Consider the following 72089-nt stretch of genomic DNA (forward strand, 5'->3'; position numbering starts at 1 on the left):
CCTGCTAAACTGCGCAAGGTTGTCGATTCATCCATTCAACAGAATGCTTTCTTTGCTCTTCCAGAAAACATTCTCCTTAGTATGATGACTGACGAACGGATAGAAGTCAGAAAGTTGGTCCTTTACCGTCTTCTGGCAGCCAGAGTAGCAGAGTCTGACACTGTAAATGGAAGGGTTAGATGTAATAAAGTGCCAAAGCTGAATTTCAAAGCTAATAATTATTACGATATGATTAACTGGAAGACTATTACCTTGCCTGTTCCACCAGTTCTTTGTTCAGTTTCTAACGAAGAACTCATAAAAGGGCTGTCGGGAGACCTCTCACACCGTGGCAGTCGAGAGAACCGTCAAACTGGTGACAGAGGCATCTTCTAAAGTTATTGGTCCCCAATCTCGTGATCGTTTTATATGCTCTACACTGAAATCTAGGCAACAAGTGCCAAAGTTTAGTACAAAATCTGATTTTATCAATAAATTTGACACAGATTCAGACTAAAACAAGCCTGACATATGGTTGGTTGGTTGGGTTGGGCTTCGGAGGAACCCGAAGAGCAGCCACCTCCACACGGTGGGTTCTGGGTGACCAATACAGGTTAGCTGACAGCTGCAACAATTTTCACCTTGCGCTGTGGCGCGCCGCCTTTTCGCTCGTATCTCGGGAACGGTTAGTCCAACGTCCATGATCACGTATACCATTTCGGTAGCAAATGACGTGACAAATAACTTTTGTTTTTCTTACATTTTGCCATGAGATGCGTATTTCAGGCGCTAGGTAGACAATTTCACGATTTTGGGCGAATTTCCGAAATTTCAAGGCCGGAGTTGGGGTTGAAGATGCAATCCGATCTTAAAACAAAAAGTTGCATTGGAATCAGGAAGTACTAAGGCAACTTTTCCGCACTATTAGAAATCCCGAATCGAAAAAAGTCCGGAATCGACTCACCCTAATATGCAGCTATATTTGTCTGCGTGGCCTCACGAGCAGTCCACACAAAACTTGCTGAGGATTTGAGTACGAGATCCTTCATAGACGTTAGGACCGATTTATTAGTTGCCGCGGTATTTGTGCCAAGCTCTTAAGCGACGAGGCACCCAGTTTGTAGGCGTTGATAAACAAATGCGTGAAGATTTGAAGGAATGGGTATCCTCATACGCGCAACAGCACGTTGCTCATGTTGGTACTCAATGGAAATTAATTACCCCCGCTGCGCCACATCATGGTGGTATCTGGGAATCAGCGGTCCGCTCAGCCAAGAAACATTTACTTCGCATTATGGGCCAACAATCATTGCGATTTCATGAGCTTTAAACGCAATTGACAAGGATTGAAGCTTGTCTTAATTCACGACCAATTGCAGCCTTACATAATAACCCCGAAGGAGGACTAGCCTTAACGTCAGGTGATTTCATAATTGGCCGACCAATCAATTGCCGTCCTGAGCCACCGCTACCAGATATACGGCACAACCGCCTCCATTGTTGACCGCGCTTGCAAGGAATGTTCGAACATTTTTGGAAACGTTGGCAAAATGAGTATCTCAATTCGCTTCAGGCCCGTTGCAAGTGGATGGGGCCTGAACCAAGCCTCCAAATAGGAGATGTACTTATTCGAAATGAAAATTTGCCATCCGCCTGTTGGCGCATGGGTCGTATCACGGACACCCATCCTGGCAGCGATGGTTTTGTCCGCGTCATTACGATAGAATACAATGGATATCGGTTGACGGATGAAGGTATGTACGTCAGACGCCATTGTCAACGTCCTGTACAAAAGGTGGTAAGACTAACCGGAATACACGAAGAAGTTCTGAACCGCGAGGGTTCAGCCGGGGAGGATGTTCAAGATTGAGATATTGTATAGGGTATAATCCCCCATCTACGTTTTCATACGCTACGCCTATGTGACAAATATCGCCTGATTTTAGCGTTACTTCTTCTTTCTATTGTTATTTGCATTCAGCTATTGACTTATAGGCATATGTATGTACACACAGATGTTAGCGACGCTGACACATATGCACACCGCTAGCACATGCTCTATTGCCGTAATCATAATTAGTTTACATACAAATCGACATATTAAGTATAAGCGCATCTATTTGCACCTACATAAAGTGCATTACCTATTGATGTGCATCATTTCATTTTTCGTACATGTGCCTACTGAACAAGCAGGCTTATAATTGCCGCTCCTTGCGGATTTAAGTTAGTGCAAAAAAAAGGTCGTGACGACAGGTCATAGCAAACGCAGTTCCTCTTGTTTTATTTGGAATCTTATACATACAAGCATCATACATACTTATATGCGTACATATGTATGTAAATATGTGCATATGACATGACATTGCCATACAAATAATGTATACACAAACTTACATACAGATATGCGTACACATGTAGATATGTCACCCGCAAAAATTACAAAACAACAATTGTCTTAAATAGCATCAGCAGCGTCACAAGTGAATGTGGCAGCCAAATAGTCGATGCCCAAATTTGTAGAAAAACAGACAACAACAAAATTTTCATTCATGAACGCAAGTGCACTTCAACAGGTAAACTCGCATCATTCATAAAAACAAACACCATTACATCTCCAAGAGCATGCCTTTGCCAACAAGCGTCTTTTTGCGACGATGGCAAAAGCTAAAAATCATAAATTGAACAATTTCTGATATTTGTATGAGAAGGAAATAGTGACAACCCCGCAATTATAAGTATTCAAAAATCTTAGAATAAAATTGACAGTATACATATGTAGTTTATTTGTCCATGTTCAAGTCAAGATTCATTCAATATTCCTCTGATTTATGTGTACAGTGATTCCCGGTTAAGTAGTACTCCGCTTAAATGAAAATCATCCCTCTTAACTGCCTAAATCTTGCTGCATCTAACTGTTTCTTTTTTGAAATACATAGGAATTATTGTTTTAAATACCACTCGCTTAAGTATCCGCACTCGCTTATGTGCCATATTATATTTTATATAGAAACCCCGGCTTACTTGGTTAAGATCATATGCAGCTACCTGTTTGACCGGCTGTTACTAAAGCTAAGAAGGAAAAAGTGGCAACGGAGAGAAATCAGAAGGATGAATGAGGAGTAGGTCAGAATGGCGTGACTGACGAGCCGAATGGCTAAGCTTGGCCTCACGATGCAATGCTTAACGGCGTTTCCGTGGGGTAAATAAAGAAGCAAAGACGATGGAGTTAAGGGTTTAGTACGTAGGCGTATTGGTCTCCGCTTCAGCGGCCAATACGAAAGAAATTACGTAAATTAGAGAAATTACGGTATCTTTCGATGATTCCCCCTCCAAACTCACAAAAAAAAAAAAAAAAAATGTTGCAGTTAGACAAATTTGCAAACATTGTGCGTATGGTCTGTCATATTCGTTTACATGCACACATAATTATATGTTTGCGTACATATGAGGATATGTGCGATGATATCAAAACTTTTAATGTAAATGTATAAATGTAAAACTAATTACCTTCAACTTATATATATTAATTATTTAGGTAATAATACAAAATTTACTCTATTATATATTTTTAATGATTTTATGGAATCATCATGAAATACATATGTATGTAAATTTTAATATACCTATATACATACTTATATACTCAGTATATGCTTTGATCCCAAATATATACCGATCATCTATAAATTATATGCCGAGTCGGTTGCGCACAGAAAATAAACGAATCTGTAGGCGCACATTTCTTTACATTGAAATTAGCATTATATTTCTCATTTAACACCGAAAATGCTCAATTCTGCTATTTTCGAGTCCCCTGCTGCAAAACTCTGGTGAAACACGCTTAAAATTTGTCTGTGGTGAAACTCCCTCATCTCTGCCGAGTACCCCTGCGAAAAGTTACGATATCTAAAACGTGAACCTTCTCTATGATAAATGTTCTCTGTCTATGATATACGTTCTCTGCTGAATGCTTCAGGCGAAATCCCCGTTGACAGGGACAACCAATGACGAAGCTCACGTGTTTTGCTTTCATGTTAAAAAGTCAATGTGTCGAAAGACCGACGCGACGATAAAGCATCGGAACATTGTGTTGTTGGTAGACAATCCGAGCTGTGCCGAAAAAATAAGCGAACGATCGGCGATTGTCACCGCTACCTTTGCCGCTCTAACAGCTTTGCTCAAAGCTTTTAGAAATATCTATGCTTATGTATTTTGTGTGTATACATATTAAACAAATATTTAAAATCAACAAGAACTGCATATGTTGCCTCTTTCGTCACTTCTTTCTGTGTTGTGCGAGTTTGCGGGGTTATCAGTTTTACTTTCTACAAGAAACACCAAAAAGTTGAAAGCAGAGATATAAATGTTACTACACATCACTAAAATTTTTTGCGTTTCGGTAAGAATGCTTCAATTGTTGTTGTTGTTGTTTTCAATATAAAGTAGATTTGCTGTTGTTGGATGCAATGGAGTGTGTAGAAGAAACGAACAAAAATTCAAAGAAAATAACGGAATATTTCCCACAAAGACAATACATTAGTTTGATGCGTATCTTCAGAAATTATTACACACATTTTATTCGTGTAAAAATCACTAGGGTTTAGCTATCTTGTGAGTTAAGTAGGTGCATTTTACATGATTCTTGGAGAGGATTGAGCAAAAATTAATATTGTTAATTTAATCCACTAAAATGGTCAAAAGGAAGCATTTAAATATTGGAACACGATCCGAGATTGTGACCAAATTTAAAATGGGAACTTCGACTTCGGATCTTCTGAAAATGTATGGAATCTCGCGGAAAACTGTGTACAATTTAGTAAAAAAGAAGGACACTTGTGGGAATTTGAAGATACAAAGAACAAGTAAGGAAGGGCTAAGATCGGGTGTCACCGAACATTTTATACTCTCGCATGATAAAGTGATAATCGAGATTTCATTATACGTCATTTACATATTTTTCAAATACCGTATTTTTGTAAAGTTTTATTCCGCTATCATCATTGGTTCCTAATGTACTATACATATATTATACAGAGAAGGCATCAGATGGAATTCACAATAGCGTTATATTGGAAGAAGGCGTGGTTGTGAACCGATTTGACTCATATTTCGTACATGTCATCAGGGTATTAGGAAAATATTATACACCGAACTTCATTGAAATCGGTTCAGTAGTTCCTGAGATATGGTCCATTTTCAATTTTTAAAAAAAACCTGGGTGCAGCTTCCTTCTGCAATTTTTTCCGTAAAATTTAGTGTTTCTGACGTTTTTTCTTAGTCCGTTAACGCACTTTTAGTGATTTTCAACATAACCTTTGTATGGGAGGTGGGCGTGGTTATTATCCGATTTCTTCCTTTTTTGAACTGTATATGGAAATGCCTGAAGGAAACGACTCTGTAGAGTTTGGTTGACATAGCTATAGTAGTTTCCGAGATACGTACAAAAAACTTAGTAGGGGGCGGGGCCACGCCCACTTTTCCAAAAAAATTACGTCCACATATGCCTCTCCCTAATGCGATTCTTTGTGCCAAATTTCACTTTAATATCTTTATTTGTGGCTTAGTTATGACACTTTATAGGTTTTCGGTTTCCGCCATTTTGTGGGCGTGGCAGTGGGCCGATTTATGCTCATCTTCGAACTTAACCTTCTTATGGAGCCAAGGAATACGTGTACCATGTTTCATCATGATATCTCAATTTTTACTCTAGTTACAGCTTGCAGGGACGGACGGACGGACAGACAGACATCCGGATTTCGATTCTACTCGTCACCCTGATCACTTTGGTATATATAACCCTATATCTGACTCTTTTAGTTTTAGGACTTACAAACAACCGTTATGTGAACAAAACTATAATACTCTCTTTAGCAACATTGTTGCGAGAGTATAAAAATGGACCAAAACTCGCTATAGGCAAATCCAACAATAAGCCCTATTCTTCTTCTTCTTAATTGGCGTAGACACCGCTTACGCGATTATAGCCGAGTTAACAACAGCGCGCCAGTCGTTTCTTCTTTTCGCTGCGTGGCGCCAATTGGATATTCCAAGCGAAGCCAGGTCCTTCTCCACTTGGTCCTTCCAACGGAGTGGAGGTCTTCCTCTTTCCTCTGCTTCCCCGGCGGGTACTGCGTCGAATACTTTCAGAGCTGGAGTGTTTTCATCCATCCGGACAACATGACCTAGCCAGCGTAGCCGCTGTCTTTAATTCGCTGAACTATGTCAATGTCGTCATATATCTCGTACAGCTCATCGTTCCATCGGATGCGATATGCCGTAGCCAATGCGCAAAGGACCATAAATTTTTCGCAGAATTTTTCTCTCGAAAACTCGTAACGTCGACTCATCGGTTGCTGTCATCGCCCAAGCCTCTGCACCATATAGCAGGACGGGAATTATGAGCGACTTATAGAGTTTAGCTTCTGTTCGTCGAGAGAGGACTTTACTTTTCAATTGCCTACTCAGTCCGAAGTAGCGCCTGTTGGCAAGAGCAATCCTGCGTTGAACTTCCAGGCTGACATTATTAGTGGTGTTAATGCTGGTTCCTAAATAGACGAAATTATCTACAACTTCAAAGTTATGACTGTCAACAGTGACGTGAGAGCCAAGTCGCGAGTGCGACGACTGTTTGTTTGATGACAGGAGATATTTCGTTTTGCCCTCGTTCACTACCAGACCTACTTTCTGTGCTTCCTTGTCCAGCCTAGAGAAAGCAGAACTAACGGCGCGGGTGTTGAGGCCGATGATATCAATATCGGCGGCATACGCCAGCAGCTGTACACTCTTATAGAAGATGTTACCTTCTCTGTTTAGTTCTGCAGCTCGAACTATTTTCTCCAGGAGCAGGTTGAAGAAGTCGCACGATAGGGAGTCGCCTTGTCTGAAACCTCGTTTGGTTTCGAACGGCTCGGAGAGGTCCTTCCCGATCCTGACGGAGCTTTTGGTGTTGCTCAACGTCAGTTTACACAGTTTTGCGGGGATACCAAATTCAGACATCGCGGCATAAAGGCAGCTCCTATTCGTGCTGTCGAAAGCAGCTTTGAAATCGACGAAGAGGTGGTGTGTGTCGATTCTCCTTTCACGGGTCTTTTCCAAGATTTGGCGCATGGTGAATATCTGGTCGGTTGCTGATTTTCCAGGTCTGAAGCCACACTGATAAGGTGCAATCAGTTTGTTGACGGTGGGCTTTAATCTTTCACACAATACGCTCGATAGAACCTTATATGCGATGTTGAGGAGGCTAATCCCACGGTGGTTGGCGCAGATTGTGGGGTCTCCTTTTTTATGGATTGGGCATAGCACACTTAAATTCCAATCGTTGGGCATGCTCTCGTCCGACCATATTTTACAAAGAAGCTGATGCATGCTCCCTATTAGTTCTTCGCCGCCGTGTTCGAATAGCTCGGCGGGCAATCCTTCGACGGGTAATTGCTATTCGAACTTCTTCATGGTCGGGTAATGGAACGTCGCCTCCATCGTCACCGATTGGGGAGTCGGGTTCTCTTTCTCCTGGTGTTGTGCGTTCACTGCCATTCAGCAGGCTGGAGAAGTGTTCCCTCCATAATTTAACTATGCTCTGGGCATCAGTGACTAGATCACCTTTGGGGGTTCTACAAGAGTATGCTCCGGTCTTGAAACCTTCTGTAAGCCGCCGCATTTTTTCGTAGAATTTTCGAGCATTACCCCTGTCGGCCAGCTTATCAAGCTTTTCGTACTCACGCATTTCGGCCTCTTTCTTCTTCTGTCTGCAAATGCGTCTCGCTTCCCTCTTCAACTCTCGGTATCTATCCCATCCCGCACGTGTAGTGGTCGATCGTAACGTTGCGAGGTAGGCAGCCTGTTTTCTCTCCGCTGCGACACGGCACTCCTCGTAAGCCCTATTCGCCTTGCAGAAAATTCGGAGGAACTAATTGGGAAGAAAGTTAGTGAAGCTACTTTACGTCGCAAGATGAAGAGCATGAAAATCAAGACCTATGTATGTAGTTCGCAAAGTGATCGACATAACTCCAAACAACAAAGCCAAACGCGTTGCCTTTGCTCGAGAGCATATTAATAAGCCCATAGAGTTCTGGCACAAAATTCTGTGGACTGACGAGTCCTCTTTTCAGTTCCAGTTCTTTTGGAAGAAAGTATATGCATCTACCGTCAACTCTCAAAAGCAAAGCACGGCAGCCGGTGGCCAGGCCGGCAGATTCGGTGGAGGATCTGTAATGTTTTGGGGATGCGTATCATTCTATGGATTGGGAAGGCTCATACCAATTAAAAAAATATTTGGGGTTTCATGAAACAACATCGAGCAATTGACAAAAATCAGAAACTAAATGACACTATTGAATAAATTAAAAATATTTGGGCTAGACTACCTCTTTCTTTTATCCACACATTAATTGAGTCTATCCCGGCCAGGTTGCAAGCAGTAATTGATGCCAAAGGAGAAGTAACAAAATATTGACTCACTAAAATTAAAAATTTATAATTCTTAATATAAGCCATATAATATGACATTTTGTAATTATCTTTGACACGAATAAAATGTGTGTAATAACTTCTGACGCCAATATGCATCAAGCAAATGTATTGTTTTTGTGATAAATATTCCGTTATTTCCTTCGAATTTTTGTTCGTTTCTTCTACACACTCCATTTCATCCAACAACAACAAATGTGCTTCATATTGAAAACAACAACAACAGCAATCGTAGCAGTCTTACCGAAACGCAAAAAATATTAGTAATGTGTAATAACATTTGACTATGGCTGTATGTATATGTATACAGAGGACCAATAAAGTTTACATACACCTATTTCTATTAAATTCCGACACGTTTATTTGTTTCAAAATGAATAAATTTTGTGGTTTTTTTCTATCCATTTCAAGATATGTATATTTAACATTAAATATAGCATATCAAACAATTTTTTTTCTTACACAAATAAAAAAATTAAAGCTAAAGCTTAAAATGAGGATAATTTATATCAAAAAAGTTTACATTCACTAATCTTTGTTTATATAAAGCGAAAGGAATTACAATACTTTTAACGGTTTTTGGCCTACATTTCGTTGCTATTATTGTCCCTAGACAGCGCTGTATGCTCCCCACTCAACTTCTAGTATTATTTCCGGATATTTTGACCCACTAAGTCCATGATCCAGTTTTTTGGCCTTATTTAGATAAAATTCGATGTTTTTGAATACGGTTTTCCAAAATGTTACAGATATTTTGAATAAGATTAATGTATGGGGATTTCGGGACCTATGGAGTTATTTTTAATTCCATAACAACCATTCACGTACAAGATAACACGTGTGTTTTGGGTCGTTATCCTGTGGTAAATAGAAATGGCTGCTATTAACAGCCGAATTAAGCACACTTAAAATTTACATTTTTTTCTTAAAATGTTCAGATACATATGTATGCTTATCCATGGAGATATACAAAAAAAAAAATAAATCCCTAAACAGTAAGAAATGTGTTGAAGAGTGCCATTTTGCAAGAGTAGCAAATGCTACGGGCCACGCGCTCCAACTGACCGCAATTAAAAAAGTATCAATTTAGATGGAGCGTAAAGTATTTTGCATGCTTTAAAAGCGAAGCGCTTAGGCTATGCTTCTCTTCTTCTACCTAAAAATCTAAAACTCGATTTCGTTACGATAAATCGTAAAAATAGTAGGCTTTTAACGCACTTCTTAACTTTAATGTTCTAACGTTTAATTATACATATTATAATCGATATATTTAGACTACTATCTATACTAGGTACATTTCTACCCTTCAAGCGTCTAGATTTTTATCTTTTTATTAATATCCATTAATTTTTATATCAAAATAAAGTTTAATTTCGGTCGAATACCGCTATTGTGAATTTTTATTAATTAAATAAATATTTTCATAAAATAAAATAAAAAAATCATTAGCAAATATCACTAATTTTTTTATGCTTCATGACCGTCAAAAGAAAACAAGTATAATTATTAAATTTTTACAATACTTTTATTGAAAATAATTGTTTAGCTATATTCTTGTGACCTTCCATTTTTAATTAACTTTTATTAAATAATTATTTAAAATCGTGTTTCCCAAATTGAGAAATTGCTTTGCGAATTTACTTATCTCTCATGATTACTAACTTCTGTGGCGAACGTTCTTTTTCAACATTAAAACGTATTAGAAATGAATTAAGAAACACGATGGGTAAAAAACGTCTTAATCATCTCATTTTGTTGAATATAGAGCACGACTTGCTTAAAGAAGTCGATATTGAAAGTTTTATCTCTAAATTTGCTCATAATAAATCCAAAAAACTTTATTTTTAACAATTTTGTTTTATTTAATACCCTAAACTTGAGAATCTATAGCAAACCAAGGGCCCTTGACAGAGTTTGATACGAGTACTCGGCATTCGGCACTGTTATCATCCTCTATAACTGGTTCATAGTTGTCGCGTTAGGTGGTAAAAGCATTGCCGCAATCTTTTCATCATCTGACTGTAACTTGTCAATTGGCTTATGTGCAGTACAGTTGTGAATCAGCAATAATGCCTTTGGTAGTAAATTATTTTCAGCCAAAAATTTGCGAACCTAAAAAATATTTTGACACACTTCAAAATTTAAAATGATAAAAAAAAATAAATTTACTTGCTTAATAAAGGAACGATGGAACCAGAGGAAGAATTCATCCAAGACTTTTGCGAATTAGCATGTAACCCCTTGAAGCAACGGGGTTTGCGGATTTACTAATTGCAAACCATCTGCGTTTGCGCACAACATAAATGTGATTCTATCCTTAGCTATTTTTCAGCCAGGTGCCGTCTTTTCGATTGCCGTGACAAATCTTTTATCGGCCAGAAAACGATGAAATAATTCAGATTCATCTGCGTTATATAGCTGCATGTCCGAAATTTCCATTTCATTCATTTTTATTGGCCCTTGCCTTTAAAATTGGACCACTCATTCCCAATTATGCTGTCTTTGGCTTAAGAACCATTTACACAACCTTGCCTCTGGAACGGTATTTATGTAAGGTTTTCTTGGTGCCACTCTATATGTGTTTGTCACTGCCTCCATAATTTCATGACGTTTTTTCTTTTTTTTTTTGAGATGTCCTTCCAACGCCAATCGATTTCCATGAAAACCTTCATCGATTTTTCTTAAAATCTCATCTAATTTGCAATGCTTTTTTCTGCTTTATTGACATTTTTTAACACGCTATAAACAACTCACAAGTTCAAACGTTCTTGACAAACTACGTTTGTATGTACCTCGCAACACCGATAATAATTTTTTACATAGAAATTCGGGGAATACATAGCAATTGTTTTTCTTGCTAACCAAACGGTTGAGTTTGAAAAAAAGATAAGCTCAAAAAAAATTATCAAAATCTATCAACTTGGCCGAAGGTTTAACTCTCTCGCGAGTTAACTTTTCCGCGATTCTACAGTGGACCAATAAAGTTTACACACACCGAGTTATCTTAAATTACGACACGTTTATTTGTTTTAAAATGAATAAATTTATGTTTTTTTTTTTCCAATTCAAAACATGTATTCTTCTTCTTAATTGGCGTAGACACCGCTTACGCGATTATAGCCGAGTTAACAACAGCGCGCCAGTCGTTTCTTCCTGTCGCAACGTGGCGCCAATTGGATATTCCAAGCGAAGCCGAGTCCTTCTTCAATTGGTCCTTCCAATGGAGTGGAGGTCTTCCTCTTCCTCTGCTTCCCCCGTCGGGTACTGCGTCGAATACTTTCAGAGCTAAAAAGACGAAATTATCTACAACTTCAAAGTTATGACTGTCAACAGTGACGTGAGAGCCAAGTCGCGAGTGCGACGACTGTTTGTTTGATGACAGGAGTCGTCTTGCCCTCGTTCACTGCCAGACCCATTTTCTGTGCTTCCTTGTCCAGTCTGGAGAGAGCAGAACTACCGTCGCGGGTGTTGAGGCCGATGATATCAATATCAGCGGCATACGCCAGCAGCTGTACACTCTTATAAAAGATTGTACCTGCTCGATTAAGTTCTGCAGCTCGAATAATTTTCTCCAGCAGCAGATTGAAGAAGTCGCACGATAGGGAGTCGCCTTGTCTGAAACCTCGTTTGGTATCGAACGGCTCGGAGAGGTCCTTCCCGATCCTGACGGAGCTTTTCGTGTTGCTCAACGTCAGTTTACACAGCCGTATTAGTTTTGCGGGTATACCAAATTCAGACATCGCGGCATAAAGGCAGCTCCTTTTCGTGCTGTCGAAAGCAGCTTTGAAATCGACGAAGAGGTGGTGTGTGTCGATTCTCCTTTCATGGGTCTTTTAAAAGATTTGGCGTATGGTGAATATCTGGTCGGTTGTTGATTTGCCAGGTCTAAAGCCACACTGATGAGTTCCAATCAGTTTGTTGACGGTGGGCTTTAATCTGTCACACAATACGCTCGATAGAACCTTATATGCGATGTTGAGGAGGCTTATCCCATGGTATTTGGCGCAGATAGTGGAGTCTTAAGTTCCAATCGTAGGGCATGCTTTCGTCCAACCATATTTTACAAAGAAGCTGATGCATGCTCCTTATCAGTTCTTCGCCGCCGTGTTTGAATAGCTCGGCCGGTCATCCATCGGCCCCCGCCGCTTTGTTGTTCTTCAGGCCTGTGATTGCTATTCGAACTTCTTCATGGTCGATTGGGGAATTGGGGACATGGTCCCCGATTGGGGAATCGGATTCGCCTTCTCCTGGTGTTGTACGTTCACTCCCACGCATTTCGGCCTCTTTCTTTTTCTAACTGCAAATGCGTCTCGCTTCCCTCTTCAACTCTCGGTATCTATCCCATCCCGCATGTGTTGTGGTCGATCGTTACGTTGCGAGGTAGGCAGTCTGTTTTCTCTCCGCTGCGACACGGCACTCCTCGTCGCACCAGTTGTTCTTTTGCACTCTCCGAAAACCAATGGTTTCGGTTGCAGCTGTACTTAAGGAGTTTGAAATGCCGTCCCACAGTTCCCTTATACCGAGATGTTGGCGAGTGCTCTCAGAGAGCAGGAGTGCAAGCCGAGTAGTAAATCGTTCGGCTGTCTGTTGTGATTGCAGCTTCTCGACGTCGAACCTTCCTTGTGTTTGTTGACGTTCGTTTTTTGCTGCACAGAGGCGGATGCGAATCTTGGCTGCAACAAGATAGTGGTCCGAGTCGATGTTAGGACCTCGGAGCGTACGCAGTGTCTAGAACACTGGAAACGTGTCTTCCGACTATCACAACCTGATCGATCTGGTTGGTAGTTTTTCGATCCGGAGACAGCCAGGTAGCTTGATGAATCTTCTTATGCTGGAATCTAGTACTACAGATAACCATATTTCGGGTCCCGGTGAAGTCGATCAGCCTCAACCCATTTGGGGATGTTTCGTCGTGGAGGCTGAATTTACCGACCGTATTGCTAAAGACACCTTCTTTGCCCACCCTGGCGTTAAAGTCGCCAAGCACGATTTAGACATCGTGGCTCTCATAAGCGCGTTCCAAGCGCTCATAGAAGGCATCTTTGGTCACATCGTCCTTCTCTTCCGTCGGGGCGTGGGCGCAAATCAGCGATATGTTGAAGAACCTCGCTTTGATGCGGATTGTGGCTAGACGTTCATTCACCGGAGTGAATGATAGTACTCGGCGGCGGAGTCTCTCTCCCACCACGAATTTAACACCAAACTTGCGCTCCTTTATATGGCCACTGTAGTAAATGTCACAAGGACCTACTCGTCTCTGTACTTGTTCCGTCCATCGCATTTCTTGGACGGCGGTGATGTCAGCCTTTATTTTCGTGAGGACATCAACCAGCTGGGCAGCGGCACCTTCCCAATTAAGGGACCAGACATTCCAGGTGCATGCCCGCAATTCGTAGTCCTTATTTCGTTTGTCATTGTCGTCATCAAAAGGGGGGTCACTCATCCGAGGCTCCTTTTCATTGGCGGGTCCTAAACCCAGCGCACAACCCTGCGGAGGGGATGCTTCGCCTTCTCACTATACCTCGCCTTCAAACGGATGTTCTTAGGCTACCGAGAGGATATTTGGTCAAAGACCGGAAGTCGTGAGTTGCTTGAGTCATATGTAAAAGAATCTTTTCTGTCCACTCCCAAGTAAATGGCGATCAGAGAACTTTCCTCACGTGCGTGAACTTCTACACATGACTCCATCCTCAATCAAGATATGTATATTTAACATTAAATATAAAGTATTTTTTTTACACAAATAAAAAAAATTAATGCTAAAGCTTGAATGCGCCTAATTCCTATCAAAAAAGGTTACGTACACCAATGATTATTTATATAAATCAAAAGTAAATACAAAAAGTTTTAGCGGTTTTTGGCCTACGACAACGCATGCTCCCCACTCGATTTCTAGTATTATTTCCGGATATTTTGACCTTGAACTATTCAAGTGGAATTTAAAATTGTGCTATTTGAAATAGGCGTAGTTGTTGTCGGATAAGAATAGTATGTACAAAATTTTGTCGAAATCGAGTCTAATCCCGAGATTTGGGATTTCACCAAAAAGTGGGCAGTGCCACGCCCATCGTCCAATTTTTACACCGACTCTAATAAAATCTCCTATACCATCTAGGTGGTAAAATTACATATCTCTGGCGTATTTAGTTATTGATTTATCGCGCTTTTAGTAGGTTTTAACAGTACACTGTAGAACTTCTTATAAAATTTATACTCAGTAAATTTGGTTGTTGTAGGAGTTTAGGAGATATGTACATTTAACTTGTTAGAGGGCGTGGCCACTTCCACTTTTTCAAAAAATTTTGTCCACAGGTGGCCTTTGATACTGTGATCCTCTATACGAAATTATAGCTTTATGTCTTATTTTAGTGCTTAATTATGGCATTTTATATGTTTCAGTTAATGACGATTTGTGGGCGTGGCAGTGGTTCGATTACGCCCATCTACGAACTAGAAATTGTTTTTATACTAAAAAACACTCATACCTAGTTTCATCGAGATATTTAAATTTTTACGCAAGTTACAGATTGCACGGAAGGGCGGACAGACAGACAGTCAACCGGATTTCAACTCTTCTCGTCATCCTGATCATTTATATATACTAGATCAAATTGAAAGTTAAATTTTTAGATAATACTTCGCGTGTTTTTCGAATCGGTAAATTTATTTTCGGTAAGTTGGTAGTACTGTTAGTGGCATCTATATTAAATTTCACTTCAAAATATTCATTAGTATGTGAGATACGCGTCCTTTTGTGAGGCTCTAAAAGTGAATTGTTCTATTTTTACTATGTCTAAATTTATTGAACAAAGAAGTGCGAGATGGTTACGGTGACCATTTTTTCAAAATGAAAATACAGTACACCTTTTTGAACCCTCATTTTATAAAAAACAAAAAACAGATACATTAGTTTATGTTCATTTATTTTAAGAAATACATGTACATATGTTTTTATACTCTCGCAACAATGTTGCTAAGGAGAGTATTATAGTTTTGTTCACATAACGGTTGTTTGTAAGTCCTAAAATTAAAAGAGTCAGATATAGAGTTATATATACCAAAGTGATCAGGGTGACGAGTAGAGTCGAAATCCGGATGTCTGTCTGTCCGTCCGTCCGTCTTTCCGTCCGTCTGTCCGTCCGTCCGTCCGTGCAAGCTGTAACTTGAGTAAAAATTGAGATATCATGACGAAACTTGGTACACGTATTCCTTGGCTCCACAAGAAAGTTAAGTTCGAAGATCGGCAAAATCGGCCCACTACCACGCCCACAAAATGGCGGAAACCGAAAACCTATAAAGTGTCATAACTAAGCCATAAATAAAGATATTAAAATGAAATTTGGCACAAAGGATCGCATTAGGGAGGAGCATATTTGGACGCAATTTTTTTGGAAAAGTGGGCGTGGCCCCGCCCCCTACTAAGTTTTTTGTACATATCTCAGAAACTACTATAGCTATGTCAACCAAACTCTACAGAGTCGTTTTCTTCAGGCATTTCCATATACAGTTCAAAGATGGAAGAAATCGGATAATAACCACGCCCACCTCCCATAAAAAGGTTATGTTGAAAATCACTAAAAGTGCGTTAACCGACTAACAAAAAACGTCAGAAACACTAAATTTTACAGAAGAAATGGCAGAAGGAAGCTGCACCCAGGCTTTTTTTAAAAATTGAAAATGGGCATGGCCTCGCCCACTTATGGACCAAAAACCATATCTCAGGAACTACTAGACCGATTTCAATGAAATTCGGTATATAATATTTCCTTAACACCCTGATGACATGTATGAAATATGGGTGAAATCGGTTCACAACCACGCCTTCTTCCAATATAACGCTATTTTGAATTCCATCTGATGCCTTTTCTGTATAATACGAGTACATATATACATTAGGAACCAATGATGATAGCGGAATAAAACTTTACAAAAATACGGTATTTGAAAAATATGTAAATGACGTATAATGAAATCTCGATTATCACTTTATCATGCGAGAGTATAAAATGTTCGGTGACACCCGAACTTAGCCCTTCCTTACTTGTTTTCATTTACATTATACATAAATAAAAAACATGAAAAAGTCTTCAATTATAACAGAAGTCTTCGTGACTAGATAGTAAATAATAATTTACACAGTTTATACATACTTTTCAGCGAAATGTATTTATTTAATCAAATCAAAATTATTTTTTAAATACTCTTTGAATTCTAGGCAGCTTAACTCGTAGTTGACTTTGGTAATTAAAATCGATTTTATTGTTTCGGTTTTAATTTTGGTTTTTTCACTTGTCCACATATTGTTAAAAATTGAAAACAGCCTTTCCGTAGGGGCATTAGACCAGGGCAAGCACAAACAAAACTGAACAACTTTTATAATATTAGAAAAATAAATTTTATTTTCTCCGAAATGTTTGAAAATTTCCAACCACCTGTTTTAAACATTGGTTTCATTTTCGTTCCATTCATTAAACTTGCTAGGTGTTGCATAACTTTTAACGCAAGAAAATTCATCAAATAATTTGTTATCTTTTATATTGATACCATTTATTTTTTCTAAAATATATTAAAAACTGGCCTCCACTTCATTCCATGACGGTACTCTCTGGAGTAGTATCCATTTTAAAACCTGAACTTCTATGAATGCACTGTCCCACAGGCTTAGGTAGTCAACACAATTGATATAAAAGTTTTTTGTGCATGTTTGGAATTGATTTACATCAATTAAACCTTTCTGTTGTAAGATTGTATCGGGTGATTTTTTAAGAGCTTGATAACTTTTTTAAAAAAAAAAACGCATAAAATTTGCAAAATCTCATCGGTTCTTTATTTGAAACGTTAGATTGGTTCATGACATTTACTTTTTGAAGATAATTTCATTTAAATGTTGACCGCGGCTGCGTCTTAGGTGGTCCATTCGAAAGTCCAATTTTGGGCAACTTTTTCGAGCATTTCGGCCGGAATAGCCCGAATTTCTTCGGAAATGTTGTCTTCCAAAGCTGGAATAGTTGCTGGCTTATTTCTGTAGACTTTAGACTTGACGTAGCCCCACAAAAATAGTCTAAAGGCGTTAAATCGCATGATCTTGGTGGACAACTTACGGGTCCATTTCTTGAGATGAATTGTTCTCCGAAGTTTTCCCTCAAAATGGCCATAGAATCGCGAGCTGTGTGGCATGTAGCGCCATCTTGTTGAAACCACATGTCAACCAAGTTCAGTTCTTCCATTTTTGGCAACAAAAAGTTTGTTAGCATCGAACGATAGCGATCGCCATTCACCGTAACGTTGCGTCCAACAGCATCTTTGAAAAAATACGGTCCAATGATTCCACCAGCGTACAAACCACACCAAACAGTGCATTTTTCGGGATGCATGGGCAGTTGGCCACCAAGACAAGAAATTCGGGCTATTCCGGCCGAAATGCTCGAAAAAGTTGCCCAAAATTGGACTTTCCGAATGGACCACCTAAGACGCAGCCGCGGTCAACATTTAAATGAAATTATCTTCAAAAAGTAAATGTCATGAACCAATCTAACGTTTAAAATAAAGAACCGATGAGATTTGGCAAATTTTATGCGTTTTTTTTTAAAAAAAAGTTATCAAGCTCTTAAAAAATCACCCGATAGTAGAGTTTTTAACTTCTAATGGTACAAAAATTTCTTCTTTACATGCAATAACTTTGTTTTTTAGTTCATTTATGAGGAAAGCTGTTTCTATCATTGAAATTGGTTGCGACTCAATTTTTAAAATATAGCTGTGAAAGAGACATGCTTGGTAATGCCCGAATAAAAGCCAAACTTCAGCGCAAGGATTTTCAAAAAATTGTTTTAAGACAATTGGACACTTTGGTTGTAACAAATAATATTTTTTGAGAGGATCGAAAAGTTTCAGAATCCTCTCTATTGATGGCTTCAAGGTGAGCCACCTAGTTTTACTAAATCCTATTAGTTTACAATATTCGAAGTTTAAGTTTTCACAAATATCTTTAAATTCTGCCACACGGACTGTGTAAATATAAAAGAAAGAGTAGATCTTTACAACAATGACTTCGATGTCAATTGGAAGACATTCCAAAGAACATTGTATGCAATTATTTAAAATGTGGGCAGCACAATTAATTCCAATTAATGTTTTACCAGTGGCCTGTTGAAGTTTTGTGAAAAGGTTGTTTTTACCCCGCCTGGATGCACCACCAAAATTTGCGTTCGTATTGTCTGCACATAAAGCTAGCAATTTTCTTTCCAATTTAAATTTGTTTAACAGCTTTAGAATATATTCACTCAATATGTCAGACGTTTCGCCAGGAATCTCATCAACTTCCAGAATTTTTACTTGAATTCCTTTGTTTTGAGTGAAGTATCGAACAAGAATTGGACATATTTTTGTACTTCCATGGTTTGAGCAGTCAGTATATATTGAAATGAAATGTACCCCTTCTAAATCCTTCTCCAATTCCTTATTGGCGTTGGGTGCAAGTACATTGCAAATAATGGCTTCGCACTTGGTGCGTGCGCATGAATATTTTTCATCAAAACAGCTTTTGATAAGTTTATTTTTGCAATCATTTGAGCGAAAAGAATAGTTATGTTGAATCGTATGGTACGCACATGTCCCTTCTGTGATGCATGTCACTTTTCGACAATCATCAAGCGATTTAGATAAGTAAAATGCAGAAATGGTTTTACTACTGGTTGCAGAAATATCAACGCGTTTGTGTTTATTAGTCTTTAAATGTTGCAGGATATCCAGTTTGCCGCTATTTGCAATGGAAAAAACTGCCATACATTTAACGCACTTTACTTCACTGGCTCTTGTTGCTTCTATTAAGAAGTTGAATTCTTTTCGAAGTTCAGTATTCAAAACACACTTTCTCCTGGGCGCCATTAAGCTAATAAACAATTACATAAATTCGATAAGTCCACAGTTAGAAGGCATTTTTATTTCAACAAATTTACCAGAAATGGATGTCCAGCTACATAAAATTTGTGCAGATTGCATGTGCTTGAAGCCAGCTTTAAATTAAGCATTGCCAATTTCTTTTTAGTTGTGGGATTTCCTTGATAAGTTTTCAATAAACAGCTGCTTTTGTTTACGTTTTGCATGCATCGCATTGCCAACCATAGTCACCACACCAACGTAGTGCATTCTAATTTTGGCCTTGCCATAATTTCGAAATAATGAATATATTTTTACAAGCGAGATGAGAAAACGAAAATACTTAAATGGCACTTTAAAGTGAGGAGCAATTTATCCGACAAGTTAGTACCGGCAACTTACTTGCTTAGAAAACGACCTTAAGAGTGTTAGCTGGTTTAAATGCGCAAGAAAATTTACAAACTACAGTACAAAAACAGTAAATTTTTCAAAAAAGAGTACTTTTTCGCATTTTATCGTACAAAATAATTTACACAGAGCAAAGCTTCCAAAAACAGTACTGTCCTGTATAATAGAGTACGTTTGGTCACCGTAGAGATTTCGGCGCATTTTCAACTAATATCGTGCCGCAACCACCGCATTCGCCTTATTTACCTTCGTGTGACTTTTGGCTATTCAGCAATTTCACATGACCACTCCGAGAACATCGTTTTGACTCAATTGAGGATATAGAAGCTGAGCCTAAGAAGGCTCTGATGGCCATCACGACGGAGGATTTTTCCAAGTGCTATGATAACTGGAAAATTCGTTGGCATAAGTGTATTGCAGCGGGAGGGAATTCACCTTTCATATATATATATATATATCGCGCAGTTTTAGGTGATATGTACAACCGTTAGGTGAACAAAACTTAATACTCTGTTGCAACTGGTTGCAAGGGTATAAAAAGCTAACATACATCTGTAATAGCAATATAAAGTCTTGAGTGTAATTCTTATGCAAAGCTCAGTTCTGTTCAAGTGCCACTGTTAAGATTTCTCCTGCCGAGCTGGCAGTGGTGAAACTCCCTCATCACGACCGAGTTAGCCAAAAATATATTTTTACGTACTCTTACGCCCGGTTTCACAGTCCATACTTATGTTGTACTTAAGATAAAACAGGAAAATATTGTTTTACAGTTCATACTTATGTAATGCTTAAGTACTGAAAAGGGGAGACTTAAGCAGTGCTTAAATAACAGCTGATTTTTGTTTTGAATTTGCTTTGAATTTTCAGCGACATCTTTCGTAGCGTAGGGCAAGTGTCCGTTCGTTTGCACTCAATAACAGCTTATACTTTTCCTTCAGTTCCCATAGGTGCTCCGACTCGCTAGTGATGAAATTTGGGGTTCTTTTGTTGTTTTCATCAATTTTGATATAATTTTCCTCGCAAATTTATGTATCGTCTGTTATAATTTAAATATTTCAAACATATTTTTATGAATGACATTTGTAAAACATATGTTGCCCATAACGTTGCCATATATCATAATAAAATTTTATAGAAATTGAGCATTGACTGTGAAACGCAAACGACCACTCAGTTTGCAACAATACTTAGCTAAGATTTTATTTAGGCACAACTTAAGTATGGACTGTGAAACCGGGCATTAGTAGCACATAAGAGCATTTGGTCTCAAAAACCGGTCAAAATTATTTAAAGTGATTTTATGAATGAAAATAAATAAAAATGTATGATTGAAAATAATAATGCAATATATTAAAATAAAATAAGTAAGGAAAGACTAAGTTCGAAGCGAACATTTTATATTGAATATATTTGAGTGGGGGGTATTATCGACCAGTTTTTATTTATTTTTGCGCATCCCACATACTACTAATATGTCACATACTCAAAAAAATGTTTCCTCGGTTTCATTAAGATACCTTACATACAATCAACAATGAGCAAGGTCAAGTGGATGTTCGAAAATATTGGCTACATTTATATGTGGGAGGGTCAAGTTTTCGCACAATTGTATCTATTTTAGGCGCAAATACATATGTATACAATGTTATGAATAATACATGATCTGCAATTCTCATTGAGATGACTCCAATATTGGCGGATATATCCAGCATAAAGTTATCTAGAAGTTCGAAAATCTTTATATTAGGTATTAGAGCTCAAGGAATTTTTTACCCGATTCAACCCATATTTGATATAAAGAAATACTATTGTAAGAAAAGGATTATGTGTGAAAAGTCAACTATAGGTAGCGGGGCTTGAACAGTTTTGGATGAATTTGGACAATTTTTGGTCAAAAGGTGGCCTACTTTAAGGGAATTATTAATGAAAAATTTTATTCCGTTGCATTAATTAATTCTTTATTTGTAAACTGAACGAATCAAATGGAATTTTAAATTTTGTTATAGTAGTTGGTGAAATTTTAGTTTGAATGAAAAAACGAAACTTCCTATGTAAAATGTATGGGAACCTAAAACAAAAATAGCGACCCCTTAGAGTTAAGATACAGCGCCTGGCTTAAGGGAGGATTTTTTGTTTGTCAATCACTAACATTTGAGGGGGTAAGAGTTGAAAAAAAAGGTGCGTGGAGTCCCTATGCGCGGATGAAGTAATACTTCTTAGTGATATTCCAAGAAATGCATATCATTTTATATGAAAGAAAACTAGAAAAGTTAAATTCACATTTTATAAATTTATTATGCACATAAAATGAAGAATAAAGAAAAGTCTAAATGAAGGAACTTTGACCAGAAAAGTAGTTCTGTCTCTTCGCTGCGGAAGAGAATATGCAGCGTAATCATCTCTCTTTTGTAATCCATCAACACGCGTTGAAGGCCCAGCAGTTATCGGCGAATTGACGACCGTTGATTCATCAGTAGTTATAGATGCTCCCGCAGAGATTGATGGAACAGAAAACGTTGAATCTTTTTTTACGCGCTCTCTGATATTCCGCAGCTGTTTTCCTCTTCTTCGTTTGACTGCCAGCTATCATTTCCAATTTCTCCTTTTCCCGTTCTGCTTTCTTTCGTGTTTGGTATTCACGATAATATTGTGCTGTTTTCCCTCCTCTTGAAACACGGGTTACACTGCCTTTTTCCGCTGTAAAATCAATTTAAAATCAAAACATTAAAATTTTTGCCAATCCAATTGATATTAGTTTCAAGGCACAAGTTAATTGCAGAAGGTGCATCTATTACGGACAATTGAAATATTAAAGAGAAACTTACCATCACATAACCTAGAATCCGCTGTGTTATGCGTGCTATCACTGTCATTTATTTTATCAACATTGATCGGAGGTCCAGCCGTCATTAATCCATCAACACGCGTTGAAGGCCCAGCAGTTATCGGTGAATTGACGACCGTTGATACATCAGTAGTTATAGATGCTCCTGCAGAGATTGATGGAACAGCAAACGTTGAATCTTTTTTTACGCGCTCTCTGATATTCCGCAGCTGTTTTCCTCTTCTTCGTTTGACTGCCAGCCATCATTTCCAATCTCTCCTTTTCCCGCTCTGCTTTCTTTCGTGCTCGGTATTCACGATAATATTGTGCTGTTTTCTCTCCTCTTGAAGCACAGGCTGCACTGCCCGCGTTGAAAGCCCAGCAGTTATCGGTGAATTGACGATCGTTGATTCATCAGTAGTTATACATATGTAGATGCTCCCGCAGAGATTGATGAAACAGCAGACGTTAAATCTTTTTTACGCGCTCTCTGATATTCCGCAGCTGTTTTTCTCTTCCTCGTTTGACTGCCAGCCATCATTTCCAATTTCTCCTTTTCCCGCTCTGCTTTCTTTCGTGTTTGGTATTCACGATATTATTGTGCTGTTTTCTCTCCTCTTGAAAGTTATACTTCTTAGTGATATTCCAAGAAATGCATATCATTTTGTACAAAGAAAACTAGAGAACTTAAATTCACATTTTATAAAGAAAAGTCTAAATCAATTATCATTTCTGGGTTCTGGCGGATTGATGTCTTAAATATTTACAATATTATTATGATATCTAAAATACGATATGAAATGGTTTACATCTATTTTATCTATACTTCTCGCGAATACCGCGTCAATAGTCGTACCTCCTTTTGTCGTAGGATCATTTCTTCCATTGATCATTTCTAATGAAAATTTCTCTCTGAGGAATGCCAGGTCAGCTTCTGGCAATGAGAAATTTACATTGAAATCTCCCGCAAGGAGTACCGGTTGTTCGCTATACTCTACTGGTTCTCTGATAATATCTGCAAAAGCATGCGAACCTGCAGTTGACAACGGTAATAAAGCTTTACCGATGAACAATTTTATATCTCTCATCGATGAATTTGGTGATATATAAATGGCAATTAAATTCAATTTTTTACTATTATGATTATCGCTAGGGTTCATTTTGCATTCTACCGCACACAAATCGCCTATTCTTGTTGATGTTGATATCGTCACATCAGCATCACTCACGTACGGAGATTTTATATCTAAATGAGGAGTGAGAATATGACATTTGTCTTGCTCAATGTGATAAATAGCAACACCTGGGGGCTTACTCTGTAAAGCGATGCGAAAGACAATGCGATTCGAAAGCCCAATGCGATGCGATAGGCAATTGATACTCTGTATTGCTTCCGCATCACTAACAATGTTGTTCACCTTTGCTTTTTTTCTTTTTATGTAATAGTTGGCATTACTTCCAAAAATGTCAAAGTATAAACGAGCAAAATAAAGAAAATAATAATAATTTGTTCGTTAAAACTGTTTTAAATAATTTAAAAATGAATTCTGTGGCATTGTGGGATCATTATTATTCTCAGAAAAGAATTGATAGAAGAATTATTCGAGATAATTCGGACATTATGTCTCTAAGCGATAAAAGATTAGTAAAAAATTGCGGTTTTAAAATGTACTTAATGTACTTTAAAATGCACTTAACATCTACACATTCTGTGTTTTTAGCTTCATGCAAAATTTCCGCCTTAATAAGCACGCATTTTTATATGTTTTGGACAACATAAGACCCCAATTAAAAGTCGCTCAAAGGACCACATCAATTCCAGAAATTGTAAAACTGTCAACAACCTTGAAGTTCCTCGCACAGGGCGGGTATCAACACTCGGTCGGCCAAGATAGGCATTCAGGGCTAGCCCAACAATCGGTTTCCCGATGCATCTTGGAAGTGTGCGATGCCATCGAGAAAACTCTGTGCCCAAAGCATATCGTGTTTCCCTTGACCATTGAGGAAAAAATTGAAGCAAATAGAACCTTTTACTTGACGTCCGGAATTCCAGGCGTAATTGGAGTGATTGATGGGACGCACATCCAGTTGATACGACCATCACGGAATGAACATTTATTTTTTAATCGTAAACTAAAACACAGCATAAATGCAATGGTGGTAAGAACATTCATAAATACGATAATATACATGTACATACGTTGCGAGCATTGAAATAGTAGTGGCTATTGACAAAAATAGTTTCGCTTTAAATTTTGTTTCTTTTATGGTATTGAAGTTGATTATTATTCTAGTTATATTCTCTGTAGTGTAACGGTCCTGTTATACACAACAATAAGTGCGAAACACCTACCGTTACTTTTTTACAGCTAATTATATTGTGATACCTGTTTTTATGAGCGAGCATTAAAATAGTAGTGAACGGTGAGCTGATTACAAACAGATAATTTTTACTAATAAAAACTTAATAAAAAAGTAACTTTTTTGTTATTTTATTTATTATCCAATGAAAAAAGCTAAAAAATATGACTGTGCATATTTTAGTGGGCCGCGGGAAGCACTGCAGTGAAGAGAAACGAAAATGGATTCAATCTCTCATAAACAGTGGTAAAACATACAAAGAAGTAGAAAGTCTGGTAGGGTGTTCAGCCACAATGATTCGCAACGCAATTATTTATAAAAAAAAGATGAATAAAGGGGCGCGAGGCGGATTCTTTCTGAGAATTCTGTACGTAAAAATTGTAAGATGTGTTAAGACTCGGCCTACAATGTTGGCTGTGGAGGTTCGGAACGAACTGAACTTGCCCTGCGGTGTTCATACAGTAAGAAGACTTTTACGTGAACATAATTTATATGCCCGCAGTCCTCGAAAAGTACCGCTACTAAAAAAAAAAATCATGTAGCTCGACGTCTGAAATTCGCCAAAGAACACTTACCTTGGCCGATTGAGAAGTGGCGCAACATATTGTGGATTGACGAGTCGAAAGTGGTTTTATACGGCGGAAAAGGATCCCGTCAGTATGTAAGACGCCCCCCTAATACAGAGTACGACCCCAGGCTTACCACAAAAACTTTGAAGCATGGCGGTTCGAGTATCATGGTTTGGGGCTGTTTTTCTTATAGAGGTGTAGACCCAATTTACAAAATTACTGACATAATGGACCGATACGCATACGTGAATATATTGCAGAATATTATGATGCCATTTGCTGAAGAGGACATGCCGCTGAAATGGATATTTCAGCAGGATAATGACCCGAAACATACCAGTAGGGTGGCAAAGGAGTGGTTTCGGGTCAATGGAATTGAGGTCATGGATTGGCCAGCTCAATCCCCTGACCTCAATCCCATTGAAAACCTTTGGGCAGACCTTAAGAAAGCCGTATGGAATGACAAACCCAAAAACAACAATGAGTTGTGGACCGTAGTGCAGCAAGCATGGCAGATAGATTCTATGAAGAGGCGTTGTATTGCAGTTATTAAAAAGTACTAATATCTCGTATAGACGGAACTTCCAAAAATCCTTCAGTTTAAAAAAAAAAATTATTACTTTACTACTATTTTACTGCTCTCATCAAATTTCATATATAAACACAACTTTGTGAATAAATATATCTTACACCCATTCAAATTAAAATATTTTTATTAATAAACGTAGCCAGGGAAATATGATAAACTTTTCCATTTCAATTGATGTTAAAATTGTTTGGAATTTTGCATAACTCACAGTTATGTAAAACTCTAACACCCACTACTATTTCACTGCTCGCAGCTATATGTATATTGATTCCAATGCAATGACCTAAAACTTTTTTTAGATATGTGATCACAAAATGCAGATAAGGGTAGTAAATGGTAGATTTGGAGGAGCGTCGCATGACTCCCACGTATGGAACCTCTCAGGAGAACGTGAAAGTTTGAGGACGAACTACGAAAATGGAAATAGAAGCGAACGAATTCTTGGTGAGTATATATAACTGTAATAATAACTTATGGCGGCTAAATCGCCATAAGATAAAATTGTTATATATTATTACATTATATTGATGTTTTAAAAGAAATTATCAGCATCTCTCAGCAACACTTATGTATATGATTTTATTCTTATTATTATTATAGGAGACTCCGGATATCCTCTTGAACCTTGGCTGCTAACGCCATATAGGAATGCGCCAGAACGTTCTGATGAACTCTATTTCAACCAACAGTTTACAAAAAGCCGATCACTAATTGAACGCGTGTTTGGTGTATTAAAAGGGAGATTTCGATGCTTGTTATCTGCAAGAGAGCTACATTACGCGCCTGAAAAAGTCGTTAAAATTTTGAACGTATGCTGCGCTCTACACAATATAAGCATTTTGTACAAGGTAAAAGTACCAATTAATATTACACTTGAGCCAGAAGAATTTTCCACCACTAATATAGATTTACCTAATAGTGGTAATTTTATTACTATTGCTAGAAACATTAGGGACGATATTAAAACAAATATGATAAATGCTCGTAACTCAACTTAATTAAAACGAACTATTTGCAAATTAATAAATCCAGTCTTTTATTTCATTGTAATAACGAAAATTAAATTTAAATAATTACAGATTAAATTTGTAGTTTTTAATTCTACTTCTCGCAGTTATATAGTTATTTAACTTACATTTTCCAGTTTCTCAATTTTTGTTCATCAATTTTTTGTTTATATAGAAATTTTTCCTTTTCAAAGGTTAGTCTCCGTTTTTCTAATTTATTTCTTTTTTTCAATGTTTTAAAAATGTTTTTCATATTAAAATTTATATCGTTTAAAAGTTTAATCGAGTTATTGTGGAATATAATTTGGTTTTCGACTTGATGTTCAAGCAGAGTCTGCTGCTTTTTGGGCGGTGGGTGCGTCACATTTGAACAATGTGGTAGTTCATTTTCTTGTGTATTAAGAGGAGTCTGCTCTTTTTTGTGAGGTGTGCATGCCACTTTGGAACATTGTGGTAGTTCCCTGTTTTGTGTATTTGGTTCGGTAGGGTCTGCATTTACCTCCGACATGCTGCTTGTAGCTGCACCGAATGACAAGGTACCACTCATTCCATTTATTTATTCCTCTATTGACAATAACTAACTCACTTGTTGCTCTAACTGTGATAAGGGTATGCAAAGTGACGGACCACTTCCAGTTCCCGAAATATAATTTTTGTTTTGTCGCATTTTTGCCTTTAAGTGAATCTTATAGTCTGCCCAAACCTTTAATTGATTACATTTAATCACATTTATAATTTATATGTGCAATTATTGGAATTACCTTTTTCCACCCCGCATAGGTGGCAATGGTGGCCCAGCTGCGTTTAAATGGGAAACTAAATTTTTCCATAAATTATTGGAGGTATTTTTGGCGTCTGGTGTTTTTAGTGATCCTTTCGATAAATCAGGATGCGCCTTCATGAAATCCACGAGAATTTCAAATTGCTTTGGTTGAGTTTGTTGTTTTATTTTTGGTTCTTCCCTGTAAATTTGTGCAAAATAGTTAATATGCACGGCGTTATATATTTTAGTAGCAATTAAAACAACTAATTTATATTTGAAACTTACATTTTCAAGCAATGCGACTTCTTTATACTTGTAACAAAAAAATTACGAATATAACGCATGTTTGACAATTGCTTTAGCAAAGCAGAGTACCGCTAATGCGAAAGGGAAAAACTGAATGCGAAAGGGAAAAACTAAATTCGAAAATTTCAAAATTTACTGCGATTGTCGAATTATAGAGTACCAAAATTGAAGATGCGAACATTTTCATATTCGTATCGCATTACAGAGTAACCCCCCTGAATTTCTTTTTTCATTTCGTTTAAATCTTACAACGAAATCAAAATTTGGTACGGATACAGGAGGCTCGTTGTCGTTCATAAATGTTTCTGATAACATCAAGATGTTTGACTGTTTAAACACTCTATCTGAGAAATCATCAACATGAGCACGAAGACTTTGACAATTGAATGATATTATTGATAAACATTTTCTTGTGCTAAGAAACTCGAATAATTCTTTTTCTAAGGTGATAATTGGATTTTGACGTAATTTTATCATTTCATCTCGCAAAGCGCGACATGACCTGTCATTGCTTCCAATGCCATGATAAAATTTTTTCTGTTGTTCACTGGGATAATGTAAACTCCTTCAATGGCAACAGCTCTTTACAGTGCAACATAAACTAATTGCTGAGATTGAGCTTTTTCATAATAGTAAACAATTTCATTGAAAGTTCCTCCTTGCGACTTGTGCATTGTCAACCCACAAGCTGGTGCCAGTGGAAAGTGGTTAGCTGATATACTCCTCTGTCTATTAAGATATATTGTTGCGTTTCGTCGGGCAATTGGCACGGCCAAAGGATTGATATTATTTGCTAGCATGAATGATCGTGCTGTAATACGAGCTTTTACCCCAGTTTACCACAATTTGGAAATACTAGCCATACTCGAGTGACTTCCCTATTGTCGTTTCTTTCTACGTGATCTAATTTCCCAATAGCACCTTTAGCTAATCCATCAGCAACTGCGAAGTTGGCTGTTATAATGTAATACTTTCCAATGACGAATGTTAAACGCTGTAGCAGTCCACCGGTATCAGCTGGTAGTGTTTTCTTCTCAAGGGCACTACGTGCGCTCTGTAATTGTTCATCATTTTCACAACCTGAGATGAAGTCTACAGCCGCGGATATGATCTGATCAGGATGATTTGCCAAGATGAATTGATTATATTTGTCGACCGTGGCATTAGAATATCCCAGTCGAATCCCGTGAGGACATAATTGATTGGCTTTTTCTTCTGTCATAAATTTTGATTCTACTAACGCAAGTTCTTCAACATTTAGCCGATCCCCATTCCCGATTTTCGTTAGAATGGTCGAGAAAACCACATTTGCTTGACGCATGACTTGTGTGAGTTCATGCAGTTTGAATGAACGCCAAGTTTGCGACCCAATGTAGTGTTTCGATTGTTTGGTAATTGGAGTAGCTTTAACTGGCGGGAGTTATCTCAAATCCCCAACTAGTATCATGTCTAGTCCCCCAAAAGGTGCATCTGAATTACCTGTTATAATTTTCAATCTCCTGTCGACTCTTTCTAGAAGCTCTGCTCCAACCATACTAACTTCATCGATTATGATCAGGCGAATGTGTTGAAACAATGATCGGAATTGGTGTAAGACTTCTGCACTCAAAGCATTATCTTTACAGGTGGACAACGTCAAATCAGTATGAATGGTGGTACCGTCGATTGCCACTGCAGCTTTTCCTGTCGAAGCACATGTGAGATATGCATTACAGTGTGCGTTGTTGGTTGCATATTTATTGTAAATTTCCATGATGAGCCGAATTACAAAAGTTTTTCCACATCCAGCGGGACCTGTTAGAAATACTAACAATGGTTGAAGTTGTTTCGATGTTAAATGATGGATAGCCTGCAGTAAGATGGATCGTTGTCCGATATTTGTTGTTTGCATAAATTCACAAAATTGTGCATTCGGCAATAAATTTTCTCTTCGCAATTGCTTAGAGTATGTTCAAGGTTGCTAAGCGGAGATCATCGTTGACGTTTGAATTAGGATCCGCGTACATTTCATCGAATGGAAGTGGCTGAGGAACCGCTCCCATAACATTTTGATTGTCTGCTTGCATACAATTTTCGTTCTCACGATACAACAGTTCGCATAGAATCACATAGTTTCTTCAATGTTGATGTTGGACTCAAATTCCTTGCGACGCTCTAGAATAATGTTCTCATTGTCTGCATAAATTTGAAGGAATTTTGATTCAGAAAGTAGTTCTGTCTCTTCGTTGCGGAAGGGAATATGCAGCGTAACCATCTCTCTTTTGTACTCTTCGAATTGGGTTGTTATATTATAATTTGTATATCTTATAACATGGTGTTTAGTCAATTTCTTGTATTCATTATTGGCGTTGCATTTGTATTGCGCACAAAACTGGCCAGAGTTAGATCGTTCAATTCCTCCGGTCGTTGCTCGTATTTGTCGAACACATTATCCCTCCAAATGTCTGTGGACTCTTCAATAAGCTCCATCAATTCTTTGCGTGCTTTTTTCAATCTCTGTCGGTCTATCGGCCACGACGTTGGGATGAATATTATCGATCTAGAAGCTTCTGACATTGGTTTACGAAGTAGCCACCAAGCTGCTTCTTGGCTCGAAATCTCTACTGAGTTCAATAAGTCGACACTCATTTTTCTAGTGATTTCAACCACTCCAAAATCCGAATATTTTTTTGTGATTTCATTAATTTGTCTCTGTAAATTACTGATCCCTCGGTTAGATTTATTAACATAGTCTACCACGTACGTCGCACAGGAATATTCGTCTAATATGAACTGCAAATCCATATTCGATTTTAAAACATTAAATAAGAATGGGTTGAATGCATTATGCCATTTTTCTGCTGGTGTTCTTTTCAAGAAAATCCGTGGCCGGTTAATTCCCGCAGAAAGTATTTTATAGTACTGTTCATCCGAAGTTATATTGTTGCTTAGATAGAAATCATCAATGTCGTTGTAATCGGCTATTTCGTATTGAGACCTTATTTTCTTGTAATGACTAGCGTAACTGACGAAATTTGGGTCTTCTTTCTTCATAGGGACGAGTATTTGTGTAGATCGAGAAGGCAGGAAAGGTGCTTCAAATCGACATTCTTGTGGCTGGTTGTATCTTATTTTTTTATAACACGTAAATGTGTGTTTATGTGTCTGCAATTTGATGTTTCCTGATGCTTCAGATGTGGATACTGCGATTAAAATGTCGATCAATGATATCGCACTTTCTCTGTCTTCCTCCAATGGACGCTTTGGTGCGTTCTCCAGCCAGAGTAGAATACGGGCGTGAGGACTACCACGATTTTGAAATTCGATTCGCTTGAAATAGTCTTTCACCATGTATTGTGCAAATGGTGATGCTTTTTTGCTTTGTAGGAGACTCATTAACGTGTGCACTAATTTGTCGAAATAGATGGCACAGGTTACAGCGTCCTCGTTGATTAATGTACTTTTATCCAACCAATTCAATTGAGCGGTTTCATCTTCAGAAATTACTCTTCCATCTTACATTTTTTGTAGCAGTTGTAACAGCGGGATCCACCCAATTTCATTTGCACTCATCGTGAGAAACACCGTAGGCCTTCCGAGTTGCCGAATCAAGGCGAATAAATCTTTTTTACGCTGTGACCAATAATATGCAGAATTCGGTATTGATTTTAGAAATGCCAGATTTGTGTCGAGGCAATTGTGGATATACTCTTCCGATTCTATTTGTTGTCTCGTCACTCTTGTGCCATTCCCGATAAACTTGAAAGCAACAGTCAGGGATGAAGCAACACGAAGTCTCATATTTTTTGCAGCCATATAAAGCAAATGGCGAGGAGTAACCCCACGTCGATCCACTCGTCTTATTTCACTCGATGCCATTTGGAAAGGTGTAACTGAAATTCCGTCTCGAAATGTTCTTATTTGTCCATGATATATACTAGGAAAAGAAAATTCCTCGGCATAATCATCGAACAGCAGACTTTTTGGAATTTGATTTTCTCCTGGCGCAAGTCGCAAATATTTATCTTCATCCCATAATAGCGTTTGATGCTGGGCAGTGAGGCTATCTTCGATTGTGATTTGTTCACTGACTTCGTCGTTTGGCATATTCCCATCACATATCGGTCCATTCAAGAACTGCTGATCAATTTCTATATCTTGATAAAGTGGTGTACCTTTGAGAAAGTTTAACCATGCTCGAATTGTCCTTTTATTAACCAAGCCTTGAACATAGCTCGATTTGTGAATCTTCCGTTTTTTATGTGCACGTTGATACTGTGATCATCTCCAATATTGCGTAGTAGTTTTTTTACCATCGTATCCACGTCAACCGGCACATTTATAACCTGTTCATATACTCCAAATTGCCCATGCACGTGTCTCAAACGTTTTATTTTCATGAAAGGAATTCTGGGGGAAATTAATCGTTCCGTTATAATATCCAACGGTGGCAAACCATAAGGCATTGGTGGATATTTGAAACCATTGTAAACTGCGTAAGTTGGTATTTTTTTGCCGCAGTGATTGCAGACACGCTGAACATGGTTTAATATTTTCACTTGGAACATCCGGTAGAATTCTGTAAAGTACTTCCTGATCAATATTCTCAGGAAGTGCGGTTAAATCTGGCTTGAACCACAGGCGCTCACATATCAAAGAAGCAAATCCAAAACTATTATTCATAAATTATGCCATTACAAACTCATGTGCTTTTTGATGTTGTTGGAAGTGAGCATAAGGAATTTGTGGATTATTTCTCACTTTTTCGATGCCGGTATTATTGGTGTTTTGCTCTGTATCCTCGGTTGTACTCTCGTTTCTTTGCCGTGATGGTGCGGCCCTTGCCAATTCTCGCTGAGATTTTTGCCGTGCTCTATACTCTCGCTGATACTTTGCTGTTTATTTCCTTCGTGGTATATCCCTGAAATGTATACCACTACTTGTAGAGGGTCCTGCAAACGTTAATGGATCAACACACGTAGAAGGTCCTGCAATCGTTGATGGATCAATGCACGTAGAAAGTCCACCAATCCTTGTTTGATCAACATTGATCGGAGGTCCAGCCGTCACTAATCCATCAACACGCGTTGAAGGCCCAGTAGTTATCGGTGAATTGACGATCGTTGATTCATCAGTAGTTATAGATGCTCCCGCAGAGATTGATGAAACAGCAGACGTTAAATCTTTTTTACGCGCTCTCTGATATTCCGCAGCTGTTTTCCTCTTCCTCGATTGACTGCCAGCTATCATTTCCAATTTCTCCTTTTCCCGCTCTGCTTTCTTTCTTGTTCGGTATTCACGATAATATTGTGCTATTTTCCCTCCTCTCGAAACACGGGCTGCACTGTCTGTTCCCGCGGTAAAATCAATTTAAAATCAAAACATTAAAATGTTTGCCAATCCAATTGATATTAGTTTCAAGAGCACAAGTTTAATGCAGAAGGTGCATCTATTACGGACAATTGAAATATTAAAGAGAAACTTATCATTACATAACCTGGAATCCGCTGTGTTATTCGTGTTATCACTATCATTTATTTTCTCAACATTGATCGGAGGTCCAGCCGTCATTAATCCATCAACACGCGTTGAAGGCCCAGCAGTTATCGGTGAATTGACGATCGTTGGTTCATCAGTAGTTATAGATGCTCCCGCAGTGATTGATGGAACAGCAGACATTAAATTTTTTTTACGCCCTCTCTGATATTCCGCAGCTATTTTCCTCTTCCTCGATTAACTCCCAGCTATCATTTCCAATTTCTCCTTTTCCCGCTCTGCTTTCTTTCGTGCTCGGTATTCACGATAATATTGTGCTGTTTTCCCTCCTCTTGAAACTGCACTATTTTTTCCCGCGGTAAAATCAATTTAAAATCAAAACATTAAAATTTTTGCCAATCTAATTGATATTAGTTTCAAAAGCACAAGTTTAATGCACAAGGTGCATCTATTACGGACAATTGAAATATTCAAGAGAAACTTACCATCACATAACCTGGAATCCGCGTATTATCACGTGTCACTTATTTTATTGTTTGACTGTGTACTAATATTACAAATAGTACGTCAATATTATATAGAACACGAATTAATTAGTAAATAAACATTGTCTACAGAAATGATCCTGTGAAATCTTAACTTTTCAACGGCTAGCGCAGAGTATTTCAACCAAAAATCATACAAAATGGTTTAGTATTCGCAGAAATTGTCACTGTCACTTATTATATTGTTTATTTGAATCACTATTCACTGTGAAGTCTTAACTTTTCATCGGCTAACGCAGCCGTTCAACCAAAAATCACACAAAATAGTTGAGAAATCGCAGAAATTATCACTGTCACTTATTATATTGTTTATTTGAATCACTATTCACTGTGAATTCTTAACTTTTCATCAGCTAACGCAGCCGTTCATCCAAAATTCACACAAAATAGTTGAAAATTCGCAGAAATTATCACTGTCACTTATTATATTGTTTATTTGAATCACTATTCACTGTGAAGTCTTAACTTTTCATCGGCTAACGCAGCCGTTCAACCAAAATTCACACAAAAGGGGGCCATCGCCCCGGGCGCAACGTCTTGGGGGGCGGCAAAACGATCTTTGCTGTTTTTTTAAACACATATTCGGGCAAAAATTCCTGCAAATTGTGTCAAAAGTGTATAAGATATAGGGTGAAAATGGGTTTTTTCTATGGCTTTTAATAAGATGTCTTGTAAATTTACTATCAATTTCCTCAAAAACCATATTGTGAGAATTTTGGAACTTTAGAATTTGCGGGGCTTCTAGTTCCTTAATTTTATATACTTAATATCGAAGATATTTTGTAAAAATTCACTTCGAAGCACATCATGAAACTTGTAGGTAGGTAGATAAAGGGGGGCGGCAGAACATCCTTGGCCACGGGCGCCCGAAGTTGTAGCTACGCCACTGTATGCCGAAGCATAGAATATGAAGAGACATAAATACGCTCCCAACGAAGAATTTCGTTTTGCTTTTCGTTTATGTTTTATTCCATTTTGACAGCGAAAAATGTGTACAAAATACACCTCTCACACAGAGAACATAAACACATTTTTTTATGTTCTCTGTCTCACATACCCAAGAATATGAAGAGACATAAATATATGTATGCATGCCCATGATGATACTCTCAAACAGAGAATATTGAAGAAAAATGATTTCTTTGATTTCTTTCCATTTTGTATGGAAATATGTATGTAGAACTTTTTTTATTTTTGATTTATTATTTTTCAAAAAATTATTCAATGTTAATTTGATCTTATTTTATAATTACTCATTTTAAATATATAAAAGGTTTACCTAAACATTATGAAGATATTTTCATGATTCATACGCAATGTACGAATATAAAAAAATTCGTTTTGCCGTCGGCATTTCAATTTCTCATGCTTCAATTTTTGCATACATCTTCTATCCTATCTTGTGTATCTGCACATGCTCATATGAGTGTATGTATACGCATGTGCGCGTTCAGAAATTTTTCATCACTTATCAATATACTTATTACATGTGCGCGCATTGACTTGTTCATACATTCATATATACCTATATGTACATATATTTGCATACATTGCCGAATAATGCACAAGCATACAAACATACATATGCGTACACATAGGCGAAGCTGCTACAGCGGCAAGGCGTGACAATCGGCGGCCATTACTTTACTTATGCCATAGAACTTCTATTGCTACGAATATGTAAATGACAACGAAATAATGCAAATATGCATATTTCTAAATGTCATTAATTTCTTTGAAGAAGTATAGTCTTAACTTTTCAAAGGCCAACGCAGAGCGTTTCAACCAAAAGGAATTGATTCATTAGAATCACCACTCAGAAGTCGTTTTATCTGTTGTAAGCAAATGATTTTCGAAGAAACATCATTTCTAATATGCCATAAGACTAAATTTGAAATGAACTTCTTAACCTCACGCTGTCAGATAAAACGAAAATACTTCGTCATCGTGGGTCGATTTCCAAAAAATGGACCAACGCATGGTATTTCAACAAAAAAGCACATAAAATAGTTGAGAATTCGCAGAAATGAAAGACAAAGGAAAGAAAAAGCAGTACAACTTCAATAATGAACAAGCATACAAACATACATATGCGCAGCAGCAGCAAGGAAAGAGTTAACAATCGGCGATCCATTGTATATTTCTTCCATGCATAACCAAACCATAATTAGGACAACGCAATTCAGGTGTTAATGGTGGTCGAGGTGGTAAGCGCTTCAAAAGTTACGACGAGCACGTAGGCGCGTAGGTTCGAATCCCACCAGAATTTATTTTTTTTAATTGAATATTTTATCTTATTTTATAATAACTCATTTTAAATATATAAAAGATTTACCTAAACATTATGATGATATTTTCATGATTCATACGCAATGTACGAATGTAAGCAATTTCGTTTTGCCGTCGGCATTTCCATATTGACATGCAAAAGTAATTATGTATTTCATTGTTTCGTTTTGGCCCAATTTTGTATATTTAAGACAAGTGTCAATAATTGCGCCAATTTTCATAAAGTTGGAAATTTTGCGCGAATAAGACGTGTGCGGTTTAAGTCGTGATTATTACTTATATTAATTAATTTGAAAATGCGAAACGAAATTTAAATAAATTTAAGTAAATTTACATGTATTTTCGTTTATATTTAATTGTCAATAATTTTTTTAAAAACTATTTGCCCTAGTTGTCAATTTTTTATTTTCTCACACATTTCAGCCGATTTTTGTATAGAAATTTGATTATTTTTGATTTTATTATTAGAAGCAAAATGCGAAACAATCATACATACATATATTATGTCGTTTCCACATTTGTCTGTATGTTTGCGAAAGCAAATGTTCTACAAAAGCATATTTCTATACTTAAACAAAATTATTAGAAACATCGTATGTTTCTTATGTACATGCATAACCAAACCATACTTAAGTCAGTATATGATCACAGCAATATACATAATATACATATACATGATATTGCTGTGATAAATTTAATTTCTATTAGTAAGAAAAATATTTATTTGTATAGTATACGATGTTAAAAGGCATACATCTTCTATCCTATCTTGTGTATCTGCACATGCTCATATGTATGAGTGTATGTATACGCATGTGCGCGTTCAGAAATTTTTCATCACTTATCAATATACTTATTACATGTGCGCGCATTGACTTGTTCATACATTCATATATACTTATATGTACATATATTTGCATACATTGCCGAATAATGCACAAGCATACAAACATACATATGCGTACACATAGGCGAAGCTGCTACAGCGGCAAGGCGCTATTGCTACGAATATGGAAATGATAACGAAATAATGCAAATATGCATATTTCAAAATGTCATTAATTTCTTTGAAGAAATGAATGATCCTGAGAAATATAGTCTTAACTTTTCAACGGCCAACGCAGAGCGTTTCAACCAAAAGGAATTCATTCATTAAAATCACCACACAGAAGTAGTTTTATCCGTTGTAAGCGAACGATTTTCGATGAAACATCATTTCTAATATGCCACAAGACAAAATTAGAAATGAACTTCTTAAACCTCACGCTGTCCGATAAAACGATATACCTCGTCATCGCGGGTCGAATTCCAAAAAATGTGAATGAAGACTAACTACAGAAATAATCCTGTAAAGTATAGCCTTAATTTTTCAAGGGCCAACGCAGGGTATTTTAACAAAAGGGCACATAAAACAGTTGAGAATTCGCAGAAATGAGAGACAAAGGAAAGAAAAAGCAGTATAACTTCAATAATGAACAAGCATACAAACATACATATGCGCAGCAGCAGCAAGGAAAGAGTTAACAATCGGCGATCCATTGTATATTTCGTTCATGCATAACCAAACAATAATTAGGACAACGCAATACAGGAGTCAATGATGGTCGAGGTGGTAGGCGCTTCAAAAGTTACGACGAGCACGTAGGTACGTAGGTTCGAATCCCAACAGAATTTATTTTTAATTGAATATGTCACCAACCAAAAATTTAAACATTGTTCTACAAAAACAACAACAGCATAAGCATGGCAACATTGTGTTGTTGGTAGAAAAGCCGAGCTGTGCCGAAAGAAACGAACAAACGATCGCCGTTTGTCACCGCTTCGCTTGCTGCTCGAACATCTTCGCAGACAAGGTTGCGTAGATTCATATTGAGCAAGGTTGTGCAACCTGAATCTATCGCAACCTTAGAGTTAAGCTACAGCGCCTGGCTTGAGGGAGGATTTTTTATTTGTCAATCACTAACATTTGAGGGGGTAAGAGTTGAAAAAAAAATTTAAAATTTTTTTTTCAAGCACCCTAATCTATATACTACCCGTCTATAATAAATTACCAGGATTTCAGTATTTGATTAAAAAAATAAATAAATAAAGCATTACTTATTTTATGCAAGTGACCAAACTAATTCAACGTGCTTTTTTTTAAAGCATAGGAAAGATGGGGAAAAAGTACAAGTTTATATGTTAAGTATACTACAGAGAGTAAAAAACCCTAACCAAAAACACAAATTTCTTATAAATTAGTTTTTTTTTTGATATTTCATTGTTTTTCCGAAAAAAAAAAAACAAAAAAATATATCAACTAAATTAAACTTAATATTATTAAAATTAAATGCATACCATGTTGTCTAAAATCCGTAACAAATATTATCCAGAATTTATTTCACGAAACACAAAACACCAGTTGCAACTTCGAGAATAATAGAGAGTATCGAGAATAAGAACGTGCGTACTGAACGAAGTCTAGGTTCCGACTACTTGGGTGGCAATATAGCGGGCTGAAGGTCAATCATTTAATTGGTTTATTGTACAAGGTCTGTCGCAAAAGAAACAGGACTGTTAAAAAAAAAACCAAAAAAATTAATATTTTTCAAAACTTATATTTTTTATTCAAAGTAGTTTCCTTGTGCTTCGATACAGCGTTTAGCCCGGTCAATTAGCATTTTAAATGAGTGTTTAAGCTCATTTTTCGGAATGCTCTTGAGAGTATCGGTCGTCGCCTTTTGGATAGCTGAATTGTCCTGAAACCAGTGTCCTTTCATGGACAAATGAAGTTTTCCAAATAGGTAAAAATCACAGGGTGCCAGATCAGGTGAGTAGGGTGAGTGATTAATGGTTAATATGGAGTTTTTTGTCAAAAAATCAGTGACAAGCGTCGACCAATGGCTCGGTGCATTATCGTGCAACAGGCGCCAGGACCCTGCCTTACGGTATTGTGGTCGAGCACGACGAATGCGTGACAAAGGACGCTTCATAACACCAAGGTAAAACACAGCATTAATCGTTTGGCCAGGTGGGACGAACTCTCGGTGTACAATACCTCGGAATCGTAAAAACAAATCAGCATTTTCTTTATTTTTGATTTCTGAAGACGACCGACTTCTGATCGTCACAGAGGTCCTCACGACCTTCATGGAATAGCTTAAACCACTCATACATATTACTACGGGATAGGCACTGATCACCATAAACTTTTTTCATCACTTAAAATGTTTCAGTAAACGTTTTCCCAAGTTTAAAACAAAATTAAATATTTGCTCTTTGCATTTTACGACCGATGACCAAAAGCTGCTGTCACTTTTTGATCGATAACATTGATTGTATGTAGTTATCCAATTGTGTTACAATTTTTACGAAATGTCAACAAGAGATCAAACTTTTTATTTCATATACCCAACAATAGGTGGCGCCACCAGATACAGTTATATTTAAAAAGTTCTGTTTCTTTTGCGATCGACCTTGTAGCACGGTTACCTAGGTACTAAAATCAAAAAATTTTGAGTAGCATCGCTGTAGTTTGCAATTCGCACTTTTGCCCGGTTCCTTATTTTCCTTAAGTGCATCGTGAACCTTCTGTATGATGTACGTTCTCTGGTTTGCGTATGCACTATTTGAGTGCCAATGCCATACAAACATATTTATATACATATGTATGTACATATGGGCAGCGCGCACATGTTATTACTGATAAGTGGTAATGTTTTTTGGAGGATGGAGTCATGTGTAGAAGCTCACGCAAGTGAGGAAAGTTCTCTGATCGCCATTCACTTGGGAGTGGCCAGAAACGATTCTTTTACATATGACTCAAGCGGCTCACGACTTCGCGTCTTTGACCAAGTATCCTCTGGGTAGCCTAAGAATATCCGTTCGAAGGCGAACTAAAGTGAGAAGGCGAAACATCCCCTACATAGGGTTGTGCGCTGGGTTTGGGATCCGCCACGTAAAAAAAACTCCCCGAATGAAAGGAAACAACAAGCCTCTGATGAGAGACCCCACATTTGATGACGACCATGGCAAACGAAATAAGGACTACGAATTAAGGGCATGCACCTGGAATGTCTGGTCCCTTAATTGGGTAGGTGTCGCTGCCCAGCTGGTTGATGTCCTCGTGAAAATAGAGGCTGACATCACCGCCGTCCAAGAAATGCGATGGAGGAGACAAGGACAGAGACGAGTAGGTCCTTGTGACATTTACTACAGTGGCCATATAAAGGAGCGCAAGTTTGGTGTTGGATTGGTGGTGGGAGAGAGACTCCGTCGCCGCGTACTATCATTTACTCCGGTGAATGAACGTCCAGCCACAATCCGCATCAAAGCGAGGTTCTTCAACATATCGCTTATTTGCGCCCACGCCCCGACGGAAGAGAAAGACGATGTGAACAAAGATACCTTTTATGAGCTCTTGGAGCGCACCTATGAGAGCTACCCCCGCCACGATGTCAAAATCGTGCTTGGCGACCTTAACGCCAGGGTGGGCAAAGAAGTTATCTTTGGCACTACGGTCGGTAAATTCAGCCGCCACGACGAAACATCTCCAAATGGGTTGAGGCTGATCGACTTCGCCGGGGGCCCGAAATATGGTTATCTGTAGTACTGGATTCCAGCACAAGAAAATACGTCAAGCTACACAGAAGACACGTCTCCAATGTTCTAGACATGCGGACGCTCCGAGGTCCTAACATCGACTTGGACTACTATCTTGTTGCAGCCAAGATTCGCACCCGCATCTGTGCAGCAAAAACGCACGTCAACAAACACAAGGAAGGTTCGACGTCGAGAAGCTGCAATCACAACAGACACCCGAGCGATTTACTACTCGGCTTGCACTTCTGCTCTCTGAGAGCACTCGTCAACAACTCGGTATAAGGGAACTGTGGGACGGCATTACAAACTCCTTACGTAAAGCTGCAACCGAAACCATTGGTTTTTGGAAAGTGTAAAAGAACAACTGGTACGACGAGGAGTGCCGAGTCGCAGCGGAGAGAAAACAGACTGCTTACCTCGCAACGTTACGATCGACTACAACACATGCGGGATGCGATAAATACCGAGAGTTGAAGAGGGAAGCGAGACGCATTTGCAAACAAAAAAAGGAAAAAACCGAAATGCGTGAGTATAAAGAGCTTGATAAGCTGGCCGACAGGGGTAATGCTCGAAAATTCTAAGAAAAAATGCGGCGGCTTACAGAAGGTTTCAAGACCGGAGCATACTCTTGTAGAACCCCCAAAGGTGCTTAAATTATGGAGGGAACACTTCTCCAACCTGCTGAATTGCAGTGAACGTACAACACCAGGAGAAGGCGAACACGATTCCCCAATCGATGACGATGGAGCAGACGTTCCAATGCCCGACCATGAAGAAGTTCGAATAGCAATTGCCCGCCTGAAGAAAACAAAGCGGCGGGGGCCGATGGATTGCCGGCCAAGCTATTCAAAAACGGCGGCGAAGAACTGATAAGTAACATGCGGCTGCTTCTTTGTAAAATATGGTTGGTCGAAAGCATGCCCAACGATTGGATTTTAAGTGTGCTATGCCCAATCCATAAAAAGGGAGACCCCCCAATCTGCGCCAACTACCGTGGGATAAGCCTTCTCAACATCGCGTATAAGGTTCTATCGAGCGTAATGTGTGAAAGATTAAAGCTCACCGTCCACAAACTGATTGGACCTTATCAGTGTGGCTTTAGACCTGGCAAATCCACAACCGACCAGATATTAACCATACGCCATATCGTGGAAAAGACCCGTGAAAGGAGAATCCGCACACACCACCTCTTCGTCGATTTCAAAGCTGCTTTCGACAGCACGAAAAGGAGCTGCCTTTATGCCGCGATGTCTGAGTTTGGTATCCCTGAAAAACTAATACGGCTACGTAAACTAACGTTGAGCAACACGAAAAGCTCCGTCAAGATTGGGAAGGACCTCTCCGAGCGGTTCGGTTTCAGACAAGGCGACACCCTGTCGTGCGACTTCTTCAACCTGCTGCTGGAGAAAATTATTCGAGCTGCAGACTTAATCGAGCAGGTACAATCTTTTATAAGAATGTACAGCTGCTGGCGTATGCCGATGATATTGATATCCCAAACCAAACCAAACTCTATAAGTCACTCATAATTCCCGTCCTGCTGTATGGTGCAGAGGCTTGGGCGATGACAGCAACCGATGAGTCGACGTTACGAGTTTTCGAGAGAAAAGTTCTGCGAAAGAAAGTTCTGCGTTTTCCACGGCGAATATCGCATTCGATGGAACGATGAGCTGTACGAGATATATGACGACATTGACATAGTTCAGCGACAACATGGGGGAAGCAGAGGAAGAGGAGGACCTCCACTCCATTGGAAGGACCAAGTGGAGAAGGACCTGGCTTCACTTGTAATATCCAATTGGCACCCCGTGGCGAAAAGGAGAAACGACTGGCGCGCTGTTGTTAACTCGGCTATAATCGCGTAAACGGTGTCTACGCCAATAAAGAAGAAGAAGAAGTACATTTACTTATTACTTGTTAATAGTTTGTTTAGATGCAGATTATATTATTTGTTTAGGTTTGTTTACATGTGGGACTGACAGACGGACGCAAGAAAACTAGAAGTGGACGCAACTTTTAAACACCTACTACTAACATATGCAACACTGCAAGCCTGACGAACACAAAACATAAAATGAAGATAATAACGAAGGGACGCTAGCGCATAACTGGACGAGAACGACGAGTCGTGTTATGGTCATCAAACCTGAAAGACGTACTATTTTAGCATCATCTAAAATATTTTATAATAAACCATTGTTAAATCATCGACATAAAAGTCTATTTTAATAGCCAATGAGCCGAGTGAATATTTAGTTGTATTAGCATCGCTGAGCAACTGATGCCCAGAGCATACTCAAATTATGGAGGGAACACTTCTCCGGCCGATCAATGGCAGTAACGCTAGGAAAAGGCGAACGCAATTCCCCAAACCGATGACAAGCAGACGTTTCATTGCCCGACCAAGAAGAAGTTCGAATCCGATGGATTGCCGAACGGGGTATTCAAACACGGCGGCGAAGAACTATTAAGGAGCATGCATTAGCTTCTTTGTAAATATGGTCGGATGAAAGCATGCCCAAGATTGGAATTTAAGTGTGCTCTATCTATCAAGCATATTGTGTGAAAGATTAAAGCCCACCGTCAACAAACTGATCAGACCTTATCGGTATGACTTTAAGCCTGACAAATCAACAAAAGACGAGATATTCACCATGCGTCAAATCTTGGAAATGAGTCTGGTGTGGTCAGGCCGCTACGCTTGCCCTAGCCAAATGAACGAAAACACTCCAGCTCTGAAAGAATTTGACGGAGTACCCATCAGGGCAAGCAGAATATGAGGAAGACTTCCACTGCGTTGGAAAGACCAGGTGGAGAAGCAAGCAACACGAACTTGAAATTTAGCATTTTTGATAATATTATAAAGAATATGTTCCTTCGTAAAAGGGGCCGGAGTTATTGAGCGACAGCGTTTGGTTTTTGCATCAGTGCATTGTCGCATACTTTGGCTATTCAACAAACTCAAGCCACCTCTCTGGGGAAACTGTTTTGAGTCAATTATAGACAATAAACGTGAATCGCTGTGCGCATTGGCGGCTAGTCCGGAAATTTACTTTAACAGCTCTTTAGAAGATTAGAAAAAACGTTGTCACAAGTGTGCTGTGGTCAAGGAGACTTGCTTTGAAAAAATTAAGAATTTAAAAATTATGAACAAAGAAGTAATATAGTAATACGAGTATCTTTGCTGCTAGTAGTATTTCTTGACAACCAAAGCAGTTTGGCTCTACTGATGGTCAGAATGGGATCATTGTTACTCTTACAAAGCGTCATTAATTGAAAACATAATATGCGATCAGTTTGTGAGATATAACAATGAAGCTTATATATGTATGTATATAACTCTACATCTTTCTGGAAATCTCTATCTTCAAATTGCTAACTTCAAATCTTTGCACCACCTTTTATTTTTTACTTAGCCTGTAAGGTGAATCATTTTATACTATCATTATCAAATCACAAGGCGATGAATCCTTTCCCCGAAAAAGATAATGGCAAAGCCAGGAAAACCAAAGGAATATCTTACCGCCAAAGAACAGAAAATAAAAGTAAGAGTAAAATGTGAGGTAGAATCACCAGCACAAGTAGAGGAACCTCTCCTAAGTTCAAGAAGCCACTAGACACAAGGAAAGCTGTTAAGAAACTGAAGTAGGACCGTCTCTTGACAGACAAAATTTTGGAGTGCTACGGTATCAAGCAGACTGAGCAGGAGCATGATAGTATACTTGAGTGAGCCAAAAGAGTTTTGAGCATTAAGCATAATCTTCGATCAAGTGTCAGAGGTCATAAGAGGGAAAATATCCTTGGGCAAGAAGCCACGGGTTGACATGATATCTCGAAATCGCCAAACTTGCCAGCTTAGTAGAGCTAGACGTGTATGGCCGCGCGAGAGATGAAGCCACTTCTCATTAGGAAAATATATTAATATTCCTTTCCCAAATTTAAAAATTAAAGCTAGCCTTATCTCCAAGTCAAATGTTTTGAAAAAAATTGTATATCAGCTGACTGTTCTTGCCCGCGTTGCCAACACATTTCACGGAAATATGAAATAACCTAAGTACGTTTTATTTGTCAACGATTTAGATATTAGCTTATGACGTTCAAATACAACACGCCTAATATGGAGAGAGTAAAGAATCGGTAGTCTTATATTGCTGTAAAGGAGCTGGCTCTACGAAACCATGGTCACGTCAGTAATGTTCTATGGTGTATTCGACCGGTGGAAGGCGCTTAAAAAGAAAATTTCTTTTCTTTTCATTCCTTGAAAACTTGGATCATTGACTGGGGAAAAATCGGTGAAAAATAGGCATAGTGAACTTTTTCATGAATGGATCGAGGTTATGAAGGATGGTTTGAGGTGAAGTTTTCTGTAAGGAGCTCTCCGTCAATTTTAGCTCTAGGCGACGGCCGTCTGTCTTTCAGACAGAAGTGGCTGCTGCTGTGAAGGATTATCTGTCCTCAATAGAAAAAACACTCGGTTGTCTGCTGGGTCATAGCAGAATCGCTAACAATTACAGAGCCGTTCAACTAGCCAGAGGGGGCACCCTTGCCCCGCTTACTTCAGAATGAGTTGACACTTAAGCGTGGGGAGCGTTCTTTGTTGATGAACTTCAAGTATGTAAAGGGACGCTATATATAATGTGACAGCTCACAACCAAACTGACGAAACCAAATAAAAAATACTAAAACAAGTATTACCTGAACACTATATACTAGGTAGTTTCCAAAGTAAACAGGACTTTTTGAATCTAGCGCCCCCTAGTGGAGCCATCTATATGTCGACTGGTGCGGTAGAATCTGGTAACTTTATCGATTGTCCAGTGATCCATGACATTTCATAAATTGGAAGTGAAGTTACTGCGTTTTAAGTGACAGTATGTTTGTGTTATCGGTGCGAAAATGAGCTTCGAACAAAGAGCCAACATTAAATTTTGTTTCAAAATTGGTAAACCTTTTACCGAAACGTTTCAATTGATGAAACTAGTTTATAGCGATGATTCCCGCTATCGCTATCCCGTCGCAGAGTGCACGAGTGGTTTCAACGTTTTCAAAGAGGTCATGATGGCATAAATGAAGATCAACATGAGGGCCAATCAAAATCCGTGATCACCGGAAATTCCATCGAAACTGTGCGTGAATTCATCAAAAATCAGCCGAGATCATCATTGAAATTCATGGAATTGAACATCTCCAAAACATCGATTTATCGGATTTTGACCGAACATTTGGGCTTATGAAAGGTTTGTGCACGGTTTGTTCCACACAAATTGACTGACGACCAAAAATTGCTCAGAATCCGTCTGCAAAAAGCTGTATTGAAGCAGAAGGAGACTATTTTGAATAAAATAAATTGATTTTACCAAAAAAATGATTTGTTCTGTTTTTTTTTCAAAGTCCTGTGTACTTTGGAATCCACCTTGTACATATGTACATTTTCCAAAACTTATATATATTACTCAACAGCGGCAGGAATACATACATATTTAATTTATGCTTTAATTTCTAGTTATTTTATTTAATCAACATCAATAACAAACTTCATTATTAAATTGCACCTCACAGCCAAAAGATACAATGATAAAATCAGAAATACATTTAAATTTTTTAAGGACACAATTCAAATATTAGGTTCATTAGTATGTACTTTATGGGATACCTCTTACTGTCTATAACTGCTTTCATGCGTCTTGGCATGGATTTCACCAATTTATTTGTGTAGCTAGAAGCATTTTTTATTCCATTCTGATTACTTGTGTGCCCAATTCTGCGTGAAGCACAACCCACTCAAAGTTTCGGATGTGTCACTTAGTTCCTAATCTTGCTAGTAAAAAGGCGATTAGTTTTATTCAACAAAAAAGGGCAGCAATTTATTTTAATTTATTTTGGTTACAATTCTCACTTGACCAATTACATTAGTTTAAAGCCGCAATTACTCGATCAAATAATGACAGGTACGTCATACGACTGCCCGCAAACTAACAATATTGTAACACACCACGAGTTGGTAGAAAAAATAAAGTCAGATTCTTTCTGACAAATTCACATAAAAATAAAAAAATATGTATATTTTCGGCCCCGCAGGATGGCTTTCACCAATAATGAAACAAAAAAAATTCTGAACAAATCTTGGCTATATATAACAAAATTGTTCTAAAGAGAATCGACACTTCTCATATAATATTGCTCAATAAGTAGTTTAATAAATTCTCAAATAGAATAAATAAAAAATAAAATCAATGCACCTAGACTAACAAAAGCAGAGGTCGCTCTTAACGTCCTTATATAAGCGCTCCTCATAGGAGTAGGTTGGTGGGAATCGGTTGCACAACTTAAACATTTCGTTAAAATAACAAAAAAACAAAATAAAAATAAAAAAACAGTTGGAAAATACCAAATTATAATTCCAAATGAAGCCGTTATAAATTCACACACGTATACACGTTTTTACTGTAATAATAAGGCGGATACACCCGCAAAATATAGTTCCTAGCAATACGCACATAAAAGCCAATACATACCAAATACTTGGTTAAAACCAAAAGCATTTTCAGGATTTACAGTATGTATTCTGCGCACTCGGCAACTCTACTAGCAGTACGCCGAAATACATGCAACACCATATACGTGTAATTCTAGGAAAAATATTCGCCTAGGGGAGAATGTTTAAATGAGTTAAGCATCCACCCACTCTACCCGGGAAAAACTGACGCACTCTAGCAAGACACAGCTCAATATATCACAGTCGATGACATCATAACACCAGCACAACTCACCACATCTGTCCACCAACTCACTAAACAAAAAGGATGGACAACAGGATTCGACACAATTCGTTTTCACAATTCGACTCATCGCACACCAACTCGTTTAAGCAGTTTATATACGCGCAATTCAATACGAAAGCAAGCCAGCGCTCTACATTTATTCACATATCCCAAATATACTTTTAATTACAAAATGCGCTGTATTATCGGTTTTAAAAAGACTTTACAATACTGATCATTTATAGTTTTATTTGATATGGATGAATTAACGTATATGTTTGCATTATCTTCAACTTGAGTGGGTATGGTGGTAACTGGTTTTGTTACTAGTCCACTTTATGTTTCGCTGTGCAGCTTTTTGTGCCTTTGAGCAACATGGTGCTTCTTGGCAATTTTCGGGATTTGCTTTTGCAACTAAACCCGTGGTTCTTTTTGTACTATTATATGCGCTCTTTTGGGGTGAGCTAGGAAATGTGCTGTAGTGAAGCATTGAGTGATGTATTTTATGACAATATATGCAATTGAAGTTGCTTTTGCAATTTTTAACATTGTCTGCATTGGACAAGCAGTTTGTACAGAGTCTTTTTGATTTGACAAAGTTGTTCCTTTCGTTGATATTTAATTTTTTAAACTTCTCGCAAGTTATCAGCTTATTCCCACTTGTGCATAGTTCGCAGGACGTATGTTTTTTCTGTTCAGATGTTATCGATTGTGTTTTGTTACAGCTTTTGTTTAAATTGATTTTGCTACTAACTTGGGGTCTATTGAAGCTTCTTTTTAGGTCGTTTTGAACATATTTCGATTTAATTAGTTTTTTGTCCACCCTTTCAGCGATTTCGTACTGGGTAGTTAGAAATTCATTCATTTGTTCCCACGTGGGACACTTTTTTCGTAATGAGAGCGATTGCTGCCGTAGAAGTAACGACTTTACTGGTAATGCGGCGGTGCAAATGTTTGCCAGAATTGGGTCCCAGCTGTCTGTGGGAATCTTTTGTGTCGACAGAATCGACAAACAATTGGAAACAGTGGATTGTAGTCTTACAAATTCTTCACTTCTTATGGGTACTTGTTTATCGACCAGTACTCTTTCGTTTTCGTATCTATCTTTTAGACTTCCCAAGCCAAATTGAAATTATCGTCATTTTATGTCCCGGAAGGACGGCCATTCTTCATAACCTACATAAAATATCTCTGTGTCACATGCTGGCACCTCGAGATGGATGCCTGAACTTGCCTCTTGATATTGTTGCATTTGTGGCAGCTCTATTCTCGGATGTGGAGTAGGTGCATTTGGTTGTATTAGCTTTATGTAATTGATGGGAGATCATAGCTTTCGTTTCTTTATACTGGTCTAGGCAGTTTTCGTATATTGCGTAAGCCGAGGATTTGAATTGTGTGTGTCAGAATCCACTATGGCGTCATGAGCCGCTTGGAGACGATTCCAAAAACTGTAAGATTTTGATTTCTAATAACAATTCAGAGTTTTCATGAATCGGTAATAAGGCAAATCTAGTCCAGTATCTTAATAAACTGTCACTTTTTGAAATAAATTTTAAAACCTGTTTTGAGCGTGTAGCTCCAGATGTGTTCTGATTTGTGTCGTCATTAACCATTTTTGTTTATATGTTAAAGTTGTTGCGATTGTAAATTTAATTTGTTAATTTAAGTATTAAATACGCATTTTTCTTTATGTATCCTTTTTAGGTACTTATGTTGGTATATAGGTACACCCTAATACTTGGACTTTTTGAGAGCTTGTTAAAGAGATCAATTCGCTTTTTGTTATAGTCCTGCATATTTTTGTTTGTCATAGAACAAGAGGTATTGCCGTATGAGTTACATCTTGGCAATATTGTATTAGCAAAGTACAATGTTCAATACGGACCATATGGGTCGTAAGTGTCATGTTACATACATATTTATGACAAATAAAAGATTTGTTCATGTAATATGAACTGGTGGTATTAACTTGCATCAAATTAATTAACTGCGTTTAATCGATTTTTTTAGTTCAATAAATTTAATTCAATGAATTTGTATTTACTTTATCTCCTTTTAATGATTGGTAAATTTCAAAATTACTTTCTTTTGAAAACTAATTAAAATTTATAATTTTAATAATTTAGTATTTAGTAGTTATTTTTGGGACAGTGAAGGGTATAATTGCAGGCAGATTATATGTACAAATATATGTATGTATGTTCGCACTGAGAAGAACGCGCGAAAGCGAAATGGTATGTTCGTTTTGCACTTACATATGTACATATGTATATATTTTTGTATATGTATGCATATATTTACATACATACATATATATATTATAATTATGTTTAGAAAAGTACCAACTTTTGCAATATGTATGTAAGTTTGTTTTTGTTTCTCTTTTCGTATTTTGATTTATGCAATCCTGCTTATTGTTTTTTGTTTAAAATAAGAGGTATTGCTGGAAAGTAATTTGCAAATAAATACTTGTTCCTTTTTGTTGTTAAATTAGTGTCTCACAAATGTGAGATTATGTCGGCATTAGGAACTATAAATTTAATTTGGTATATGTATTTCGATATACATATATGTACATATGTATATTGTACCATACTGTTTACGGGTTTCTCGTAAATTAAATGTACATAGTTTGGTAATAGTTTTATTCTGTCGTTAAAGTTTTATTTGAAATACAGATATTGTATTAGTGTATATATCGTTTTTTTTATATGTGCACACATATGGTATATGCATTTAATAAATTAAGACCAAATAGTATAAATACGCTCACTTTATTTTCCTCAGGGGGCTTTTTAGAAGGATGTTTGGTTGTATGTGCCTGTGCATTTAGTCCCACTGTATTCTTTTCGGGATCCATCTGTCTACCTCCTTATTTTGTTGTTTTTGTTCGTATGTTTATGTGTATAACTCTTTGTTTTAATGATGGCTCACGTTTACTTTGTTTTTATTTTTATTTTATGTTTTGGGTTTCGCGCCCAGTTTGTGGTTAGCTAGGTAAAACGTTTTTGTTTTATTGTTTTTGGCAAGAACTTTAAATTACTTCTCTTTTAGTTTTACTGAAATGTTTTTTGTCATTACAGCTTTGTTTTTTTTTCGTTCCACTGCAATATTTTTATTTTTTGTTTGTACACATATATTTTCTTTTCCTGTTTGGGACACTGCACTTTTTTTTTTTAATCTTAGCGTACTGCGCTCTTTTAGCTCGGTTGCTTTTTTTGTTTGTTTCATAAATTTTTTTTTGTTCGCAACTGCACTTCACCGCACTGAACTTGACTTTGTCTTGCTTTATTTTTGTGGTTCGATTTGTGGCTGTTAATTTATAGTGCCTGTCTTAGAAGCTCGAAGGACCATGATTACTTGTGAGCCCAATTCTGCGTGAAGCACAACCCACTCAAAGTTTCTGATGTGTCACTTAGTTCCTAATCTTGCTAGTAAAAAGGCGATTAGTTTTATTCAACAAAAAAAGGCAGCAATTTATTTGAATTTATTTTGGTTACAATTCTCACTTGACCAATTACATTAGTTTAAAACCGATGATACAGCGCGTTTTGTAATTAAAAGTATATTTGGGATAAGCGAATAAATGTAGAGCGCTGGCTTGCTTTCGTATTGAATTGCGCGTATATAAACTGCATAAACGAGTTGTTGTGCGATGAGTCGAATTGCTTAGAACGAATTGTGTCTGCTATCCCGTTGTCCATCCTTTTTGTTAAGTGGGTTGGTGGACAGGTGTGGTGAGTTGTGTTGGTGATGTGATGTCATCGGCTGTGATATATTGAGCTGTGTCTTGCCAGGGTGCGCCAGTTTTTCCCGGGTAGAGTAGGTGGATGCTTAACTCATTTAAACACATTCATTTAATTATTCAAATTTTTAATAGCAAATTTCTTTCAAAATTCTCTGGTACACACTCTTGGCCAATGATGACTTCCAAATTTCTGACTCCAGAAAACTACATGCATCCTCCATATACAGGTTCGCGCACTTCAATACTTGGTTGGCGATCGATTGTGAACTACACTTTAAAATGACAATATTAAAATGTCAATTAAGAATTATTACCATACTTTGCGTTCGACATCAAACTGTAGCCAGCAACGGTTAGCAGTTATGATGCACATGACCTTGAGCTTACATTTCGGTATAAGAATATGTTCTTATACTCTTGCAATATGTTGTTCCAGAACGGAAGCGAGCGAACCCCGAACTGAAAGCATAAAATCTCACCTTTCCTATACTCTATAGTATAACACAATGTGATTGGTAGCACTGGAGATATACGACTGCAAGGACATCTATTGATAAAATACGAAAAGGCTTTCTCGACTCCCTAAATGATTAGGGAGATGAGACGATTTGATATTGGAGTAAAAATTAAGATATATTGATGAAGCATTCATCTGACATTCACATGTTACAGTATAAAAATGAGCGAAATCGGGTTTCAATTAGTTCTGCCTCCCAAATAACAAAATTTTAAATTTTGATTTTTTCACCTTCTGCAATACAAAAAAGAAAGCAATTAATAATAAAACCTTGCACAAAAAGGACGTTTAAAGTGTGTCACCCTATGACCAAAAATTGTTCAAATCGAACTGAAACAGTTCAAGCCACTGGGCGCCGAAAATACGAACCCCAGAGCCTTAGCTGACATTTTCCGAAAATAGCAGTCAATTTGTGTTACATATAATTGAAATTCAGGGACTTCTCCTACAATATTATGTCTGGCCAATACTTGGTAATATGGTCAATACTTCCCTGAGCCCCCATATACCTAATATGAAGATTTTCGAATTTCCTGGTGAGTTTATCCTGGATTTATCAGACAATATTTGAGTTATCTCAATGAAAATTTTAGAACATATTTTACTCATAACAGTATATAATTGTGCCTAAAATGGATACAGTTTGGCAAAAACTTAACCTAGGCCCCATATAACCCGAATTTTCAAACATCCAGCTGATTTTGTATAATGACTTTGTATATGATTTTGGTTTTTCTAACAAATCTTATGCCGAATATCTTTGGAAGGTCAGTGTATAAGTTATATATGGTGTTTGTATGTATATATAAAATTGCTTAGATTCCGATCTTCTGGTTGACGTTTTACAACCAACACTGCTGTTTCACCACGTGCTACTCCATCTGTGTGATTTGTAACATAAATTCTAAATTCCAGTATAAAGAATTGTTTTTATTCGTAAGATGAGTTTCTGACAGTCACAAAACATCTATATTATTTACATCAAGAAATCTAACAAGTTCCATTCTATGTTGGATAACACCGTTGGCATTCCATATACAAATGTTCAATACGCTCATTTTTAACTTAAAAAAGTTTGCAACATTTGGTTTTGTGATTTGATAACCTCTGGAATCATTCTTGTAAGAAAAGGCTAAGTTCGGGTGCAACCGAACATTTTATACTCTTGCAACTTGCCATAATTAAAACAAGGAATATACTTTATGGTGTAAACCCAATCATATAGAATAAAGTCAGCCGGATGTTCGAAAATCCTGATTTTAGTTATATAGGAGCTTAGCCAAGTTTTCGGTCAAATTTATCTATTTTAGGCACAAAGATACATTTTTATGAATAAAACACATCCTCTTATTTTCATTGGGATAACTCACGTACTGGCCATAATATACGGTACAAAGTCACCCGGAAGTTCTAAAATCTTTATATTAAGTATATGAGGGCTAATGGAAGTGTTGGTCTGATTCAACCCATTTTTGACATACAGACAAACTATTATAAGAGAAGGTTTATCCGTTAATTTCAGTTATATATCACACATGGACCGACATTTTCTATCAAAATTCAACCATAGGTACCGGGGTCTAAATATTCGGTACCTAAGGGCTTGAACAGTTTTTATTGGATTTAAAAATTTTTGGGACATAAGGTGGCGCGCACTAAGGATATTATTTGTGCAAAGCTTTATTCCGTTATATTAATTGCTTCTTGATTTGTGTACTGGAAACTAAACGAAATTAAAATTGTGCTTTATACATATAATAAGAATGCCACGAAGCAAGTTTTGTCGAAATCGTGCAGTCAGGTCCCGAGATATGGGATTTTACCAAAAACTGGGTGGTGCCACGCCCATCGTATAATTTTAACACCAGCTCTCATAAAACTCTCTCCCTCAAACTCGGTGAAAAGATTTAATGTCTCTGGCGTATTTAGTTATGGATTATCGCGCTTTTAGTAATTTTTAACAATACCGTTATATGGGGAGTGATCGGGGTTATCCTCCGATTTCATTCATTTACACACTGTCGGTAGAAGTTTTTATAAGTTTGTACCCAGCAAATTTCGTTGATGTAGCTTTAGTGGTTGAGGAGATATATAGATACATTAAAAGTATATTAAACTTATTAAAGGGCGGAGCCACGCCCACTTTTTTTAAAATTCTTTCCACGGGTGCCCCTTGCTACTGTGATCCTATGTACCAAATTACTGCTTTAGATCTTAATATAGTACTTAGTTATGACACTTTATGTGTTTTCGGTTAATGGCGCCTCGTGGGCGTGGCAATTCTCCGATTACGCCCATTTACAAACTCATTTTTTTTTTTGAAGCTATACTTCTTATACGAGTTCGGAAAAGGTTGCGATAGATTCAGGTTGTGCAGCCTTGCTCAATATGAATCTACGCAACCTTGTCTGCGAAGATGTTCGAGCATCAAGCGAAGCGGTGACAATCAGCGATCGTTTGTTCATTTCTTTCGGCACAGCTAGGCTTTTCTACCAACAACACAATGTTGCCATGCTTATGCTGTTGTTGTTTTTGTAGAACAATGTTTAAATTTTTGGTTGGTGACATATTTCAATTAAAAAATCAATTCTGTTGGGCTTCGAACTACGCACCTCCAACGTGCTCGTCGTCACTTTCCAAGCGCTTACCACCTCGACCACCATTGACACTTGAATTGCGTTGTCCTAATTATGGTTTGGTTATGCAGAAAGAAATATACAATGGATCGCCGATTGTTAACTCTTCCCTTGCTGCTGCTGCGCATATGTATGTTTGTATGCTGCGCATATGTATGTTTGTATGCTTGTGCATTATTGAAGTTATACTGCTTTTTCTTTCCTTTGTCTTTCATTTCTGCGAATTCTCAACTATTTTATGTGCCCTTTTGTTGAAATACCCTGCGTTTGTCCATTTTTTGGAAATGGACCCGCGATGACGGGTATATCGTTTTATCTGACAGCGTGAGGTTTCAGAAGTTCATTTCTAATTTTGTCTTGTGGCATATTAGAAATGATGTTTCTTCGAAAATCATTCGCTTACAACGGATAAAACGACTTCTGAGTGATAATTTTAATGACTAAATTCCTTTTGGTTGAAATGCTCTGCGTTGGCCGTTGAAAAGTTAAGACTATACTTCTCAGGATCATTCATTTCTTCAAAGAAATTAATGAACTTTAGAAATATGCATATTTTCATTATTTCGTTGTCATTTCCATATTCGTAGCAATAGAATTTCTATGGCATAAGTAAAGTAATGGCCGCCGATTGTCACCCCTTGCCGTATGTATGTATACGTATGATCGTGAATACATATCGACGCAGATTTTTGAGAGAAGCACCAGAAAGTTGTGCAATTTATGATTTTTGGCTTTTGCCATCGTCGCGAAAAGACGACTTGTTGGCAAAGGCATGCTCGGGGAGATAATAAATTATAATAAATTTATAAAATGTGAATTTAAGTTTTCTAGTTTTCTTTCATACAAAATGATATGCATTTCTTGGAATATCGCTAAGAAGTAGAACTTCATCCGCGCGTAGGGACTCCACGCACCTTTTTTTGTACTAAGGAACCCATATACCAAGTTTCATCGAGATATCTCAATTTTTTCCTCAAGGTACAGCGTGCACGGACGGACCGATGGACAGACAGACAGTCAACCGGATTTCAACTGTTCTGGTCATTCTGATCATTTTTATATATGTACATACATATGTATATAAACCTATATCTATCTCGATTCGTTTTAGGTGATGCGTAGAACCGTTAGGTGAACAAAACTATAATACTCTGTAGTCGCCGCAGAGCATGTTTCGGTCTACACCGTTACCTTCTCTTTGAGCACCAAGGGAATACTGCGCGGTCTACTACCTCCAGCTTCGCTGCCTCCCACAGGTTTGGAAGCGTTCTGACAGCTTCTTTTATCCATATTAGGGTCGGGTCGTTGTTGCATTTTCAGATTTTTCACCGGTCCTGTGACACTTGTCCCAGCGCGTTACTGCAGTCTATGAGCGCGACGGTCAAATTACGTTTCGAAATCTCACTGGTCACCGCCGCTACTTGGACGTTTTCGGTTTCTCGTCCTCTTTTGAAAGCGCTTTAATTTCTGTCTCCGTTGAACGCTGCCTCTTTCCAACGAGCACATCTTTGCGAATATGATACGTTGGGAATGAGACATTACGCCAATTACAAGGGGCGAAGTGTGCCTGGCCTCGCCTCTACCGACGTTTAGACCGATAACCCGGTCCGCTTCGTTTCCTTATCTTCCTCCATTGCGACTTTTGGAATCGGGGGTCTCTACTCCTAGCGTTTTATATCTATCGCCAGTCACCTCATTAGCAATGGTCGTTGTATTACCCATTCAATTAGCTCTGAGGATGGATATAACATAAGGGAATAATTGGGAGATACGTCAGCCTGCGCTTGGAGCCGCCTGCCTGCAATGTTATGACTCCGCCAGAAGCCAGCTTGAGATCATGACATTAAATGCAGCGATATCCATTGTCCAGTCAACACCCGCTCAGAGCATACAGCTAACAGGATTTTGTCGAACTAACAGGGCAATAAATTAACAACAAATTATGCCAGATACATTAAATTTTACCTCGGAGATGGTGTGAGAAACCTTTATGAGAGCCCGTGTGAAAATTCGACGTAGGGCGTGGCACGGCCCATTTTTTGGTGAAATCATATATCTCGGGAGCTGACCAACCGATTAAACGAAATTTAGTACTCATCTGACGTTAAATCGACTTTTCGTGACTCAGCCTTTTGATCCTTAGTGGCTGGCAATGAGGATACTCAGTCAGAGAACATAAAACATAGAGAAGGTGCAGGTTCGACAGCGAACATTTTATAGGATTTTGGAACGGAATTCACCTCACAACCTCAGAATTCACGATGTGAAATGTTAACATTTTTAACAGTTCTCCACATACTCAAACAGAGAATATGAAGAGAAATAATATATGTACGTACGGCTTATGATGCCATAGCATGTATGCGCAATCAAGGAATATTGAAGAAAAATAAGTTCTTTGATATTCCATTTTTAACAGCGAAAAATGTGTACAAATACAGCTCTCTCATATACTCAAGAATATGAAGAGACATAAATATATGTACATATGAATGCATGCTCCTTATGATACTCCCAAAGACAGCATTGTGATATTTCCATGCTTCAATTTTTGCTTTTGCAATGTATGCAAATATGTATGCTTTTGCGTTTTGCCGTCGGCATTTACATATTGGCATGTAATAATTATGATATGAGTATAATTTTGTATGAATCAATAAGTCAATTAAGACTTGTATATTTAATAATTTAATTTGATTTTTACATAATATACTATACTAATAAATATTTTTGTATTATGTTTCTTAGTAATAGAAATTGAATTTATCACAACAATGCATATATACATAAATATATCGTCTATCATATTAATCTTATTATCTATATTATATGATTGCATGTATACGCATGTGCGCATTCAGAAATTCAAACCATGATTTTATCACTTATCAATACACACATTACATGTGCGCGCATTGAGCTGCATGTTCATACATTCATATATACTTATATGTACATATATTTGTACACATTGCAAACAAACATTGCAAAAAATAAGGCAGAAGCATACAAACATACATATGCGTACACATGTGAATATGTCACCAACAAAAAATTGAAGCATTGTTCTACAAAAACAACAATTGCCTAAAAAGCATAAGCATGGCAAGCCAATACGGCAGCCGAATTGGCGAAGCTCAAATGTAGTAAATTTTACAGCGAGAACAATTTCATTCATAAACGCAGGCGCAAATTCCACAAGCGACCTCGCTTCATTCATAAAAACAGACGCCGTAACATCTCCCCGAGCATTCCTTCGCCAACAAGCGTCTTTTCGCGACGATGGCAAAAGCTAAAAATCATAAATTGAACAACTTTCTGATGCTTCTTCACAGAAAGAAGTGACAAAAGTGGCAACATAGCCGTTGTCGATTTATAATATTTGTCTAAAATATTTTTCCGTGACTCGCAAAAATCTGCGTCGATATGTATGCAAGCTCATACAAAAACATACATATTTACGCTAGCTTGTTGGCGACGCTGTTCGAGCAGCAAGGGAAGCGGCAACAATCAGCGATCGTTTGTTAGTTTCTTTCGGCACAGCTCGGATTTTCTACCAACAACATAATGTTGTGGCGCTTTGTCGTCGCGTCAGTGTTTCGACACATTGAAGTGCTGAACACATTGAGCGCGACAGACTGCAAACGAATATTAGAAGACACACGTTATTAGGGACACAGTTATTGAGCCAGCCGCACAACTACATAACTGTGTCCATAAGAACGTGTGTATTTTAATATTTGAGAGATGTCGCTTGCAGTCTGTCGTGCTCAATTTGTTCAGTACTTGACTCTTTGACAAAACGCAAGTTTCGGCCATTGGTTGACCGTGACAACGGAGATACGAAAGAAGCGTGCGACACTTGTTATTATGAATGTACATATGTATGTATATGACTCGCATTTGCTTTCATAAACATACAGACAAATGTGCCAAAGAAATAATATATGTACATACATATGTATATGCCATAGAAATTCTATTGGTGCAAATATGGAAATGATAACGAAATAATGCGAATATGCATATTTCATGAAGAAGTTCATTTGACACATCTTCGCTTTGTAATAGACGAAATAAATATAAGTTTTTTGAAATGATTGAAAAATTAAAAAATAAAATTAATTATTTTTTATCTAACTTTTTACGATTTTGTAAAAAACTAAAATTTTTAAAATTTTTCTGAAAAAAATGGTTCATATGATACAAGATCACGCATATGTGTCTCAGAGAATGCTTCTTTACATTCTTTGTGTGACTTTGCATATTTTTCTTCAAAGCATTTCTCTTTATTCATTCTCGCATGAATTCAGTCGTTTTACATACATTTCTACCACTGCACGTGCTCAATTCTGCTAAATAGCAGCGAGAATGATGAATTCCGTTCCAAAATCTTATAAGCTCTGTTAGCCGTCCAATCGCACCTTCTCTATGTTTTATGTTCTCTGACTCAGTCACGCTTTTGTTGAATCATTTATTTACGAACTCCTTCCGTTTCTGTAATTAATTTCTTATATACATATACCGTTATGTTTTAACTGAAGACGTGCCTCGCGTTCTTTACTGTTTCAGTTGCTCTTTTTTCCATTACTTTTCCCTCCGTGAAAATTAAACGATGCGAGTGGCACCCCCAACTTTTTGGTGAAATCGGATATCTCGGAAAAGACAAACTGATTTCCACTAAATTTAGTATGTAGCATTGTTTTCATATTCTTATATTATAGTGTGAAATCGGACTACACCCACGCCTACTTCCCATATAACATAATTTTAAATTCCAGCTGATTCTTTCAATTTCCAATTTTAGTTTCTTCTTTTTGAAAGGTGGTGCCAAGTGGAAATTCCAATCGACACCAGGTCCTTCTCCACATGGTTCCTTCAACGGATTGGAAATCTTCCTCTTCCTCAGCGGGTATTGCGTCGAATACTTTCAGAGCTGGAGCTCTCGCAGAACTTTTCTCGCGAAAACTCACAACGTCGACGCAGCAGTTGTTGTCATCGTGCCATCCTCTGCACCATATATCAGGACGGGAATTATGAGTGACTTATAGAGTTTGGCTTTTGTTTGACGGGAGAGGACTTTACTTCTCAATTGCCTACTCAGTCCGAAGTAGCACCTGTTGGCAAGAGTTATCATACGTCGGATTTCCAGTTTGACATTGTTGGTCGTGTTTACACTGGTTCCAAGATAGACGAAATTATCAACAACTTCGAAGTTATGACTGTCAACATTGACTTGAGAGCTTAGCTTCGCTTCCTTATCCAGTTTGGGGAAAACAGAACTAACGGCGCGGGTGTTGAGGCCGATAATATCAATATCATCGGCATACGCCAGCAGCTGTTCACTCTTATAAAAGATTGTACCTGCTCGATTAAGTTTGAAGCTCCAATTATTTTCTCCAGCAGCAGGTTGAAGGAGTCGCACTATAGGTAGTCGCTTTGTCTGAAACCTCGTTTGGTACTGACGGAGCTTTTGGTGTTGCTCAACGTGGGTTTACACAACCGTATTAGTTTTGCGGGGATACCAAATTCAGACATCGCGGCATAAAGGCAGCTGCTTTTCGTGATGTCAAATTCAGCTTTGAAATCGACGAAGAGGTGGTGCGTGTCAATTCTCTTTTAACGGGTCTTTTCTAAGGTTTGACGCATGGTGAATATGTTGATTTTCCAGGCCTAAAGCCAAACTGATAAGGTTCAATCAATTTGTTGCCGGTGGGCTTTAGTTTCACACAATACTCTCGATAGAGCCTTATATGCGATGATTAGGAAATTTATCCAACGGTGGTTGGCGCAGATTGTGGGGTCTACCTTTTTGTGGAGCACATTTAATTTCCAATCGTTGAGCATGCTTTCATGCCGCCTTAGTTTACAAAGAAGCTGATACATGCTCCTTAACAGAACTTCGACGCCGTGTTTGAATATCTCGTCCAGCAATCCATCCGTCTACGCCGCTTTGTTGTTCTTCAGATGGGTAATTGCTAATCGAATTCTTCATGGTCGGGCAATGGAACGTTTGCTCCATCGTCATCGATTGGTAAATCGGGTTCGCCTCCTCCTATTGTTATACTTTCGCCACCATTCAGCAGGCTGGAGAACTATTTCCTCCATAATTTTAGTATATTATGGGTATTAGTCACTAGATAACCTCTGGAGGATCTACCATAGTGTGCTTCGGTACTGAAACCTTCTGGTAGCCGCCACATCTTTTCGTAGAATTTTCGAACATTATCCCCGTCGGCTAGCTTGTCAAGCTTTTCGTACTCACGCCTTTCATCCTCTCTCTTTTCTTGTCTGCAAATGCATCTCGCTTCCCTCTTCAACTCTCGGTATCTATCCCATCACTTACTAGTTGTGGTCGATTGTTACGTTGCGAGGTAAGCAGTATGTTTTCTATCCGCTGCGATATGAGACTCCTCATCGTACCAGCTGTTCTTTTGTATTTTCTTCTACCGAGCTGTTGACGAATGCTCTCAGAGAGCAGGAATGCAAGCCGAGTCGAAAATAATTCTGCTGTCTGTTGTGATTACAGCTTCTCGACGTCGAACCTTCCTTGTGTTTGTTGACGTGCGTTTTTTGCTGCACAGAGGTGGGTGCGAATCTTGGCTGGAGACGTGCCGTCCATCTATCACAACTTGATCGATCTGGATGATGGCTTTCGATCCGGAGGCAGCGTGGTATTTGGTGAATTTTCCTATGCTGGAATCTAGTACTACAAACGACTATAATTTTGACCCCGACGAAGTCGATCAGCCTTAACCCAGTTGGAGAAGTTTCCTCGTGGATACTGAATTTACTGACTGTTGTACCAAAGATACCTTCTTTGCCCATCCTGGCGTTAAAGTCGCTAAGCACGATTTTGACATCGTGGTGGGGGCAGCTCTCATAGGTGCGTTCCAAGCGCTTATAGAAAGCATTTTTGGTCACATCGTCCTTCTCTTCCTCGGGGCGTGGGCGCAAATCAGCGATATGTTGAAGAATTTCACTTTGATGCGGATTGTGACTAGACGTTCATCCACCGGAGGGAATGACAATACTCGGCTACTTAGTCTCTCTCACCACGAATCCCACACCACCCAGAGGATATTTGGTCAGAGACCGGAAGTCGTGAGCTGCTTGATTCATCTGTAAAATAATAGTTTCTGGCCACTCCCAAGTGAATGACGAACAGAGAACTTTCCTCATTTGCGTGAACTTCCACACATGATTCCAACCTCCATCTTTCTTCAAACTAGCAGTTGACTTGGTCAATATTTGAGTAATCTCAATGGAAATTACAGAACATGCTTTACTTATAACGGTATATCTTTCTGCCTAAAATAGATACAATTGGGCGAAAACTTTTTAAGTATATGGCATGATAATACATAGTTGATAGATCGGTTCGATACTATTCGAACCAACATAGAACGGGTTTTTCAAGAGGCACGCTACAAAAGTAGGTCTATAGAGACATCAAGCGATACCATTTTTTCCCCGCTCGTATGAAATTTCTCTTCAGTAAGATTTTGCAATTCATCATGGAAAGATATACGATCCAAAAACACACATACACCGTGAGTCATGATTGTATACTGAAAAATTTACGATTTAGTTACGTGATAATCAAGACCGGCAATTTACTGTGAATGGGAATCGCTACCACTCAATGATAACTGAATATTTTTGGCCCGAATTGGAGGATATGAACATGAACAATATGTGGTTCCAACAATCGAATGTTACAATCGATTTATTGGAAACGTCATCTCACGAAAAGAGCTAGTCAATTGGATCCAACTATTTCCTGTGGGTCTACGTTAAATCTATGGTCTATGCTTTAAAACCGTCGAAAATTGGGTTCAGCGTCTGGACTTCTGCAAGCGTGCCCATGCAAAAGGCATCGATTCCATACATATAGGCATCGAATGTACCTTCACAGAAATAAAGAATTACTCTTATTTAAAATCCCATTAGTACATACTTATGTGTATTGATTTTCGTTTTTCTAACAAACCTTATGCCGACCTTCTCGGTTATTGTATGAGTTGTATATATAGTACTAGTATATTAGTATATATAAAATTGCTTAGATTCCGATTCTCTGGTTGACGTTTTACACCTTCAAGTATTTCCCTGACTTTGATTCTAGCAAATTGCATATATTGTATAAAATGCTCAGTTGCAGCCCTTTGTTACTTGTTAAATATATTATTGAGTGCATTCATATAAACGGTCAGTCTTAAATAGTTCAAATGTGTGCTCAGTTTTTTAACGAGTCGTTGGTGTTTCATATCGTTTACAGGCTTTATTTGAATTAAATTGTCATAAAAGGGTTATTTTTGAACTTTTGAAGTAAAACACATACATATATACATGTGTGTTTCTTTATTTGCAACAAGGTAGGAAGTGCTAAGTTCGGGTGCAACCGAACATTTTATACTTTTGCAACTTGCAATAATCAAAACCAGGAATATACTTTAAGATGTAAAACCAATCATATAGAATAAAGTCAGCCGGATGTTTGAAAATCCTGATATTAGTTATGTAGGGGCTAAGTCAAGTTTTCGGTCAAATTTATCTATTTTAGGCACAAAGATACACTTTTATGAATAAAACACATCCTCTTATTTTCATTGGGATAACTCACATACTGGACGATATATGCAGTGTATACCCGACAGTTCGAGATTCTTTATATAATAATTGCGTCAAACAATTTAAGTGTGTTGGTGTCTTCGGCTCTCGTTGGCTACGCGTACGCTACACCAATCTGTTGTCAGCACTGTTTGATGAAAATCAAAAATTTTTGATATTTCTATTTGACGGACGATAATTTGATCGTCTCCACTCATGTTTGCCAAGCATGAGCTCATTTGCAATGAAGATTTCAAGCTGAGAGGACACAGAAAAATGAAGCGAAATGAAATTGAATTGACACAGAAAAATTAAGTGAATTGAAAGAAGTCTAAAATTTTAAAATAAATTTTTTCACATAAAATATAATAAAATTAAATAAATAAATAAAGTAAAATCAAATAAAATATAATAAAATCAAATAAATAAATAAAATCAAATAAAATAAAATAAATAAATTAAATAACAGCAAGTAAGGAAGGGCTAAGTTCGGGTGTCAGCGAACATTTTATACTCTCGCATGATAAAGTGATAATCGAAATTTCATTATGATTTACATATATTTCAAATACCGTATTTGTGTAAAGTTTTATTCCGCTATCATCATTGGTTCCTAATGTATATATTATACAGAGAAGGCATCAGATGGAATTCAAAATAGCGTTATATTGGAAGAAGGCGTGGTTGTGAACCGATTTCACCGATATTTCGTACGTGTCATCAGGGTGTTAAGAAAATATTATATACCGAATTTCACTGAAATCGGTCTAGTAGTTCCTGAGATATGGTTTTTGGTCCATAAGTGGGCGACGCCAAGCCCATTTTCAATTTTTAGAAAAAGCCTGGGTGCAGCTTCCTTCTGCCATTTTTTCCGTACACACACTTTAATTGATTTTCAACATAACCTTTGTATGGGAGGTGGGCGTGGTTATTATCCGATTTCTTCCATTTTTGAACTGTATAGGAAAATGCCTGAAGGAAACGACTCTGTAGAGTGTGGTTGATATAGCTATAGTAGTTTCCGAGATATGTACAAAAGAAGGGGCGGGGCCACGCCCACTTTTCCAAAAGCATTACGTCCAAATATGCCCCTCCCTAATGCGATCCTTTGTGGCAAATTTCACTCTAATATCTTTATTTATAGCTTAGTTATGACGATTACGCTCCACTGTGTATTGATTAAGGAAAAAATACGCTCGCAATTTGCGTTGTGACCAGGGATAGACTATAAATACTGAACTGTTATCAAGATTGCAGTTGCAAAAAAAAAATAGGATAAAAAAAATATTCTTTGACCGAAACTGAAGACTAAATTTGTGTTAATATATACATACATATTCAACAAAATATATCATCCTTATTATGTAGTTATTCGAATCCACTAATTCATTAAAGAAACAAAAATACATATATGTTTTTGTATGTTCATAAAAATACATGGTAACATAACCTATAAGGACTACAAAAAAACAATACCATTTCTTTGCTTGCCTCACAAAAGTCACGGTGAAGACTTGGAGATTTAAATTAAACCACAAAAAATTAGGCGAAAAAATTGCTCATTCCGGATTCGGATTCTATTTATGAAATATAATAGTAACACTAATCTTCTTCTTCTTCTTCTTAATTGGCGTAGACCCCGCTTACGCGATTATAGCCGAGTTAACAACAGCGCGCCAGTCGTTTCTTTTTTTCGCTACGTGGCGCCAATTGGATATTCCAAGCGAAGTCAGGTCCTTCTTCCTCTTCCTCTGCTTCCCCCGGCGGGTACTGCGTCGAATACTTTCAGAGCTGGAGTGTTTTCATCCATCCGGACAACATGACCAAGCCAGCGTAGCCGCTGTCTTTTAATTCGCTGAACTATGTCGATGTCGTCGTATATCTCGTACAGCTCATGGTTCCATCGAATGCGATATTCGCCGTGGCCAACGCGCAAAGGACCATAAATCTTTCGCAGAATTTTTATCTCGAAAACTCGTAACGTCGACTCATCGGTTGTTGTCATCGCCCAAGCCTCTGCACCACACAGCAAGACGGGGATTATGAGCGACTTATAGAGTTTAGCTTTTGTTCGTTGAGAGAGGACTTTACTTTTCAATTGCCTACTCAGTCCGAAGTAGCACCTGTTGGCAAGAGCAATCCTGCGTTGGATTTCCAGGCTGACATTGTTGGTGGTGTTAATGCTGGTCTAAATAGACGAAATTATCTACAACTTCAAAGTTATGACTGTCAACAGTGACGTGAGAGCCAAGTCGCGAGTGCGACGACTGTTTGTTTGATGACAGGAAAATATTTCGTCTTGCCCTCGTTCACTGCCAGACCCATTTTCTGTGCTTCCTTGTCCAGCCTAGAGAAAGCAGAACTAACGGGCGGGTGTTGAGGCCGATGATATCAATATCGGCGGCATACGCCAGCAGCTGTACACTCTTATAGAAGATGTTACCTTCTCTGTTTAGTTCTGCAGCTCGAACTATTTTCTCCAGGAGCAGGTTGAAGAAGTCGCACGATAGGGAGTCGCCTTGTCTGAAACCTCGTTTGGTATCGAAAGGCTCGGAGAGGTACTTCCCGATCCTGACGGAGCTTTTGGTGTTACTCAACGTCAGTTTACACAGCCGTATTAGTTTTGCGAGGATACCAAATTCAGACATCGCGGCATAAAGAGAGAGCTCCTTTTCGTGCTGTCGAAAGCAGCTTTGAAATCGACGAAGAGGTGGTGTGTGTCGATTCCTCCTTTCACGGATCTTTTGCAAGATTTGGCAATACGCTCGATAGAACCTTATATGCGATGTTGAGTAGGCTAATCCCACGGTAGTTGGCGCAGTTTGTGGGGCCTCTTTTTTTATGGATTGGGCATAGCACACTTAAATTCCAATCGTTGGGCATGCTTTCGTCCGACCATATTTTACAAAGAAGCTGATGCATGCTCCTTATCAGTTCTTCGCCGCCGTGTTTGAATAGCTCGGCCGGCAATCCGTCGGCCCCTGCCGCTTTGTTGTTCTTCAGGCGGGCAATTGCTATTCGAACTTCTTCATGGTCGGGTAATGGAACGTCTGCTCCATCGGTTCGCCTTCTCCTGGCGTTGTGCATTCACTGCCATTCACTGGAGAAGTGTTCCCTCCATAATTTAAGTATGTTCTGGGCATCGGTCACTAGATCACCTTTGGGGGTTCAAGAGTATGCTCCGGTCTTGAAACCTTCTGTAAGCCGCCGCATTTTTTCGTCGAATTTTCGAGCATTACCCCTGTCGGCCAGCTTATCAAGCTCTTCGTACTAACGCATTTCAGCCTCTTTCTTTTTCTGTCTACAAATGCGTCCCGCTTCTCTTTTCAACTCTCGGTATCTATCCCATCCCTAACGTGTTGTGGTCGATCGTAAGGTTGCTAGGTAAGCAGCCTGTTTTCTCTCCGCTGCGACACGGCACTCCTCGTCGTACCAGCTGTTCTTTTGCACTTTCCGAAAACCAATGGCTTCGGTTGCAGCTGTGCATAAGGAATTTGAAATGACGTTCCACAGTTCCCTTATACCGAGTTGTTGACGAGTGCTCTCAGAGAGCAGGAGTGCAAGCCGAGTAGAAAATCGTTCGGCTGTCTGTTGTGATTGCAGCTTCTCGACGTCAAACCTTCCTTATGTTTGTTGGCGTGCGTTTTTTGCTGCACAGAGGCGGGTGCAAATCTTGGTTGCAACAAGATAGCGGTCCGAGTCGATGTTAGGACCTCGGAGCGTACGCACGTCCAGAACACTGGAGACGTGTCTTCCGTCTATCACAACATGATCGATTGGTGGCTTTTCGATCCGGAGACAGCCAGGTAGCTTGATGTTCTTCTTGTGCTGGAATCTAGTACTACAGATAACCATATTTCGGGCCCCGGCGAAGTTAATCAGCCTCAACCCATTTGGGGATGTTTCGTCGTGGAGGCTGAATTTACCGACCGTAGTGCTAAAGACACCTTCTTTGCCCACCCTGGCGTTAAAGTCGCCAAGCACGATTTAGACATCGTGGCTCTCATAAGCGGGTTCCAAGCGCTCATAGAAGACATCTTTGGTCACATCGTCCTTCTCTTCCGTCGGGGCGTGGGCGCAAATCAGCGATATGTTGAAGAACCTCGCTTTGATGCGGATTGTGGCTATTCGGCTTATATCGTAGTCCTTATTTCGTTTGCCATGGTCGTCATCAAAAGGGGGGTCTCTCATCCGAGGCAGTTGGTAATCTTTCATTGGGGGGGCTTTTTACGTGGCGGGTCCCAAACCCAGCGCTCAACCCTATGTAGGGAGTATCACAATGAAAATTATAGAATATACATATGTATTTGTGTCTAAAGTAGATAAAATTGAGCGAAAACTTGACCCAGACCCCTTATAACAATTTACTCCATATGATTGGTGATTGTATGTGAGGTACGTTAATGATAATAGTTAATGGATAAAATCGGGCAGTACCTTGAACCTTCCTTAAAGTCGTATCTCAAAAAAAAATTAGAGGAGTACACACAGCAAATGTAAACGCAAAGAATGAACTATTATAAATTAAAAGTTCCTAAAAATTTCGAATTTAATAGCAAAAACAAATTTCTCGACTTTTATTGGAAAAGTTCACCGAAAGTCTAATTTTTGTTTTTTGTTTCAAAGAATCTAATCAGTGGGAAGCGTGAAGGAAGAGCGACCATTTTTTAGAGGCAAAATACTATAACTCATGCTCTACACAATAGTTTAAGCGGAAAATGTATGTTTATACTGTCGAAATAAACCATAATAAATGATAATAAACTTAAAGTTCTATCTGTTTATTGGTCGTACAGAAAAAAATCCTAAAAAATTTATTATCACATGAGATGACCTCCTTAAACTATTCAATTATTTTCTTAAAGAAAACCAGCATTAGAGTCTTTTTATACATTATAATATCAAACTAAATCGTTTTGGCTGTTATGGAAGATCAAACAAATGAGGATAATCATACAAATGTGTATGTACATAGGTATGGCAATACGGATCTTCGCATTGACATATAAACTGAATTTTTTGTTTTGAAATATATAGTTACATTTCGGCAAAAAAATGGACATCGGACATCATTAGTTTTTACATACATATGTACATAGCTAGCGCGTCAAAAACTCCAAAAAATGCAAAAAAAATATACTCGCCCATAAACACACGCGGCCAATAAATCGACCTGCAATGGCGCTACAATGTGCTATCGTGTTTGCACGTCTATTTTGGTACATTTCAATTATTTTTCAACTATTAAAATTTTTAAAGATTAAATAAAGATTAAATTTACGTAAAATTATTTATTGTATACCTATCATTATGAATATATATTATGTATATACAAGTATGTGTATGCTTATAGTTTTAGGTGTGACAAACAACTGTCAGGTGAACAAAACTGTTATATTCTGTGCATTATAATATGTTACGAGAGTATAATATAAAATATTGTGTTTCAGTATACAATATATAGAAACAAATGCAGCGTAAAAGGTACCAGGAAGTTTGTGAACACAACAATTGGTCAATTCCCTGATTTGAACATCAACAATAATGTATTGAGAGATATAAAGTAATATGTGTTCGAATCATGATTTGTGTGTGAAAAAAATATCCGTATGTTCGCGTCAACTATAAATAATAAAAATAGTAAAATTTTGAAATGTTATCAGCATTAATTCGCAAAGGAACTTTATGTAAATTGATATATGTATGTTTCCATATTCATATTTTATTAAAGCCAAAAACTAACATGAATATAAAATCTATATAAACTTCTGCGCAATTTTTTTTTTCAATACCCACATCCCACTACTGTTACTATTTCTTTTTCCAAAGTGGCTTCCATAGCCAGCTCATTGTATTTTTACAACTCATACGCTGGGCCTCTCTATAATACATACCATCTTCAGCTTAAAGATTGGGGTGCTTTACGTCATAATGCTCAATTTAGTATTCCTAAATTTAATCATATATTTGTCTCTTTCTAGGTAGATACGTAAATTAAGGGTAAATGTGAAGCAACACATTCCGACTAAAGAAAGGAAAAATAAAATTTCGTCGTAACCATATAATTAAATAGTTAATTTGTACATTTCAAGTAAACGTGTGATACATTAATATAATACATCAATCTATATATTTAACTAGTTAAATAAAAAGTAACACTCCACAAACGTCCGTGAATATTTCAATTTGTTAAATGTGGTATACCGAATAAGAGATAAAATCAATAGCTTCGGTATAGTATTACCATTTTGTTAAGGTTGAAGTTACAAAACAGTTCCTTACTAGAGTATTAAATTGTGTTGCTCCGAAGTGAGTGAGTGCAATACGATTATTTACACATTATTAAAACTTTCATAAATTAAACACAAATACGTGGAACTGCATATGTAAATGTAAATATCTACAGTATACGCAAATGCATATGTATGCATTGATGAAAGGATTTAATTAAATTTATCCAGGGTAATGAAATATATTATGGATGATGGTATAACAGACATATGTGACGATATTATGGGTATATAGCACAATTATATAAACAAAACGAACGAAAAATACAAGTTTTGATTTGGTTTTGATTAGTTTGATTTTAGAATTGTGTCATACGGTGTGGTCAGTGAAGATGGTTCTTATTTTAAACTAAAAATTGCCTAAATATGAACAAGTAAATAAAACAATTCTTTAAGTGGGTATAAATTTTAATTGATGTGCTCCTCCGAATGAAATATGAAGAGCCAATGAGAACGTATGTATGTAGTTTAACATATCTGCATGAAGCAACTGCAGTTAATCTGGTTCAGCCATTTCATTGTTATTGCCAATTACCTACCTTATTAACGTAATTATCGAATCAGACATACTATATAACCATGGAGTCTATATACTGTAATATAAAAGCAAATAAGGAGGGGAAATACTTTCAGGTGTTGGAAAACCTTATGCTAACCTAGATAAAAAGTTCACTTCTAGCTAGAATATCCTTCCCAAATAAAAAACTTTCCAAACAAGCATTTGAATTTGATTGGTCGGTTGTCAAATAAAAAATTTTTCCTTATATGAACTTGATTCTGATCATTCAATTTGAATGACAGCTCAGCTCGCCATGCTGATCACTCACCATATACATTGTGACAAAAAAGCACACGGAAATTGTAATTAAATTACCAGGGTTAATGATAGATGCATTTTGCTAAGTTGAAAATACTGTCCTTAGTTGCTTAGTTACTATGCCAAATGTGAGCGCGATCTGTCAACCAGGGGTCGAATCGTTACATCCGTGAACGTATCACTCGTCACGTAAAAGTCTGTATTTCGTATTATGACATACGTGATCGTAGCGCTTATATACGTGATCGTAACGCTTCTATCGTAATCTGGCATGATGACAAACGTGAACGAGTATATAAACGTATCCGTTCGTTCGAATCGTCATTCGAACGCAAATTACCAATCGTAATGGACAAATTTAAAGAAATGTGAGAAAATTTTTTTAAATTTTATGTTTTTTTATAATTTTTGGTAATAATGAACACAAATAAGAAACCAATGAGTGGAATATCTCATTAAAAATTAAAAAAAAAATTATTTATATGAACAAAATGTTTGTATTTTAGTTGACATTAAAAATAAAATTATTTACAAGGTAAAGGACATATACATTTTTTAATTAAATTTATTAAAGTATACATTATTTGGTCTCTTATCGTTTGGTCGATTGCGGTGAAGCCGTTCGCCATCCCGGTTCCCACTTCTTGCGTGTGATAAGAATCGCACTTTTGAGGGTCGTAACTTATTGTAAATTTTATGCAGATTTTATGTGATGCCTCACAAACGTTAGTAAATCTTCCATTTTTGTGGGTGATACCTTTCTCTCTTGCCATATCCTAAAATTCTTGACCGTCTTTTTAAGATTCAAATGCTTTGTTCAACGATAATCTACAAAGAAAATTTTGTTAATAAGGATTCATAATTAGTTTTTTTATACCTACGCTATTGCTACGATCTCTTAGCTATCTCCGCACTTTTTTTTTATCCCCATCACTTTCACTTGAGCTCAAATAAAAAAAGTTGGATATTTAATTAGCTTTTTATAGTTTATTGAAAATTTCGCAAAAGTTTTGACAGTTCCACATCTATTGTGACCAAAAAATACGATCCAAAGCAATGTGGAATTTAAAAACTATTGTGAATTGAAAATACATTACGATCCGTTTGCTATCGTATGTCATAATGCCAATCACTGCATACGATTGACGTATCACGTAATTTTCTTTCGTATGTTTGCCGATCCGTGCACGGATGTAAAGATTCGACCCCAGTTTGTTTACAGCAGCTGCTAAAGTCGGAAAATCTCAGTAGTGCGTTGCAATTTTTACAATGGATAAAAATATCGAACGAAGAGTGTTAAATTTCGTGTGCGGAATTATTGTGAAGGCTGAAAATGGCTTACGGTGACTCAGTTTTATCAAAACCAGAAACCTACGAGTGTTAGAAACCCTTCATAGATGGTCGAGAGATCGTTGGGAACACGCCTCGTTCTGGACCACTCTCGAGCTTCTCAACTGATAAAAATGTTAAAAAAGTGAAAGATATAGTGCTTGAAAATCGTCAGGTAAGTATTAGAGAGATGGCAGAAGAGCTCGACATCTCTCTCGAGTCTGAATGATTTATGTAGATGGATATATTGGGTATGAAACGCGTTCTCGCGCGAATCCCGATCCCATATTTATGGAGAGCATTATAACTGCCGATGAAACATTGGTTTATGAGTTTAA

The 72089-nt window shown here is 37.8% G+C and overlaps 3 protein-coding genes and 3 pseudogenes across 19 annotated transcripts in view; 4 read left to right on the top strand and 2 right to left on the bottom strand.

The window, feature by feature from the left end:
• Positions 1-24148: 24148 nt before the first annotated feature.
• On the top strand, positions 24149-24769 carry LOC120780382 (putative nuclease HARBI1). The gene is made up of 2 exons (XM_040112669.1): positions 24149-24196; positions 24277-24769. Exons 1-2 carry the CDS (start codon positions 24177-24179, stop codon positions 24767-24769), a joined length of 513 nt encoding a protein of 170 aa, XP_039968603.1. The 5' UTR covers positions 24149-24176.
• Positions 24770-26372: 1603 nt separating this feature from the next.
• Positions 26373-27108, top strand: LOC120780637 (putative nuclease HARBI1). The gene is made up of 2 exons (XM_040112898.1): positions 26373-26518; positions 26675-27108. Exons 1-2 carry the CDS (start codon positions 26389-26391, stop codon positions 27070-27072), a joined length of 528 nt encoding a protein of 175 aa, XP_039968832.1. The 5' UTR covers positions 26373-26388; the 3' UTR covers positions 27073-27108.
• An 8873-nt stretch (positions 27109-35981) lies between these two features.
• LOC120781005 lies at positions 35982-36171 on the bottom strand (annotated as a pseudogene).
• A 1448-nt stretch (positions 36172-37619) lies between these two features.
• LOC120781050 lies at positions 37620-37822 on the bottom strand (annotated as a pseudogene).
• A 17171-nt stretch (positions 37823-54993) lies between these two features.
• LOC120781012 lies at positions 54994-55129 on the top strand (annotated as a pseudogene).
• Positions 55130-68668: 13539 nt separating this feature from the next.
• Positions 68669-72089, top strand: part of LOC120780291 (FERM domain-containing protein 8) — a 285052-nt gene continuing 281631 nt past the window's right edge. For 4 of the 17 annotated variants that reach the window (XM_040112573.1, XM_040112557.1, XM_040112574.1 and 1 more), the window contains exons 1-2: positions 68669-69016; positions 69297-69707. The gene's annotated coding sequence lies outside the window, so the exon portion shown is untranslated. The other 13 variants (XM_040112558.1, XM_040112559.1, XM_040112560.1 and 10 more) reach the window with 13 other exon arrangements.

This window comes from Bactrocera tryoni, unplaced genomic scaffold (assembly GCF_016617805.1).
Source record: "Bactrocera tryoni isolate S06 unplaced genomic scaffold, CSIRO_BtryS06_freeze2 scaffold_25, whole genome shotgun sequence".
NCBI lineage: Eukaryota > Metazoa > Arthropoda > Insecta > Diptera > Tephritidae > Bactrocera > Bactrocera tryoni.

Coding starts and splice junctions, on each gene's coding strand:
- LOC120780382 (XM_040112669.1), top strand. CDS start 24,177: ATGTCTCTAAGCGATAAAAG. Junction 24,197..24,276: donor ATGTCTCTAAGCGATAAAAG/ATTAGTAAAAAA, acceptor CTGTGTTTTTAG/CTTCATGCAAAATTTCCGCC.
- LOC120780637 (XM_040112898.1), top strand. CDS start 26,389: ATGCAGATAAGGGTAGTAAATGGTAGATTTGGAGGAGCGTCGCATGAC. Junction 26,519..26,674: donor TAGAAGCGAACGAATTCTTG/GTGAGTATATAT, acceptor TTATTATTATAG/GAGACTCCGGATATCCTCTT.